Source organism: Monomorium pharaonis, chromosome 6 (assembly GCF_013373865.1).
Source record: "Monomorium pharaonis isolate MP-MQ-018 chromosome 6, ASM1337386v2, whole genome shotgun sequence".
Classification (NCBI taxonomy): domain Eukaryota; kingdom Metazoa; phylum Arthropoda; class Insecta; order Hymenoptera; family Formicidae; genus Monomorium; species Monomorium pharaonis.
In genome coordinates, this window is record NC_050472.1 from 10,536,121 (window position 1) to 10,606,912 (window position 70,792).

General features: G+C 33.3%; 3 protein-coding genes across 3 annotated transcripts; all 3 read right to left on the reverse strand.

The window, feature by feature from the left end:
• Window positions 1-493: 493 nt before the first annotated feature.
• LOC118645969 lies at window positions 494-6,306 on the reverse strand. Its single transcript, XM_036288063.1, has 2 exons — window positions 4,790-6,306; window positions 494-1,123 (listed from the first exon to the last, which is right to left on the reverse strand). The coding sequence occupies exons 1-2, from the start codon at window positions 4,964-4,966 to the stop codon at window positions 830-832; spliced, it is 471 nt and encodes a 156-aa protein (XP_036143956.1). The 5' UTR covers window positions 4,967-6,306; the 3' UTR covers window positions 494-829.
• Window positions 6,307-6,439: 133 nt separating this feature from the next.
• On the reverse strand, window positions 6,440-41,957 carry LOC114255637. Its single transcript, XM_036288061.1, has 3 exons — window positions 39,638-41,957; window positions 15,583-22,951; window positions 6,440-6,506 (listed from the first exon to the last, which is right to left on the reverse strand). Exons 1-2 carry the CDS (start codon window positions 40,114-40,116, stop codon window positions 16,303-16,305), a joined length of 7,128 nt encoding a protein of 2,375 aa, XP_036143954.1. The 5' UTR covers window positions 40,117-41,957; the 3' UTR covers window positions 6,440-6,506; window positions 15,583-16,302.
• A 3,488-nt stretch (window positions 41,958-45,445) lies between these two features.
• LOC118646151 lies at window positions 45,446-47,128 on the reverse strand. The gene has a single exon (XM_036288475.1). It carries the CDS (start codon window positions 45,773-45,775, stop codon window positions 45,446-45,448), a length of 330 nt encoding a protein of 109 aa, XP_036144368.1. The 5' UTR covers window positions 45,776-47,128.
• Between the last annotated feature and the right edge of the window lie 23,664 nt (window positions 47,129-70,792).

Here is a 70,792-nt window from a genome sequence, read left to right on the forward strand (position 1 = left end):
AATTATTAATTGAAATTTTTGTTCAAAGAGTTTCAAAGTGCACAACAGTTGAATTTTTTTTATCATACATTGTGGAGATACGATATAGAGCTTGCTGAATAAAGGCATGCACCTCTTGCTTTCCTTACGGAAAAAACACTACAAATAACACTTAAAAAAATACTCAAGTTGAGTATAATTTGGGACAAGGATAAACACTCAATTCAGTGTAAACGCTCATCTTGAGTGTTCGCTCTTTAATTTACTTTTAATTAGAGTTTTACTTTCAACTTGGATGGTCGCCATCTAATTAAGTGTTAATTTCAGTGTTAATCCTAAATTTAAGAATAACACTAAAATTAACAACATCAAATTAGATGGCAAACATCCAAGTTGAAAGTAACACTCAAATTATAATAATACTCAAAGCCAGCTGAATACTCTAATTGAATGTTTATTTTAGATATTCGTCTTATGCCCATTTTTACCAATGTAGATTAACTTTAATCTCGGTTAAACTTGCTTTTTTTGCTTTTGTTTTTATTCAATATTTCCTAATCCAATGTTTGAGAGTGCACACTCAATATTAAGTGTATACCTTCTACCGATAGATATTGAATGTACATCCCCAACGTTTTAGTGTTCACATTTTGTGTCGGAAATATACACTCATTTATTGAGTGTCATACCCAAGTGTTGAAAGTATATTTTTAAATATTCAGTATTTAAACCGAAACTTTAGTATGAACACTCATTGGGTATACACACTCAATGTTCGAGTATAAACACTCAATCTTTAGTGTAAATACTCAAGATTTGAGCGTATACACCTGAATTTGGGAGTAAACTCTCAAAATCGAGTATTAACACTCAATTTTGAGTGTAAACTCTTAAAATTAGAGGGTTTTTTCCGTAAGAGTTCATAAGAATATTCAGTATTTAGAACTTGTATTGCGTTAAAACATTGATCAAAGGCTTTCAATACATTGTTGACGTGGTACTTGACTTCATCAATTATCAAGTAATAAGTTTCGTATTTTTCTACTGTAGGCTCAACAAGAAAAACAAAAGATTGAACTTTACTTTTGAGCTTGGAAGCTACAGCACGCCCTTGTTGAATCGCTAGGTTTATATCTTCTGGCACCTAAAGAGATAAAAATATATACTTATCTGTTACATCTTAATTCTACAAACTCAGAAAACAAATGTATGCTTTTATACAAATGAAAAAGAAAGCAATATATCATAATTGTAATCTAGATATAAAGGTAAATTAATACAAAAAGAAAACAAAATATCTTTTAAAATTATAAAATATATAAATATTATATTTCATTATTAAATAAAACAAAGAAAAATTATTATAAAGATAATTTTTAAGCTTGCTATGTGCATGCGCACATTATACAATAGAAACGGTCGAAGACGAGCAAAATTTTTGTTCACAAAATCAGTTTATCATTTATTCTCAACCCATACAGTTTCTCAACAAGATATGTCAAAATATACTAGAAATAAATTAGTATGTTTCGGACTCACTTGTTCTTCTTCAATATGATCTTATAATTATGAGTTACCTTTAATATTTAAAACATAATTGATTTGATGCCAACTTTAAATTATTAATTTATCAATACAAAACAGAATTCAATCTAACGCTATAGACAGGTCACGTTAAATTAAATTAAAGCGCATTTAATTTTTATTCAATTATATCCTCGCTGGAATTGTATTCAATTTATCACTTGTCTTTATACGGGGGATTGAAAACGTTGTTTTTCATCATCTTTAAAGCATGGGAATACATTTCTTGCATCAATTCTTAACTCCTTTATATTGTGTCCAAAGTTTTTTCCGTGTTGTTTATAAATTTACAGATTCCAACGTTATCATATAACTAAGTGGAAATAAAATTAATTACATAATGAATATTTAATATGAGATTTCGCTAAAATAATTGAACTTCAGACGTAATAGCGTCCAAATTAGTCAAAAAATATCACATAATGGTGGAATACCGTTGTCTTAATAAGTTAAATTGTATAGTTAAAGCACACAAAGATAAAAATGGCCTATATAGTAACAACAATGTCGTTTACAAGATCAATTGCATGAACTGTGATGCATCTTATCTTTGTCGAATAAACAAAGAGACAATTGCACACTAGAATAAAAGAACATTATAAACAACATAAGGTTAGATTCGTCTAAGCATTCTGTGGTCACCGAACATACAACATGTCAAGGCCATAATACATTAGACTGGAATTATGTAAAAATACTGGATTCTGAAACTAATTACTATAAGAGATTAGTTTCAAAAATAATACATATTAAAGAACAGAATAATGGAATTTACCTTATGAAAAACATAGAGTTATTAGATAAATTTTTTTTAATATTCTTAATAAATTAAAGAAACAACTAAATTCAAGAGAAATCCCAAAGACTTTGTCTAATTGAAAACAAATGTTATTTATACAGGTAGTAAACATGAAAGTTTATATTATTATCGAGGAATCGATATATACACAAGTTATTAGTCAGCTATTAGACAAGTAGGACGAAGTTAGTCATGTTCTTTGATGAGAAAAGTGCATATTGTTGAATGTATTACTGCCTGGCGAATAATGTAAGCTTCATTATTTTTTGTGATTACCCGTACAGTCCCGAAAGATTACAAAAACATTGCAGAAACCTTATATTGAAATATTGTAATATTGCAGGAACGTTACAAAATGTTTCTGCAATGTTACTGCAAGTTTGTGGCAACGCTGAAATGTCCGCCTGGGAAACATTACAATGTAAGACTACTGCAATGTTACGGTGCAATGTATTTGATGTATTAAAACGCGTTGCTATAAATATGCATAACACTTTAAATTTAATATAGATAAACTTTGAGAATATAAAGACAAGAGAGATAAAAAGAATTTTGTTGCAATTTGCGTAACTTCATTATTTCTTTGCATCCAAAATTCGGATAAAAAATTGTGAATTTATGTAATTGCAATAAATTTTTTCTTATTCTTCTTGAATATATATATATATATATATAGTCTCAAAGTTTACCTATTAAAATCTAAAATATATTAGAAGCATAGTAGAAAATTAGAAAATTATTACATTTTATATAAGAATAAAAACTTACACAATATTCTATTATCCAAGTAGCATTATTTTTATTAAGTAGCCTTATTTTAGTTATTGTCAAAAGCAATAATATTAATAAATACATATATATGATTTTCTTCATTAATATTTATAGTTGATTAATTGCATTTTTTGAGATTTATCAAGGAACAGTAAATTGAACAATTTTTCAAATAAAAAAATAAATTTATATATGATAATTGTTCATTTTACTGTTCTATTATAAATCTCAAAAAGATTATAATCTTTGGTATAAATATTGCACACAAATCCAAATATTTAAATCTTTCAAAACTATTAAAAAATGTCACAAATGTCTTTTTATACGAAGTTGCACGTATACATATTAGAACACTTGCATGTATTTTAATATGTATATTTTCTATTATTTCTGCAACATTATTGGAACATTTCGGTGTAATATTGATATTGCATGTTTCTGAAACGTCTCTGGACTACTACATTGCAACTCGTAATATTGTAACGTTGCAGCAATGTTGCTAAAAGCTTCTGTGCTGTATGGGTACTTACAATAGATATTTCTTTTCACTTAATTACTTATTGCTTTATCAAATGTTTATAATACCAGTGGTTAATCCGTTATCGCAAATAAAAAACGCCACCATTGGTGTTCTTTGACGATCTTGTTAAAAATCTCAATGATGTCTGTTTAACGAACAGTGTAAGTTCAATTATCCTAAAGAAATCTTACATTACCTATTCATTATGTAATTAATTTTATTTCCACTTAGTTATATGATGACATTGAAATTTGTAAATTTACAAACAACACATTAAAAACTTTGGACACAATACAAAGGAGTTAAGAATTGATGCAAGGGAGGTATTCTCATGCTTCAAAGATGATGAAAAACAGCATCTTCAATCTACCGTACAAAGACAAGTGGTAAATTGAATACAATTCTAGCGAGGATATAATTGAGTAAAAAGTAGATGCGCCTTAATGTAATGTGACCTTTCCATAGTGTTAGATTGAATTCTGTTTTGTATTGATAAATTAATAATTTAAAGTTGACAACGAATCAATTATGTTTTAAATATTAAGGAAAACTCATAATTATTAGATCATGCTGAAGAAGGACAAATGAATCCAAAACGTATAAATTTATTTCTAGTATACTTTGATATACCCTATTAAGAAACTGTATGGGTTGAGAATAAATAATAAATTAATTTTGTGAACAAAGGGTGCGTTCGGCAAAGCAAATCTGAAGCGTCTGGAGGCTCTATTGACACATTCTGTCTTTGTTATTTATTGGCATTGAACAAAGATAGAGTGAGGTAAGAGAGCACTCCGACGTGCTGCTTTGTCGAACGCAGTAATTAACTTTGCTCGTCTTCGACCGTTTCTATTGTATAAAAATTATTATATTTTAAATAACACTTTTTTGAAAAATATCAAATAATTTAGTTTTTAAAAAAGAAAAGTTAGATTCTTTAATTAGATATTCAAAGTATATCTCGAATTTTTATTGCTAAAGAAACTATTGTTAAAAAATAAATTTAAGTGTTTATCATATAACTGATAGCAATTCAATTATAATCTATAATTTGCACCATATTTTTCACATTTAAGTATTTTATGTCCTCTTAATAGAAATTGAATATAATCAATTCATATATCAATAAAACTTACTGTTACATGAAACACAAAAACATATCTGGCCTCAGATAGATTAGCTTTTACTCTTTTCCCATAATTAAGCTTCTGTAATTGCTGAGGTGGCACCAAATGTGGAAGTAATTGGAGAATGACAGCAATAGAATTTCCTACAATAAACAAAAAAAATTTTATTGTAAATACATAAAACATAAAGGTTTTTCCCAATCATTAATTTTAACTTTATTTTAATTTTTTGAAAAATACTTACTCTCATTTAGCTCCTCCAATTTTTTAAATTTTCCATAAGAATCTTTTACTTCTGCTTTTAATAGTTGTTTGAGAATGGGAATAAATTTTTCTCTTTCCAAAGAAGTGGTAAATCTTTATTAGGATACTTTCTCTTAAAATCACGATCCAACTAACAAAATCAAAATATTTATTTTTATGATAAATTATCCTAAAGAATAGAGAATTTGAGCACTAGACTATAATGAAATTAAAATATTTAATAAACTTACAAGAGTATATTCTTGAGGCAAAGATAAAACTTTCCATTGAGAAAAATAATCCGTTGGAAAGTGGTTAATCACCTCTACCTTTCCGATCTAGTAGTGCTTTTTATCGAAAATTATAAGTTATGTCCGAATTTCTTAATATGTCAATCCATGGTCCCCGACTAATTTTCAACCATGGAATGGCTGCTTGCACTTCATCTTCATTTACTAAATATAATTTGGTAAATTAGTTTACCAATATTCTATTAAAAATATCTTAATAATTAAGCCTTATCTTAATCAATAAATTTAAATACCTTCAGATGTACTCGGCATCGTATTAGACACATGTATTTTTATTATTGTCCGAAGAATTTAAATGTTTGTATAGTTGGCTGAAGTGAGTGAACTTCCTCATCATAGATTTCAGGTTCTTCACTTTATCAGCTAATTACTCTCCTATATTTTTTTTTACTTAGACCATTTGCAAAAGGCTTATACACATATGTATTCTATAATATATTTTCTAAAATAAACATTATTTTATTACTTGTGTTAATGTTAATTATTAAATTTTAATTTAAACTAAATATAGAAATTTTACCTCATTCTCAGTTGGAAATAATTCGCATATTTCCTTAGATATGATTTGAAACTCTTCAAAAGTAGGGCTACAAAAGGAAATGAAAGATATTTGCAACATTAAAAATTGTATTTAAAAGAATGTATTTAAAAAAATGTTATTTAAAAAAATATTCGCAATATAAAATATGTATATGTTATGTGTGTGTATCATTGTATAATAAACTTACTTGATATTTATTTTTATCATACGGTTGCCAATATTTCAACTGATATTCCTCTTGCTTCGTCACTTAAAATGGCATTATTTTAAAAATAAGTTAGAACATCATCACTTTTTAAATGCTCCCTTATTTTCTTCTCAATCTTCTAAAATAAAAAATATATTGAAAATGTAGAGATGTACCACATATATATATAAAGATATAAATATTATTAAATATAAAATTCTAATTATTAACAATATGAGGTGTAACAATTTAATAATTTAATATAATGCTTAGTTTGCTTACTAGCTCCTCAAATTGAGTTCTTGTGATCCATATATACTGCAAGTCTTTTAGGACATCGTTTTGAGTCTTCTAACTGTGGTGACAATTGTCTTTTATTTTCGTTTTGTTCTGTCTACATATCTGCTTCAGAGTCACTATTTTCTGAACCTGATATGTTTCAATCTGAAAAAGAATTAATATTTCTCTGTTTACACATTTCCTTCCAATGTTATATTAAACATTACAAACACAAAAATTTATTTAACTGTTAATTTTGTATCTCATTAATAAAAGTGAAATCGTTTAAATCTACACACACACACACACACACACACACACACACACGCGCGCGCGCGCGCGCGCACGCGCAAATATATACTGGTCAACAAAATTAGCGCATACAAAAATTTGTGTCAAAATTTTGCATAATTTCAAATAAGTATAACACCGCGAAAAATAATTGTACTTTCATTTTCCAAAAAGCATTTTAAAGCTCGAACTCTTTACTTTCGAATGAATTTTGACGATTTCAATTATATATTTTTTTTTTTTTTTTATGAAACGGCACAATGATAAAGCTCGACCTGTCAAAAGTAAAAATTTTTGTACAACTTTGCTATGTTACACCTGCTGTGGAAAAAATCGCGAAGACTTTCTGCTACTTGCATCTTACAGCGCGATATTTTCTCTTTATTTTGAATGGTTGTTCATAGCTGTGCGATTTTTTTTGACCGAGTTATCGATGTTTGAATGAAAAGTGGTCACTTTGACTTTGATTGCTTACAACTCGTGAAAAAATCAACGTACAGCGCTCTGCAAAAAAGCAATAAAAAGCTGAAAGTTAGCCCTTTTTAACCTTATAGTTATTGGTTTTTAATATTTTTTTCGTTATACTAATAAATCGCGTTTAAATAACATGTAAGAATCTTGTTGCATCTTCAAAAAATTGCATAATTGAAATTGCATGTTTCAGAGGTAGAAGAATTTTTTTACAAGTTTTATGATAATTTTCGTAAAATATAGACCTTTTTCTACAAATACGAAAAAAGAACATGATTTTACAATTTTTTTTTGTAATGTAATGTCTCATAGTTACCTATTTTTCAAACAGTTACCGCCAGCATTAGCGTTACCCAACGCAAAATTCTACGCTATGTGTTGATACGAAAATTATCATAAAACTTGTAAAAAAATTCTTCTACCTCTGAAACATGCAATTTCAATTATGCAATTTTTTGAAGATGCAACAAGTTTCTTACATGTTATTTAAACGCGATTTATTAGTTTAAAGAAAAAAAATTAAAAACAATAACTATAAGGTTAAAAAGGGCTAACTTTCAGCTTTTTATTGCTTTTTTGCAGAGCGCTGTACGTTGATTTTTTCACGAGTTGTAAGCGATCAAAGTCAAAGTGACCACTTTATATTCAAACATCGATAACTCGGTCAAAAAAAATCGCACAGCTATGAACAACCATTCAAAATAAAGGGAAAAGATCGCGCTGTAAGATGCAAGTAGCAGAAAGTCTTCGCGATTTTTTCCACAACAGGTGTAACATAGCAAAGTTGTATAAAAATTTTTACTTTTGACAGGTCGAGCTTTATCATTGTGCCGTTTCATGAAAAAAAAAAAAAAAATTAATATCGTCAAAATTCATTCAAAAGTAGAGAGTTCGAACTTTAAAATGCTTTTTGGAAAATGGAAATGCGATTATTTTTCGCGGTGTTATACTTATTTGAAATTATGCAAAATTTTGACACAAATTTTCGTATGCGCTAATTTTGTTGACCAGTATATATGAATATATATACTTTTTTAAAAAAGGTATAAAAAAGCGCCACGTATACGCGCGCAAAAATCTGAAACGCCCTTAAAAATCTATTTTTGTACAAAATAATTTTTATTTGGCATTACAAATGTGCACTACAAAAGAAATTTTAATTAAATTGTTTTTTCCCCAAAAAAGAACAAAAAGTTTATTTTCTCTACAAAAATTATGATATAAAGTAAATGCGCCAACTATGAAAATGGATGTTCATACAAACTAAAACATTCATTTTTACAAATAATTATTTGTTCAAATATTGCAAATGAATATTTTAATACAAATTTTATTCCAAAAACTTGGCGCCGCTAAACCGAATAATTTGCCAGCTTTCTCTCTTTTTCTTTTGTGCGTGCATCTGAATGTGTGAGTGCGTTCTTGCGTGCGTGCGCGCGTGTGCGCGTATGTGTGTGTGTGTTAGTATATAATTTTGCTTATAAGAAAGCAATTTTTAATATCTCAGTTTCTTATGCGTGCGTACATTCAAATGTCTCTCTGTCTCTCTCTCTCTCTCTCTCTCTCTCTCTCTCTCTCTCTCTCTCTCTCTCTCTCTCTCTCTCTCTCTCTCTCTCTCTCTCTCTCTCTCTCTCTCTCTCTCTCTCTCTCTCTCTCTCTCTCTCTCCCCCCCCCCCCTCTCTCTCTCTCTCTCTCTCTCTCTCTCTTTCTCTCCCAGGCGTGCGCGCGTACGTGTATAATGTTATACGTATATAATGCCATTACGATTTCTATTGTAAGAAATTGTCATTTCAAGTAATTATTATTTTATTATGCAAGTTAGATTATAAGAAAGCTATTTTGTATTAAAGCAAATTATTCGGTTTTGCGGCAAGTTTTTGTAATAAAATTTGTATTAAAATATTTATTTGCAATATTTGAACAAATAATTATTTGTAAAAATGGATGTTTTAGGTCGTATGAACATCCATTTTCATAGTTGGCGCATTTTCTTTATATCATAATTTTTGTGGAGAAAATAAACTTTTTGTTATTTTTGGGGCAAAAAACAATTTTATTAAAATTTCCTTTGTAGTGCACATTTGCAATGCCAAACAAAAATTATTTTGTACAAAAATAGATTTTTAAGGGCGTTTCATGCGCGCGTATGCTTTTTTATACCTTTTTTAAAAAAGATAATTTTGTTGGAATTTCACTCATTTTGTAGTACCAGATATTTCATTTCTTTTTATAATATATATGAAGGTCTTTAAGACAATTTTAAATATCTAATTAAAGATCGAGACTCAGATTTAATTAAAATAACAAAACAAAGTTATATCGGTTTCATTCTTTATCTGTAATATTCATATGTTTATTTCATCGATTATCAATTATTTTTATAAATAATGCAATGCGTATAAGGTCTAATACACATATATAAACGGAGCATAAACTTACTAACTATATTATTCGAAGTATATCTGTTTTTCACATGCTTTTACTTTAAAAAAGATACTCTGCAATGGTATATATATAGTCAGTATGTCTAAATATTTTTATCCGCTTGTATATATGTATGTATATAATAACTTTGTTTTTTTTGTTGCGACAATACAAAAATTAACATTTTCTCAAGTTTACTTTATTGCTTATAATATTAGGTTTTTAACAAACTAAATTACGCGACAAAAAACTTAATATTCTCTCACATACTCAAGCAAATAGAAATGCCTAGACATATTAACTGCACTATTTCAGATTGATACTTCTTTTTCCATATGCTGCCACGTTGAAAAAAATTACGTATCCGAGTTAGTATGTCTATCATTTCTATCCGCTTGTGTATATGTATTAAAATTATGTATATTATCAAAAAATGGATGTAAAACGGATGTCCATAAGACGTATGATGCTATTTGGGTAATTACTAGCTCTCATACTATTATTTACAATATTTATATGGACGGACTAAACTTTATCGATAATAGGCGCGATGCCGTCTGTTTTGAATGGTTTACATAAGTGCTGGCCTGATCTCGGAATTTTTGATAAATACCGTCCGTAGGATAAATAATAAATAATAAATAATGGCAGCAATGTGCGAACAGCAGGCAACCGTTCTTCGTCTATTGGCGTACTCACAAAAGTATCTTTTTATCCCTGATTGACTAATACTATCAGGAGTGTATTCAATAAAGCATCGATACACTTTCTTAGATATGTAACGGGACTGTACTTGAAGCTTCAATATATTGGACTGGTCTTTGAGGAACTGCAAATTCACACTGTCATCTTCATTTAGAATTTCTTTGGCTTTTGTGATTGAAGAGAATAGTTGGTTTTGAAAACGATTGCCTTTCCAAAATATTTTTTCCAGTGACTTGTTTAACTTCCCGGAACTAACAGAAACTAATTAATTATTATTCATCGGAACTTATCGGAACCAGTATTTGCAGGCGATTTCCTACTTGGGAGAAATTCTAAATGAAGATGGTAGTTTGAATTTGCAGTTCCTTAAAGACCAGTCCAATATATTTAAAGCTTCAAGTACAGTCCTGTTACATATCTAAGAAAGTGTATCAATGCTTTATTGAATACACTCCTGATAGTATTAGACAATCAGGGATAAAAAGATACTTTTGTGACTGCGCCAATGAACGAAGAATAGTTGGCTGCTGTTCACACATTGCTGTCATTATTTATTATTTATCCTACGGACAATATTTATCAAAAATTCCGAGACCAGGCCAGCACTTATGTAAACTATTCAAAACAGACGGCATCACGCCTATTATTGATGAAGATTAGTCCATCCATATAAATATTGTAAATAATAGTATGAGAGCTAGTGATTATGTGCACGAATATGTATGTGTAATTCATTATTTTGAGAATCATTAATAAACATTTGATTTAATACGATTATAGTTTATGTTTTTATAATCATTTCATTTTATTATTTTTTTAGTAAAAATTACTTGTTGTAGAATACTGTTTAAAAATTCTACAAAAAAATATGGCAATGGTACAAAAACATGTCATATTTTAAAAAATAAAAAAATATATATCTTTAAGTTTTTTTAAGTACCTTCCACTGATTTTATTAATTCGAAAAAAGGTGTTGTAGAATACTGTCCCAACATTCTAGAAAAAAAATATCGCGATTATTGTACCAAAAACATATCATATTTTTAAAAAATAAAAAAAAAACTTTATTTTTTATAGATACCTGCTACCCACTATATTGCTTTGAAAAAAATACGTCTTGTAGAAAATTTTTCCAAGATTCTACAAAAAAATTGTCGTAATTATACCAGAAGGATATCGGGACTAAAAAAAATCAAGAACATTTATTTAATTTTTTTATCAATGTTTCTGCCATCAAAAAACCTTCCAGAATTTTTCACAAATGTGCTTCAATAATATATCTATAAAATATTAAAATTTCATCAAAATTGGTTAAGCCGATCAAAAAATATAAGTTATTTTCAGTATTTTTATTTTTATTATTATACCAAAACGGTTTAACAAAAAGGGCTAATATTTGGCTAAATTGTAAGTGACACTGATAGCAAAAAAAAAGAGTATAATCCGTGCGGGGGCAGATTGCCCCCTTCTTATCCGATTACGGCTTTTGTAGTTACATTGTTGATCTTTACAGCAAAAAACAAAACAAAATGGTTACTGCAATCTTCGAATTACACAAATACAAAATGTTGCGAAAAAGACATGACTTCAAGATCAGGTAACTTATATTACATAAATGAATAAAACTTACTTTATAAATTGCTTTTAGTTTGTAATAATATTGTTAATATTAAAAATATATTTGATAAAAATTTTTTAAAAATTAGAATTTTTTAAAATAAAAATTTGCAATTATGTAAAATAATAATATGTAAAGGATATTAACTTAAAATGTTTTTTTTCTAGATGTAACATGTCAAGATGACTTAAATATGGAATCAAGTTCTTTCTATTCACAATCATTAACTATGGCAATTATTTTACAGAAAATGAAAACTTGCAAAGTTTGTGAATATTATATAATATGCTTTCAGTATTATATTTTTGAGATTTGCGATATCCAGAATTTAAGGTATTTAGATAATCGCAAGAGCCGTTCTTATTCAAAGAGGTTAGAAGCAAGAAAATGCATGCTAAGCATTTTTACGTACCATACTATTTTGCGTACCAATATCCAGAAAATAACATTTATAATTAATTTAGCACACTTGTAAAATTGTCGAAATACTTTTTTTATTTCAACAATTAATATTGCATAACTAACTTGACACGAAATCTTTCTAAACCTATCCTTTCTCATAATTTTGTCAATTTTATGATATTTATTGCTCAAGTAAAAAAAATAATCGGACAATTTTACAAATGTGCTGAATTGATCACAAATGTCTTTGGTGACAATAACAAAATTTTTTATTTGTAACATTGAACAAGAAGACCCGTAGGAAAAAATTATGCAAAAATTATTGCACAAAACATGCATATTTTGTGCAGTAAGTTTTACATAATTTTTTCCTACGGGATGCTTATATTATATTTGTGTTCAAATAAATATTTTATTTAATTGCAGAAAGCGGAGAAGACGTTTCTGCACACTCAAGCATTGAATCACAAAGATTGCTACCTACAATTACACATGGTACGTAATGTAATGTTAATTCTTTTTATTTTTATTTTTTATTTTTTATCTTTTTAGTTGACTATAATCCTGGATATAATTTGGAAGAAATAAGAGGAAATAAAGCAAAAGAAGTTCCTACTCTAGGTAATATAACAAAAATATTTATTATAAATAATTTTCTTTTATTTTGTTACCAGTATATAATTCTTATTAATTTTATAAAAATTATTTTTATATTCCAAGTGAGAACTGTGCAAGAAAATAAAAATAAATGCATTGAAATAACGACAACAAATAAAAATAAAAAAACAACAAATAATGATAAGGAAATAACAAATAAAGACAAGGAAACAACAAATAAAGGTAACAATATTTTATTCTATTTCCATAAAATTTAATTTTTTTTATATTTTTAATATCTTTAGTTACAGGGGATACGTTCACAGAAAAATATTTAATATCTATTAATCGGAATTTGGACACAATTTTAACTATATTGAAGGATCAAAATTTCTCTGAACCACAGGATTTATTTAATTTGTTGCCAGATTTTCCAATCTATGATATAGAAGACTTCAAACATTTTTGTAACAAGTTGCGGGCTAATAAAAAAGTGCAAAACCAATTGTGAGTTTAAAATAACTTTTTTACAATAAATCTTAATTTTAGAAAAACTTGTTAGTTTTAGCAACATTCCGATATTCATTGCTAGTATTGAAAATCTATATTTTATATTGCGTACACTATAGATGTATTTTATCTTTCTTTCATTCTTTTATAACGTATTTCGATAGTTTCGTTGTTTGTATTATTTTTTGTGTTATTCGTACTTATATTTCTTTTTTTCGCTCCCTTTTCTCTTTATTTTTCTTTTTTATTTTCATCCACTTTACTATAATATATTCCTCTATCTTTTTTATCTTATAATTTTCATTTCTGTCATTTATTTAATTCTGTTTTCTTCTTACTTTAGGTTCTTTGTTTTCCTAACTTTCTCTTCTACTTCCTCCTAGCCAAGATCTGTAGAAGAACGACAAGAAGGGAAGGAAAGTCTTTCATCCATATTTACACATCTGGCTCCAACATGGCTTGGGCCAATACGATGTATCAATTCCACCTTTCCTACATTCCACTACTACTCACTCTTTTCGTACAACAAACACTACATGTACACTTTATAGTCCCAAAATGGCGTTCATGCGAAAATCTACCCCTCCTGTCGTTCATCTACAGACCTTGCTCCTAGCTAACTTTTTAATTCGTTTTGTTCTTATTTCTCTTTGTAGTTTTACATGCTTTTCAAATCTCGTAATCTTTTTTTTTTTGAAATAATGTATATTGTGTTATATGTTACAGGAAAAAAAATTCAAACCATTGGAGGAGCAACTTCGATTAAACATTTAACCAACTATCTAGTCATTTTTCTTACAAATAAATTGGCAAAAAATTTAATATGGAATGGACAAAGGAAAACTGAAGGAATAAAAAATAATATTTTTTCCAATATTATTATTGGTAATTTTATACGCTTTAGTTGTTTTAATAAAAAAATTAATAACTCAATATTAATTTTAAAAAACAATTTTAGGAACAATTTTAAACTTGAACTCTTCAAGCACAACGTTCGACGAATTGACCTGTAAATTTTCAGAATGGCTAAGAAGAGCGGGAGATAGATATAGATACCATCTCAAGTTGGGGAGCGAAACCTAAATAGAAAATACTTCATATACATTAACATATAATATACAAAATAAAATATAATTATGTAATTTTATATTATAATATATATATATATATATATATATATATATATACATATTTATCAGATTTAATATTTTATTTGCACCTTTTTCTCATAAAACAAATTTATTAAAAATATTAAGAACAAAAACATGCCTATAGTGCAACTGTAAAAGACGACTAAAAGATGTCTAATAGCAGACGACTATTAGTCATCTTTTCGTCTTGACTATAAGATGACTTTTTATGGGACATAAGTCGTCTTTTAGTCATCTTTTGGTTGACTATAAGTTTTACCTAAAAGATGTCCATGACGAAAATTTGTCATCTTTTAGTCGTCTGTTAGACGTCTTTGTGCTGTCTGGGTTTATATAATGCTATAAATGTGGTAATGCTATAATTTGCGTAAGATATATAACCTTAAAACTTGATCTTTTACAATAAAATATAAATTGTAATCACAGAGTCGTAATAGGTTAAAATATGTTAAATTTGATATTCTACATTATAGAATCTACAACATTTTAAAACACGTATACTGTGCAGTATGCTGTGTGCCAAGGAAAATTTTACTTGATATAACATAGTATATGTTTGTCAAGTATGTTACACGTATCATATTTCGAGTAAAATTTTCCTCAGAGACAACATTTTGGAACCAAATCTGAGCAAATCAACTCACTTTTAACCATTATACACCAATGTATATTTCTGTTGATGCACGGAGAGAATTTTCTTTTAAAAATTACCCTGAAAATCATGGTAATTGTGGGGCAACATAAACCTCAAATAATTTTACTATACTTTTAACAAAATTTACTAAAACTTTGCCGAATGTTATTAAAATTTTAGAAAATTTTACTATACTTCTAAAAAAATTTACTAAAACTTTGCCAGATTTTATTAAAATTTTAGTAAATTTCGTTAAAAGTATTAAAATTTTACTGGACAGTTAAATTCTTCAAGGTTTACTGTCTCACAATTATCACGATTTTAAGGGTAATTTTTAAGAGAAAATTCTCTCCGTGTGGTTACAATGCAACTACAACATACGTTGTGTTATGAATCAATTAGCTTAAGGAGAAGTTAGAATTAAAAGAAGATACTTACTTTGAAATGCCGGCCAATATTCCTCCAAATTTTTCTTCTTCTTAGTTTAGAGACATGTTATATCTTCTGCTTTTGTTAAGTGTTATCTTGTGAGCTTGTCCAACTCTTGTACTATTTTTTTGGTGGTTTCCTCTGGCTGTTATGGTGGTCGGTTTTTGGATCATGGCTGCCTTCACTATTCTGTTGTTCTTCATCCCCTAAATGTACTTCTTTTAAAAATTTTGCACTTTGTTCATGTTCTTCCTTCACACTATATATTAGAAACTCGATAACTGTCGCGTCGTCCACACAGAGCAACGAGTTGTTTGGCCTGTTGGTTATCTTGCATGTGTGCGCATTAACAAATGACGCAATCTGCACGCCTCGTGATCTGCATCCTCTTATTTCAAGAGGTTTTCAGATCGTTATAAATGAATTTTTTGTGAAGGAATTTTCTTTTTATCATAGTTTATGTTTTCCCTTGTCCATATGCAGATATTTTAAAGAGGAATATGTTTCTTATAAGATGTTTTGCTTGGAAAATCTGTTAAGGGGAATTCCCCGCTTATAAGTAGAATATTTTTTGTGTGGAATACTTTAGTTCTGAGAAGTTTGAAGTACTAGTAAAACTCTGATGAAAATTTTAAGATGCTACCAAGTAATGACACAGATAACATATAATAGTATTCTTACATAATTTGTTAAATAATATGTATTTTTAAACTAAATCGATACAAATGATCAACCTTTGCAATTTTTGTGATGTTCCGCATTCCAATGCAAAGATGAGCAACGTCTTGAGCAATAATAAGCTTTCAAGCAATCTTGACAACATACCATACTTTTACGTTTACAACGTAAACATGGCTTGTCATACTCGTCTGAAATTTCTAGATCGTTATTTATATTTAACGATCTTCTGTCATTTTTACTTAACATTTCCAATTCGTTTTGAGAAAATGTATTTATATTATCTAACTTTTCGAATAATGATGGCGATATGCTTCTAACATTCAAAATTCTTGGCAAGATTATTTCAGTGACTTCAGAGTTGTCATTGTTTTCTATGGAAACCTTCTCTTCCTCTTTCCTGTGGTCATTGGTCGCATTAATGTTATTGTGAGTGTCTATTATCAGTTTCTCCTTTTCTATGTCCTCAAGAAGCTCTTTTATATCATCACTATTTTCGAGAAGATACAGCAATTGCGTTATGCTCTCTTCTGTATTCGATGCCTCTTCCGAAACTTCAAATTTCAATGACATTTCCGGAAGGTACATTTCTTCCATATTTACTAGCGATTGTCTACTATTTTCTTCTTCTGTAATTTCGGCATCTTGTGCTTCAGTTAGAAATTCTTGACTTATATCCGTAAAATTTGCATCAGAAATATTTTTTGAAGAAGATAATATTACTTCTGTATTTTTTATACTTTCATCAACATGCACTTTCTCAGGACTTTCAGATGTTTTGTCGGTAGAATCATTATCTCGATCATTTGCAAACTCTTCTTGTTGTGCATTTTCGTGTTCGTTCTTTTGCGATTTCTCCGATTTTTTGTCGCTACACAATTTCGAGGAGCTTTCAAACATTCCATCGGAAGAATTGCATTTGTTTGTAGAATCTTCTTGCTGTGCATTTAAACAATGTTCTGACATTGTTTCGATGTGCTCCTCGTCTGCCGTATGTATTTGTGTTATTTTTGTTGATTTGTATTTTGCATTAAGTAATCGCGATGCTGAAGCTTGTGACGCATTTGAGTTTTCTCCTTCAGAAGACGAGATCTTATCGCACTGTTCCTGCCTTTGTGATTGTTCCGGATTTTCGTCGATATACAATTTCAAGGAGCTTTCAGATGTTCCATCGCTGGAATTATCACTCCATTCGTTCGTATGATCTTCTTGATGTATTAAAAAAAACTTTGATATTGTTTTGCCAGTCTCCTCGCGTGTAGTTTGCGTTACTTCTGTATATTTGTATTTTTTTATTAAAGTGTTTTTTGGAAGTGATTTCTCGGTTATTGCGAAATCTTCATTTTGTGCTTTTAAATTATTCTTTGGCGCCGTAAGTTTTGAATTTTTGGAAATATCCGAATCAATAGATTGCTTTTCTAAATCACTATTATGTACTAAACTATTTTTATTATCTTGATCAGACTGAGTTTTCGTTGATTTATCTACCGGTGTTCGTATCGTGTTTTCTTGCAATAACGACTGGCTTTGTGATTTATTTTGTGAATTATCCTTAACGTATTTTTCAGTATAATTATGTAAATCTTGGTACAAATTAAACAATGCTGTTTTCTCATGGTGAATACGTTTATATTCCTGTTCGTTAAAGAAACGTTCCATTTCATTTGATATCTGAAAATACAATTGTATTTGATCGTGTAATATAATTTTTTGAATGTCTGTAAAATTCGACAGATTAAAATGATAAATAACTTGGTTTGTTTCTGTAATCTGTGGTAAAATAAACGCTTTATTACACGTTTGTAAAGGCATTGTAGAGATCATATTTTGAGATATATTCGAGCTCTGCGAAGTGGACGTTTTTAAAGCAGTGTTAGATATATTTTGCAATATATTATGTGCGGTCGAGTTTTGTTGCGGATTTATAAACGGTACCTCCTTTTGCATGTGATTTTTATTTTGCGATTCAAGAATCTTTGTTTCTTTATTCGGCATGTTTTGTCCCACATTCTGCGATGTATTGTTAATCAATAGAGCAATTGCACATGTAGATGTATCTTGTGATTGTAATTGGTGGCGTGTGGCGATTTCAGTATTGCTAATTATATTTTTTGATGCAACATTTGATCCTTCCGTGATTGCGAGAGACATATTTGTATTTGCTTCATTTACTAGCTGTGGTATCTGCTGCATGTTTCGATTTGACAAAGCATTCTGAACAGAATGTGTTGGCAATATTACTATAAGATTAGATATGACAACTTTATTTGAATTTAAATTGTTTTGTGGTAAAAATTGCGTTCTTTCCGAAGATGCTTGAGAGACTTGCAGGATGCAGTTTGCTTGCTGCTGATTCACATTTGCGCTTCCATCTTTAACGTTTCTCATTGTGTCGGTGCTTGAAGCATCAGAATTTACTGTGGAAGTTCCAGATGACGTGATATTGTGCGCAGTCTGATTCAAATTAATTTGTGACGATTGGGAGTATTGTCTTTGTTGTTGCGCGTTAGCAACAGATGCAGTTGCAGTACTACTATCACATTTTGTTGACACGGTGCATGATTGTCTTGCACATTTCGTATTGTTTATAGGAGGCATATTTATATTTTCTTGATTTACTGGTCCATATGAATGCATGTTAGTATTTGCTGATGAAGCGTTACTTAAACTCATGGAAACCTGTTGAATATCAATATTTAACATATTAGTTGATAGCGTATATTGATTTTTTGAAGATTGTTCCTTATTAGTATTCGATATACGTGAGTATGCTCTAGATCCACGTGCACGAGATATACGTCGTCGGCAGATATTTGATTTAACTTGTCTTGAGTATGACACCCGTGGATAATTATCTGCATTGTCAAACAATTGCTGCTGATTGATGTTTGAAGTCGTTGGTATTTGGTATGGCATTGTTAAAAATTGTCTAAATTTGTTTTGATATGACATTCTTGGCTCTGGAAATGAAACATTCCTTAAAAGTGGTTGCGCGTTAACATTCGATATTGATGTATTTGGAACCGATTCGCTAATGTTCGAATTATGTGTTGCATTAGGGCTTGCGTTCTGCTGTGAGATTTGTGTGGAGTAAAGTGTATAAGATCGCACAAGATTAACATAATTGCAAATTTCTTTCCACGTTAGCATTTGATCGAATGTCTTATATTTATTAACGTAAGTTATAACGTTCTGAATATCTTTCATGTGTAGCAATGCTTGCAATTTTTCCAAGTCTTGCTTTATTTGCGTCACGTACATGGACATTCTTTGCATGAATTCTACATAAGTATATGATGTTCTTAAAATCCTATATCGAATAAATTCGCGGCAAAATTCAACGTAGGTGCAGATACTTTTTATTGTACTCGGTATTATAATATTACTGTGGTTTTTGTAAATATCTGAAGCATTAATCTGAATTGATGTAATTGGTGCATTTGTTCGAGATGAGTATATTTGATTATCAGCAGTATTAGATGATGGCGGCTGTTGGGATACTGATTGGGCTGCTAATTGAGAATATGTTTGAAGAGGTACTGATGGATGACGAGCTTGATATGCTAATTGAGAAAATATTGACGGTGCTGATTGACGGGATGTTGATGGATGAGATCTTGATCGAATAAGTGCTGATTGAGTAGATGTTGATTGAGAAAGTAATGATGGACGAGGTGCTGATTGAGATATTAATTGAGGAGATACTAACCGACGAGGTGCTGATTGAGGAAATGCTAATTGAGGAGGTACTGACGGATGAAGTGTTGATTGAGCAGGTGTTAATTGAGAAAATACTAACGGACGAGCTGATTGAAATGCTAGTTGAGGAGATATTAATAGACCAGGTGCTGATTGAGATCTTGATCTAGAAGATACTGATTGAGAAGAGATTGTTGATTGACAGTATGCACACTTTGACGTCGTTGATGCATCGAGAGACACAAATTTCTTAGCATGACAATTAATATCTGCAGTAGGTCGAACTTTGCTATGAGTTATATCCGAGAAAGTCTGTAGTGGCTGTTCCCTTAAATCAGGCATGTTGTATGCAGTTTTATTTGATCCAGGATTGTTTTCTGTCACCGTTTGTGTCTTTTTTTGCTCGATAAACGATGTGCGTTTATCTTCTTTTTGCTGATTATGTTCCACTACACTTCTAGTTTCCTCTAAAATTGTATTACTTTGACTTTGTTCTTCATTAATTTTGCGTTTGTCATCTGTGGAAATCTTTTGTACTTGTTGCTTATGTTCCATCACACTTGTAGCTTCTTTTAAAATATCATCTTGATTTTGTTCTTTGTTAGTTTTCTGTTTGTCGTCCGTGGAAGCCTTTTGTACTTGTTTTGCCAAATGAGACATATCGCACGCGAGTTTATTTGATCCACGATCGTTCTCAGTTGTTATTTGTGGTGTTTTTTTGACAGATTGCGTGTATTTATCTGTTTCCCTTTGACTAACTTCTATCGCATTTTTATCTTTGTTTAAAATTGGAGAGTCTTGAAAATTTTGTTGTTGAGAACAACTTGCATTATCTATGAAAGTAGAAACAGAATTATATATTATTTTCTCAGTTTCAGCAGGCGTATCTTGTTTGTCATCTAATAATGTATTGTTTTCCGGATTTTTACTTGTCGTATGCTTGGATTTTTCAGATGTTTTCCTCTCAAAAAGTACATTAAGGCCGTTTGGATTATCTTTAAGTGTATATAAGTTTTCGATGCACGACCACGTTGCTTTTAGTGAAAACTTCCGCGGTACTCGAGATTTTAATTTATTTTTATTTTTATTTCTATTTTTATTTTGTTTTATTTTTATTTCTATATAGTCACCATTATCATCATCTGTTGAATGATTGTCTAATGAGTGACTATTATTACAATCTGATTTGTTCGAAGATGTTGGCGAATTTATCGTTTGTATAAAAGAAGACTCGTTTTTTTTTTCCGATAAATTTTTTTTAAATGTTATTAAGGATTGATCAAGGAGACTTGTCTTTCCATCTTCCCTAATATTATCATTATTTGCTAATAATAAATTGTTTGCATCACAGCTGTTTTTCTCGTTAACATTGCACAATAACTCATGTGCAAACGTGATCGGCAGTTCTAAATTTGATGTTGTATATCTTTGTGTGTCTTGGTTTAAATCAACACTTTTGTTGTTGCATGTTTCTTGAATTTTCTGGTGGTTTTGTACAGACATATAAGTAGTTTTCTTCTCTATGCTTTGGTCTAAATGTATATCCTTCATACTGTTTTCATCTAAATCCATTTCAATCGTTAATGGCGTAATATCTTTGCTTTTTTTTGTGCGTACATAAATTTTGCTATTGTTTTCTGTGTCAATTGATGAAGAATTCTCTTCGCATGAATTATCAGAGTTATATCTGTCTGTATTTTTCTGCAAATTATTAACTAACGTGGAATCTGTGCTTGTTAATGCTCTGTCTTCTTTCTCCGTATCGGTTGTAGCATTGTGCATAGCATAATATTTTTTGGTGCTTACTGTGGAATCGCATGAATTGTCGGAATCATCGTTTTCTTGCAAATTATTAATCAATGTAATACGTTCGTCTGTTGATGTTCTATCTTGTATCTCCTCATCTGTTGTTACATCATGCATAACAAAATATTTTTCAATGCTGGCTGTGGATTTATATGAATTATCGGAATTTATATTCTCTACATTTTTTGGTAAGATAGTTGAGGCATCATATGTTAACTTTTTATATCCTTTATGAATATCTTCCTCTTCTGGTGTATTATTATGCAATGGATCATCAAATTGTTTCTTTTTTTTCACATAATTTAACAGAATTTCATGTTCCTCTTCTCTTTCACTTGTGCTAGAATCCAAGGACCCAAAATATTCGCAAAATTTTTCTCGTATATTTTTATTCTTTTTATACCTGTTCTTTCTTTGTTCTTTTTTTTGCTTAAATGATTGGTAATTTTCCTTTTTTTTCACCATACATTTCGTAACATTTTTCCAAATTTTTTGCTTCACATGATCCATAGAGTTAGATAATTTAATATTATTATCTGTTACTACTTGATCTAATAATGTGTTAATTTCATTCTTCTTCTGTATTTTTGCCGGCAATGTATTTTCATGTAAACTTTCGAAACTTAGCTTTCTTTTAATTATTTCTTCGGAATTTTTTTCAATATGTAGATTATTTGTTGACTGATTTTTAGATTCTAAATTTATATTTGTCCGATTAGCATCTTTTCTTATAATTTTGTGACGTAATGATGTAGCGTTATGTTCCACTAACTCTAAATCTAAATGAGCATTTTGATTCTCAACTGTGAAATTATTAGCTTTTTCTGTTGAATACGTTTTTAATTCTGGAATTATTACGTTGCTTGAGTTAACATTGTACTCAGAAAAAGTATTAATAATTGTAGAAGATTTTGGTAGCATATCTACTGGTTTGGTCTTTATTGAAGAAAATTGTTTTATCTCTGGTTCATCGATCTTACTTTTTTCTTTTTCCTTATGCTGCTCTGCAAAAATATTGTCATCTTTCGAAGAATCAATGTTACTTTCAGTGTTAGAATAATGTTTCGTCAATTGAAGCGATACGGTTGTGTCTGATGATTTGTTTTCCAACAAATATTTCTTGCATTCTAACTCTTTCTTGTAGGATGGAACAAAATTTTGATGACTACTTTGCAATAACTGCAAAGATTTTTCTCTGAAATATACAAAATATGCTGTATAATGATACATACAAGGTGTTTCTTAATGGCTGTCTTAACTTTTTACTATGGGAGATAGATTATCTCCCACGGATTACAATTGCAACTTTAGTACACATTCGTACAATATATATAGGTGCACAGGCCGTACATGTGTATTAAGATTGTGATCCCATCTCCCATGGTAAATAGTTAGGACAGCTATTTAGAAATATGTATGTGTAATTACAAAAGGTGACAATTATCTACAAAGATATTTACAACTGATTGCGAATAATAGTAAAACTAAGTAAATAAGATGATTAAAACAATTAGGAAAAAAATGTATAACGATTTATAAATAAAAAGTTTTTTGTTTCCTGGAAATTTAATTTTATTTGTTTGATTTTTGTAGAAACCTGTCACGTATATTTAAAACAAACTAATTCTGCTGCGTAATATGTGTTAATTATAATACTATTTAATTAATAATATATTAATAAAGCTAATTATTAAATAAAAAAGAATTTTTTTCAAAGCAGGTACTTGTGTTAATTTCACTAAAGATTCAATCAATATGTTAGAAATTAAATAACGATTGTGTATTGATATAGAAATTGTCGATTATGGAAATCACCTGCTTGCAAAGAAATGTTTTGAAGTAGTGCACTATTTCGAAAATTTAATTTTTTTTTCTTTAGTATTGTTGTCGCGTTTAGTCCATAGACTTAAAAACTTGTACATTCCGTGAGAAAAGCTGTCGCCCAGACTTAAGGATAAAGATAGATATGTATATACATGGACATTGAGAAAAAAATGTCGAGAAAGCAAAATTTACTTACAATATTTTCTTTGAGATTTATTTGACACAAAAATATTTGATTTAACACAACGAAATATATATATCTGTGAAAAACACTTAACTTTTTTTATTAATTGTGAGAAAATTTTTGTATAATTTTTATTCTAAATATAAATTTATTTCAGACCAATTAATTTTTTTGTAGCAATCAAATATTTGATTAGAAATAGTTGACGTTTATAAGCAAATAATATTTATTTAAAAAAATTAATTTATTCAGAAATAAATCTTTATTTCATAAGCTGTCGACATTTATTTCTGCCTGATTTGCATTGCATCATGCAATATGGCGAACTAATAATCGCCGCGGTGTCATCGTTATATCGTTGGTGTCGTGTTATACAGTTTTTTATAGTGTCTATAAGTGCATACGTGTCTTGAAAATAGTGTCTTATAATATTATAGTAGTTTCATAGTACGTGCACTGAGAAAAAAATGTCGAAGTATTAAGAACCAAATATTTCTTGTAAGGTTTTCTTCGATATTTATTTGTTATAAAAAAATTTATTTGTGAAAACAAAATATACATTTCTGTGAAATATTCTGTGAAATATGCTTCTGAAAAATATTTCTGTAAAATATACCTTATTTAAAGAGATAACATCCAGTGTGTGTAAAAATAAATAATTTACTTAAATTTTAATAAAATTGGGCAAAGTTTTAATAAATTTTGTCAAAAGTATAGTAAAATTTTTCAAGGTTTATGTTGTCCCACAATTACTACGATTTTCAGGATAACTTTTAAAAAAAAATTCTTTCAGATTTATTTCAGTATAGAAATAAAACATTTAATTCGCCCTTTTTAAATAAGCCAATTATTAAAGAAAAATATTTAAAATTTTTTTATGGAAAATAGTGTATATTTTACTCCAAAAACTTTCTTAAGAAATAAACCAATTAATAAAAAAAATGAGATGCATTTTATAGAAATATATATTTTGTTTTTACAAATAAATTTTTTTATAACAAATAAATATCGAAGAAAACGTCATACAAAATATTTAGTTCTCAACACTTCGACATTTTTGTCTCAGTGTGTCTTATACTTAGGCTGTGTTCTGAAACAATACCGGATATTTGCTAGGAGCCGATTCTTTCCTTAAGAAAATTTATTTTAAATGAAGTTAGTTCTCGAAATTACCTTACAAATCTAAAAGTTTACTAAAGAAATTTTTAAGTAATTTAAAGTATCTGAAAGGTTAATCTAAAGTAATTCAAGTCTTTTTCCAAAGGTTGAAGTCGTGCGCAAAAATTTTGCATTCAAAAATAACACGTTAGTGACGTGTGACGTGCGAGGTTAGTCCGTTAGTGGCGATTTTAGTTTTATGCCTAATTTGCGTATTACATCGTGAATTACATCGTGAAGGGAAATACAGCTGTGCTTAATTTGAAGATTAATATAACACTGCGTTGTATAATCAGAAATTACACAAAATTTTCATTTTTTGTATGGAATAAGTACGCGTGGGTTGAGTGCCTAGCGGGCGCGTCTCCGGGTGGCGGATAGAAGGACGCCCGGGTGGAAGACCCCGGTCCGGGCTAAACCCCCGCGTGCCGGGGCGGACCACCCGGGTAGTAACGGTTATAACCTGCCCCGGCGGGCGTAAAACCCTATCCAGGAGTGGGGAAAGCCGATACCGCGGACCAACTCGACCCAAGCCAAGATGGAAGCTACCGTGGCGAGGGCTGCGTGGCACTGGGGGAGCAGTGTCTTGAACGATGCCTCTGAGGAACCAGGCGAAACCCTAGAGTATAGCCTTACCCACGCATGCGGGGCTCTGCGTGGGTGGACCGTATATTTCCCTAGCTGCTCGTGGGAACAGATGGAGACAAAAATCAAAAACTTAAAACTCACCGAAGACACCCTGATAGAGGCTTCGACCGAGGACTCCGGAAAGGTGAAAGAAGCGGGATCGGGAGCCGAACGGACCCTTAGAGGCACGGGAAGCACTGAGACCGCAACGGACAAACCGGCGAAGGAGGATCTTTGCAAGAAGAAACTCTCCGGAGCTGCGAAGAAAAGGAGGGCTCGGAAATGGAAGGGGAGAGCTCAGGCCCAGGCTCAGGCTGGGATTGGGACTGGTCCTCCGCCGGCCTCTTCTTCCTCGTCCTCGGCTATCCCCCAGAAGCCGGTTGGGGGGCCTCAGAAAAACTCCGGCAATAAACGCCGAAGGGACCCCAATAGGACCCTACAATCGGTGGAAGAGGCGAAGAAGAAGCAGAGGGTCCAGGGGACCCATGTTTACGTCGACACCGCGGACCCTCTGACGAGGGTGATTGTCGAGGAGAGGTACCCTGATGCTGTGATGACTGCTGAGCGGTTGTCGCAACTGAGGGGTGCGGTCTTTCAGGGGATCCGAGAGGGTACCCTGCCCAGATTCGACAGCATCACTCTGAGGGGGGAGCTGCGGTTGTGAAATGCGCAGATACGGAGTCGCTGAGATGGCTTGAAAGTCGGATCGATGGCATCGTATCGTGGGAGGGCGCCAGGCTCAGAGTGACGGAACTGGAGGTGCTGCAAAAGCAGTATAGAGCTGCGGTGTGGATCCCGGGACCTCCCGTGGGCACGGCTGCGGTCATGGGGCTGCTGGAGCGGCAGAATCCGGGGATCGTCACCTCGGGCTGGCGCATTTATGCTGAGAGTGTGGGGGTTACCTGCAAGGGTAGAAATCTCATTCTCGGCATCCCCCAGTTTAGCGTAAATAGGCTTAAGGCGCTGGACTTTAGGCCCCATCTTGGGATAGACCGGGTCACTTTTAATCCCAGGAGGGGGTGAAAAGGGGTAAGGAGGAGCCCGATCCAACGGTCTCGTCTTTGAAATGGGCTTGACCGGGATGGGCTTCACCCAAATCAACTTGCACCATAGCAAAGGAGCCTCGGCTGTTCTTGCCAGGCGCCAAGCTGGGGTGCACACAGCCATATCACTAATACAAGAGCCTTGGCTAGTTCGAGGCTGTATTAAGGGTCTGGCGGAGTGCGGTAGGCTGTTTAGGCCACCACACGAGGACCGGCCTAGGGGCTGTGTGGCCGTTAAAGGGCTAGAGGCCCAGCTGCTGCCGGATTTCTGTTACAGGGACTTGGTAGCGGTTGTGATTGAGGATATCAACGGGACCGGGATTAAGAAGAAAATGGTAGTGGCGTCGGGCTACTTCCCACACGAAGAAGACGATCCGCTGCCATCGGACCGGGTGGTACAACTGGTAGAGTTCTGCCAAAAGGAGCGACTTCCCCTCATACTGTGGTGCGATGCAAACGCGCAGTGGGGAAGCACGGACACCAACAAAAGAGGAAAGAAGCTGTTGGAATTTCTGGTGTCCACAGACCTAGAGATCCTTAACAGAGGCGGGGAGCCTACCTTTGTCACTGCGGTGAGAACGGAGGTTCTGGACCTAATTATTTGTTCAAGACAGGTAGTGCTGGAGGTGACCGGCTGGAGGGTCTCTAACGAGCCCTCATTGTCGGACCACAGACAGATCACCTTCAGGCTGGCCAAAGTGCAAGTGAAGGTAAGAACAGTGAGGGACCCAAGGAAGACGGACTCATTTCAAGAGGACCTGTCGGTCTTAGGGAATTTCCCAAAAGACATGGGACCCCGCAAGAGATCGAGCTGTGCGTCGAGCAAAGGGTTCTCGTCGGCAGTTTTGAGGACAACTGTCCAAAAAGGACAGTGAAAAATACTAAAGAAATCTCCTGATGGAACTCCAAGCTGCAGGAGCTCAGAAGTGCTGCACGTCGTGCCTGAAATAGGGCCAGGAACACGGGCCGCCAGGCTGACTGGGACCTTCACCGAAGAGCTCAGAGGGCCTATAAAGAGTCTATAGTAAGAGCTAAAAAGGAGAGCTGGAGGAGGTTCTGCGAGTCGGTGGAGGGGATACCAGAAGCCGCTAGGCTCGGCAGGATCTTGGCCAGAGATTGGGACGTGGCTCTGGAGGCCATTCGGCTCGATGATGGGACGATGGCGTCTGAAGAGCGATGCCTAAATCACCTGCTGAAGTTGACCTTTCTGGGCTTCCGCGGAGGCCTGGAGGAAGACGTCCATCGGGGGATCTCGAATCCACATAGGGTACGAGGAAAAGATTGGTCTCTTGCGGCAGAAATCGTTGGGCCTGAGGTCAAATGAGCCGTAAGAGGTTTCAAGCCGTTCATGTTGGCTGGGCCGGACCGGGTCTTCCGGCCCTTCTCCAAGAAGGATTAGAGCAGATCACCGGGCCGCTCACGTGGACGCTGAAAGCTTGCTTGGCACTAGACTATACACCTAGGGCTTGAAGGCAGGCGAGAGTGGTGTTCATTCCCAAAGCGGGAAGAACGGGCTACAATTTCGCCAAAAATTTTCGTCCAATTAGCTTGACGTCTTTTCTTCTCAAGACGTTGGAAAGGCTGGTGGATGTCTACATACGCGACGTGGTTTTATTGCAATACCCGTTGCATGTCCATCAGCACGCGTATCGTACGGGATATTTTACAGAATCGGCGTTTCACTCAACTGTATCGTTTATCGAGGAGCAATTGGAGAGGAAGGACTACGTAGTTGGCACTTTTCTAGACATAGAAAGAGCTTTCAACAACACACCGCACGAGGTGGTGTGTGAGAAAGCTACTCGCAAGGGCGTGCTGGAAAGAATTGTGGTTTGGGTCAGAGGCATGCTCGGGCGGCAGGTAACGGCCTCATTAAAAATAGTGAAGGTCAGTGGATGGGTGAAAAGAGGATGCCCGTAGGGGGGAGTCCTCTCTCCACTCTTGTAATGTCTGCTAGCGGATAGACTGCTCAGAACGCTAAACGAAAGAAGCTTTTTTACATTGGGATATGTATATGATCTGGCTATCCTGATACGAGGCCCCTTTCTGGAGACTCCTGGAACTCACGCAGAGAGCCTTGAAGGTGGTTGAGGAGTGGTGCGGTGAAACCGGTGTGTCGATGAATCCACTGAAGACCGGGCTCGTGATCTTCACTTGCAGGTACAAGGTAGGCCCAGTGGAGGAGCTGGTTCTTGGGGGAACAAGATTAGTTCCAACCGGGTCGACTAAATATCTGGGAGTGAGCCTAGGTAGGAAGCTGACATGGAAAGAACATCTCGAGAATCACTGTAAGAGTGTGTGCTCTTACTTCTAGATATGCAGAAAGACATTCAGGCAGACTTGGAGTCTTAAACCGAAAACGGTCCACTGGATCTACACAGCGATACTCAGACCTAGGCTTCTTTACGCGTCTGTCGTATCGTGGCCAAGGGTGCTGGGAAAAACCGCTAAGTCAACACTGGAGCACGTCAGAGCTCTAGTTTTAAGAGGGGCTCTGAGAGCCACGCGGACTATGCCGGTGGCGGCGATGGGGATGCTGCTTGGCATTGAGCCTCTTGATCGGGTGGTATTGACGGCTGCGGCGACAACGGCCTACCGTTTAAGGTGTGAATCAAGATGGAAGATAGGAGCCTTCCACACGAGATATCCTGAAGGAATCTTATCGGGCACCATTTTTTCAATGGGACAGGATAGGAGGCCGGTGATTCGTACTTTCGAAAGAAGGTACAGGATAAGCTTCCCCGGGCGCTGGGAGTGAAACGGCTCTAAAGGATCGATTCCTTGAGACGGGGACGTCTGGTTCACGGACGGCTCCAAAACAAATGCGGGCTCTTTACTGTCAGCGCGACCGGGCAGGAATCGTCGTTCCGCTTGGCGAACACGCTACGGTTTTCCAGCTGGAGATGTTAGCTATCATGAGATGTGGCCAGAACCTATTAGAATCTGATAGTCTGGGAAGGCGCATCCATATTTGCTTGGACAGTCAGGCGGCGCTTAAGGCGCTTGAGAGTCCAAAAATTAACTCGTGACTAGTCTGGGATTGCAAGTGCGTACTGGATGAGCGTTGGCGAAGAATAATGATGTTGGCCTAATATGAGTCCACGTGCACTCGGGGAACAAGAGCAACGAAATGGCGGACCTGCTTGCTAAAAAGACGGCCGAAACAAGGCTATTGGGACTTGAGCCGGCTGTTGGGATCTCCTTCTGTCTGGGCAGGGGGAGAATTAGGAGCTCGACCAGCATCTTGAATACTGGAGGAATGAAACAGAGGGCAAATGCAGACAGGCTAGGAACCTGCTGAGAAAGTACCCCAGCGGGGACCTGGTCAAGAGCATAAGATCTCTAGGTAGAAGAGACGCCAGGCTCGCAACACAACTGCTCACGGGCCATGGCGACCTTAACTACCACCTGCATAAATTGGATCGTAGCGGTACGCCCGACTGCAGGTTGTGTGATGAAGAGGAGGAAACTAGCCTCCACATTTTTGGGGACTGCCCAGCATTGGTCGGACTAAGAACACGCCTGCTGGGATCAGGTTTTCTGGAACCAAGCCAGGTAAGGCAGCGGCCTGTGGGGGATCTGCTTTGCTTCTGGAAAGAAGCAGGTCTCCACTAGGGCAACTGATAACGGGGAGGCACAATGGACCCGGTCTAAGTGCCAAAGTGGGCTTGGTAGAAGGACCGTTCCCGATAACATTATTATTATTATTATAGAATAAGTATTCTGAGATAAGATTAATACTTTGTTATATTTTATTTATAGTTATATTTAAAGAGAGGAAAAAACATTTAATTTGAAATTTAAGTAAAAGAAGAATAAATGAAAGAAAGAGTGAATGATAAGGAGAGGAATGTAATTATTCTCAAAGCTCGGAATTTACAGAGTGTCCAACAATATGTGGACCTTTAAAGTATGAATTAACATAATTTTTCTCCTAAATGTGATAAGATAAATGAGGCCCGATTGCGCACATAAGCGATTAGACACAGTAGTATTTCCCGATTAGACACAGACCCGATTGGACACGAACTCGATTGGACACGGACTCAATTGGACTCAGACCCAATTGGACACAGACTCGATTGCACACGGACCCGATTGCACACCGACCCGATTGCGCACCGACCCGTTTGCACACGGAAGCGATTGCGCACCGACCCGATTGCACACGACCCAATTGCACACGACTCGTTTGCACACGGACCCAATTGGACACAAACCCAATTGAACACGGACCCGATTAGACACGAACCCGATTGTACACGGATTTGATTGCACACGGACCCGATTGCACACCGACCCGATTGCGCACCGACCCGTTTGCACACAAACCCGATTGCACACGATACGATTCCGCATCGCAGAATAATGCAAAAACAACCTAGATAGCACAGAAAATTTAGAATAAATTTTTATAAATATTTTACGAATTTATTTTTAAAAAACATTTTTTTAATTATATAATCGTTTTCGTAAATTATTTAGAAATTATTATTAACAATATATAAAATATATTTTTAAAATGTACTAAAAAATATTCATGGTATATAAGCTCGAAATATTTTTGTATTTTTGTATAATAGCATAAATATTTATTTTTAATATTTTCATAAATATTTATCATAATTATTTTATACTTGGCAAACTCAGACATAAAAATACATACAAAATATTTATTATAATATTTTTCTTTCTTATACATATTTTATAGTGGCAAACCTATGTGGTGCAGAAAACGCTTTGTGCACGCACACACACACACACACACGGGCGGGTGCAAGGGGGGCTTCGCCCCTCTCCCGCACCCACCCCGTCCAAGTCGCTAACCCATGTACTATCTGAAATGCGGAATCGTATCGTGTGCAATCGGGTCCGTGTGCAAACGGGTCGGTGCGCAATCGGGTCCGTGTGCAATCGGGTCCGTGTGCAATCGGGTCCGTGTGCAATCGGGTCGGTGCGCAATCGCTTTTGTGTGCAAACGGGTCGGTGCGCAATCGGGTCCGTGTGCAATTGGGTCGGTGTGCAATCGGGTCCGTATGCAATCGGGTCTGTGTCCAATCGGGTCTGTGTCCAATTAAGTCCGTGTCCAATCGGGTCCGTGTCCAATCGGGTCTGTGTCCAATCGGGAAATACTACTGTGTCCAATCGCTTATGTGCCCAATCGGGACAATCCCTATAAGATGGAGTAAACGGTTTATTTTTTATGTCAGAAAATATCTGTATTGTAATTTGTTCCAAGAAAACCTTTGCAAAAGATTTAAGAAAGAGCAAGCTATTTGACGAGATTATTATATTATTATTATACTTATTATTTGAATTTTTAGGAAAAATAGTAAAAAATTTTATTATGAAAAATTGTTGGCTGTTACACCAAAATTATCTTTCTTCTAAGCCCATGATTGCTGCTATCGATAAATTCACTGAGGTTCATTCCTTTTTAAATTCAGCAAACCATTATATAGAGAATTGGCAGTGTAATTCATATCGAAAGGATTATCTGAAGGTATGCTTTTAGTTTTCCAAGTCACTATCTTATGGCAGGCCAGGAGAGAGAAAATAGTTACAAATGTTATAATTTTATTCTAAAAAATACTAGTGTGTGGCTTTTAAATTAAGATATTGCACAATTTTTTTTTTTAGGTTATTGAAATAGGTAAAAAGCGTCGAATCTTGTCTGAAATAACAAAATTACAACAAAGTTACAGATTATAAAGTCATCCAGCTGGACTGCCTGATGACATGATCATAAGGTATAATATCGGAGATATGTTTACAATCTTATGCCAAGGATTGTACCTCTTATTAGTTTATTTAGTAACTGCTATGGATTCTGTGCAAGTCGGATATGGATAAGGCACAGAAATATATCGAGTTCTTACAAGTAACACTACCCAAGTGCCACTCACTGATTTTGATTATGCTTAGAATATGTTGTAGTTCAAAAGAAGATCAAAATAAGAGACACGTATTTCTTTATTCTTATACGTGCTCATACGGTCGTTGAAATAGTGAAAACCCTTTTGAAGAAAAATCGGTTATCTTTCTAAGCAAATATCGTCAAAACAGTAAAAAATTTTAAACAAAATTTTTATGGTTTCTAATGTACTTTAAAACTGTGCAATCAAATTTTTCAAAAATTTTATGTTTTTCGAAATCCTCCTCTTTCCTTTCAATTTTTGAAAATTAAAAAATTTTGTTTATAGTAAAAGTTATAGTATATTTAACAATAAATTTAACCATATATGATGAAACAGTTTTAAAGTACATTAGAAACCATAAAAATTTTGTTTGAAATTTTTTTTATATTTCCTACTATTTCGACGATATTTGCTTAGAAAGATAAAAACCGATTTGTCTTTAAGAGAGTTTTCACCACTTCAACGGCCGTATGGGCACGTATAAAAAAATACGTGTCTCTTATTTTGATCTAGTCTACAACACATTCTAAGCATATGTTGGGTAGTGTTACTTGTTAGTTAAATCAAAAACAAAAAAGTAAGTATTTCAATACTTTGTTGTTTCCAAAACAATTTATTCTAATTAATACAATTTTCTTCATATATTTACAAAAATCACATTCAAAATTTTTATTTATATTTTTGATTCTCTAACTTATTTTATTGTAAATTGTAAATTAATGAGGCATACATGAGACGAAAGACAACAAAATGACCACGAGTAAACTTTTTAAATATGGAACGACGTCATATTTTACTTTTCATTCTTTTTGCATTAATATAGCTATATTTAATTATATTTATTGCTATTTTACAGTTAAATTGGTAGTTAAGTTGTAATTGTACATTTATAATTATATTTATTGTTTTTTTACAGTTATTGATAATAAATCTATTCTGCCCGTGTTTTAATTAATGCTCTTGGAACATATAATTATGTGTTGGCTTGTAATGGGAAACAAAAGCGTGGCTCTTACGGAAATTGCTCAAGCTTGTCAACTTTGCAGGTTACTTAAAAGCCATAAATCACATTTACAATTTCTGTAAGAGCCACGCTTTTGTTTCTCATTACATGTTAGCACATGATTATAATATGTTCCAAGAGCATTAAGTGAAACATGGGCAAAATAGGTTTATTATCAATAACTGTAAAAGAACAATAAACATAATTATAAAAGTACAATTACGATTTAACTATAAATAAAAGATTTTTAATGTATGTAATTTCTGTAAATGTATGAAGAGAATTGTATTATATATATTGTTTGGGAACAACAAACCCAGACAACACGCATGTCTAAAAGACATCTTTAAGACGTCTTAAAAGAGACGTCTTTGAGACTTTACGAAAAGACGTCTTTATGACGTCTTAAAATCGTCTTATTTTAGACGTCTCTCTTAAGACGTCTAAATACGTCTGTTTTAAGACATATTCTTTGAGACGCCATTTAGACGTCTTTACGACGTCTGAGAAAGACGTTTTTAAGACGTCGAATGACGCACATAACCAAATCTGCTGTGTGATGCGATCAAGTCGATCGACGTGCTTATCCCGTATCAATTTTTGAACTCTTGCACGTATCGCGTGTGTGTTGGGACGTTTTGTCCCGGTTTGCTGTGTAACGCAGCCGAGTGTGGATACGTTAATACAACACAACTTTTTAACTCTCGTACGTATCGCGTGTGTAGGCTGTTATTGGAAATAATTAACCTTTCTGACAACATTTCTGACAACAGTTTTTGACAATTAATAAACCGGACGATAATAGTGTTGCGCTTAAGTTGCTGTAAAATATGTGACTAAATCCAGTATCTCTGTAAAATTCTGTAATTTCCAATCACGAAAACATGAAATAAAATTGAAATATATAATATAAAATTTTTTATTTATAAAAAAACTTATCTTAATAATAAAATAAAAATAATGAAATATAAATATAAAGTATTTTGTTTAAAATAATAAAAAATAATAAACCTAGCTTTTGGAATCCTTGGCGGAAAAATTTTCTACAAAATTCTAAAAAACTACAAAAATTTACAAAAGTGTGTTTCAAATTTAGCATTTTTCTGTAAAAACTACAAAAAAATGCCAGAATTGGAACACTTTTGTAAATTTTTGTAGTTTTTTAGAATTTTGTAGAAATTTTTTCGCCAGGGATGTCTAAAATAATTTTTATATAAGACGTCTCAAAAACGTCATAAATAAAAAAAATTAGACGTCTTTTAGACGTCTTAAAAACGTCTTAAATCGGGTCATAAGACGTCTTAAAGACGTCTAAAAAACGTCTTTCTGATAGTTTTATAAGACGTCTTATAGAAATATAAGACGTCTTTTAGACGTCTTTAAGACGTCATAATGTTCTCTGGGAAGTATTTAAATACTTACTTTTTAATTTTTCGATTTGATAAATTAAGAGCTGTATTGGTAAATTTATGTGTCTTATCCGTATACCTGGCTTGCATAAAATGCATGACAGTTACAAAATACACATATAAAAACTCTACAGTCAAGAGAAGTTTTTTGAAAAATTGATCCATTTATTTGAAATTGTCCATAAAAGATAGTAATTTTTCTTTTGTTCCCTCACACATTTTCAGTATATAAAACACGTTTATACTCCGGTTATAGTCTCGAGTACGGTAATTTTTCTAGAATTTTTCTCTCCGTGTGTGTGTGTCTGTATTTAGTATATAACTTCGTTCATAAGAAAAGGATTTTTAATATCTTAATCTCTTATGCGTGCGTACGTTCTCTCTCTCTCTCTCTCTCTCTTTGTTGAAATTAAAAAAAAACCACAAATTACAATTTCTTTTTTAAATAACTCTCTCTAAATGTTCTTTTTTTGCTGAAGATCTCTTATATCAATTTTTTACTTATATATGCTTCATGTTTTTATAACAATACTTTAAACAATTCAACAATAATTATTAATCTATCACACATATGTAGCCATAAATATGTATCCATAAACATCGAGTGTTTATAGATCATCAGTTTATAAATCGAAGTGTTAGTTCCCGTAGGCAAAAGCACTAAGTATAAATTATCTTACTACACACTGTAAAATTACCCCATGCCTTCTATAAAAATTTTCTCTTCAATTTAATACAAACTATAGGCACATCTAACATTGCTTAATGCTTCTGCGAGAAAAACGGTCACCCATCCAATCCAAAATTTTTTTTTAGGTTAGAAATTGCGAGCTAACTTTGCAATTTTGAACTTATTCGGATTCAGCGGGTCGAAATACATAAGGATTGACTAGTCTAGTCCGCCGGACCAACCACTTTTTTTGTGTGTGCCTGTGTAATTACCCAAATAGCACAGGACGTCCTCAGGATCATCCTGAATATGTCCCGGGATGTCCTGGGATCTTGTCAGGATATAGTTGTATTATTATAAATATTGTATATAAATATTTTATGTATAAAATTGACTTTTAAAGTAAGTTTACAATGTTAAGTTCTGTAATAGTATCAATTATAAGTTAAAATTCTACTCATATCTTGAGGACATCCTTGGGATGTCCTGAGGATGTATTCTAGCTGAAAACGATATTCTTAAAATATTATGTAAAGAGTTTTATTAGTTACAAAATGTCTGAAGATGAACTTAAATATGATGACTATATAGTCATTTTAGATAGCACAGAATGTTCTGAGAATATAATATCTTAAAGTCCTATGGATATCCTAAGACAATTCTCAGGATCGTACGAAAATCCTTAGGACATCCTACGAAAGTCCTCGGGATATCCTACAAAAGTCCCCAAGACATCCTAAAGCCGATATTCATAGTCAAATCTTATTTCAAGATTGTCTCAAGCAATATCTTAAGATGCTAATATGGCTCTGTAATTGATTGATGGCATTTTAAGACAGTACTTAAGATAATCTTAAATATAAGGGCCTTCGCACTATGGAAGATTTAGATGCTTTTGAAAAATTGTTAATTGAAGGTCAACTAAATCATAAAAAATTGGTGAGTACTGTGAAAATTGAAATCAATTGTGTATGCGTATATGTGGTGTGTACGCACCACATGCAAATATATCATATATTATACTTGTTATTTATAATTATTATATATTTACATTTTTTATACAGATTAAAGAATTATCCCGTATTGGCGGAAGTGATATGAAAAAAATAGTATTTAATCTTCTACGAACATTAATTACTGATAATTTGGCGCGAGATTTTAATTATATTGGAGGAAAGAAGAAACGTGTATTTTATGATTTGGAATTACGGAAAATTATATTAAGTATGTATATTAATAATACTTTTAATTATAATATTAACTTTTAAACAAAATTGAGATTTTTTATTTTTTTTATAGGTGTTGTACGAATTAATTTTAATGACACGACAGAGCAAATGATCAGTGAACCCATTAGATCATGGTTGCGGCATGCAAGTGAACGTTATAAGAACAAAACAAAGTAAATTTTAAAAAATTGCAGATTTATATATATATATATATATATCGATCAAAGTTATCAGCATATTTTTATATTTTTTGTTGCAGAAACAATACAAATGAACATGCAACAACAGAAAATAACAAATAATTCTGGGAAAATCCACATTTTTAGTATAACAAATTCACAGACTTTACTATAGACGCTGATGAATTTACATCTAAGTTTGTTGGATCTGTTGTTAAATACAAGATATAAGTAGTTTAGTGATCTGAATATTATTTGCACTATTGATGTTATTAAAAATTTTATTTATTTTTATTTACGTTATAATTTTGACTAAAGTATAAATTGTACTAAAGAAAGTACAAATTTATTTGTAAGCAAATATTTACTTTTTATGTTGTGTATTAACTAAGCTATGAAAGTTTTTGTAACAATATGATTAAAGGAAATACTTTTGAAGATAAATTATCTTCTCGTGTTCTTAACCATAAATATTATGTTTTTAAAGTTAAATATACAATTTACTGTGAAATAATTTATTTTTTTTTTTTAATTTAGATACTTAAATTAAATTCTAAAGTAAAACAGAAATATTTTTACTAAAACATAAATAATACAAAGAATAATACTTTTAACATCTATTTAACATATTTGCCAAATAATTTGTTTAATGTTTTTAGTTTATAATACATATTGAACAGTAAAAATACGTATTGAATTTATACTGACTCCGAATTAACGCGTGTTTTCTGTTCTCTATTTGCATCACAAATATAAGGAAATGAGAACATTTGACGCGATTCTAAATAAAAATTAGGAAATAGAATACACTAATATTTCTACTTTACTTTCAGAAATTTTGTTTAAACACTCAAGAAATATCTCTAACATATTCCACAGAACATTCGACAGGATATCCACAAAATGTCCTGAGGACTAAAAAATGGTCGTTGTTTGCTATTCCTGAGGATGTCCTGAGGAAATCCCATGGTATCCTCAGGACGTCCGGTGAACTATCCTCAGGATTTCCTGAGGATTAAAAAGTGGTCATTGTTTGCTATTTCTGAGGATGTCCTGAAGAAATCTCATGGTATCCTCAGGACGTCCGGTGAACTATCCTCAGGATGTCCTGAGGACTAAAAAGTGGTCGTTGTTTGCTATTCCTGAGGATGTCCTGAGGAAATCCCACGGTATCCTCAGGACGTCCGGTGAACTATCCTCAGGATTTCCTGAGGATTAAAAAGTGGTCATTGTTTGCTATTCCTGAGGATGTCCTGAAGAAATCTCATGGTATCCTCAGGACGTCCGGTGAACTATCCTCAGGATGTCCTGAGGACTAAAAAGTGGTCATTGTTTGCTATTCCTGAGGATGTCCTGAGGAAATCCCATGGTGTCCTCAGGACGTCCAGTGGACTATCCTCAGGATATCCTAAGGACTAAAAAGTGGCGCTCATTTGCTATTCCTCAGGATGTCCTGAGGACGTCCCGGGATAAAATCAGGATGTCCTGAGGATATCCGCGAAGTCCGTCCTGAACGTCCTGAGAACGTCCGTGTGCTATCTGGGTATTCAGTATAGGAGTACATCACATAGATTTGCGATTTTTCACGCGTAGCGAGGTCCACCCACACTCCTCGCCCTGCTTACAAAACAAAATGACATCCACGCAATAAATTAATAGATTTTCTTATTTTAATAATACAACACATAAATATGATAATTATTCAGTATAGGTTCACATAGGTTTGCGACTTTCCACGCGTGCGAGGTCCACCCCTCCCCTCCTCCGCTTACAGAGCAAAACGAGGTTTACGCTTGTACTTTACATACTTTGCGACTTTAGATTTAAAATTGTGGCCAAATAGAAATTTCAACATGTTTGGGTTAAGTTAGGAAAAATACGAGTAGGAGTTGCAGAGAGAAGGGCGAAGCCCTTCTCCCGCCAACGTTCTTTGCATATAGATTAGCAAACATGCAAATAACGCATTTCATATATTATTAAGATGATATAAAAAATATATACATATTCTGGAAATTAAAAGAGAGATAACACAGTGATTGTGCAATTTAATTCTTTCTACATCAATTATGAAGACTTAAGAATTTTCTACTTTTACTATACCACTTTTACTATACATGTTTCAGTTCATTGTTCGGTTATTTTCAAAGTGTAGTGCAGAGAACGTGTTGGCGGGAGAAAAGCTTCGCTCCCTTTGCACCCCCTCCTTCTGCACCCTTTTTCTGTATTTTTTCTAACCTAACCCAAATATTTTAAAGTCGTTATTTGACCGCAATTTTAAATCTGAAGTTGCAAACCCTTGTGGTAAAATACAAGCGTGGATGTCGTTTCACTCTGTAAGCAGAGGGGAGTTTGAGGGGACCTTGTTACGCGTGGAAAGTCGCAAACCCATGTGATTGTACTCCTATATTGAATAATTATGTGTTGTATTTATAAAACTTTTTGTCAATAACTTTTTAACAAATCACGAGCGACGGCTAAAATTTTTTGAAGGTCACTCAGGAAAGTGACTTTGATAACATATGTCAAGATCAAGGTCATCAGAGCTGCCTCCCTTAAACTGAATAATTACCTTTTTTTCTTTGGTTTCGAATTACTAAGATACTTAATATTGTTTATTTATTTGCGTTTTGGCTCTACCTTTGAAACAGTTCAAATCGTGCGGCCGCTTCGGTAGTTTTAGGGGAGGCATCGCCACGTAGAACAAAACGGGGCGGAGTGCCCAGGAAGATCTCGTCCGTTATGATGCGTGGTCGTTGGCGCGGGGGCGCCTGGATTTGTCTATCCATCTGTATTGGCCACGTCGGGGTCCGGGCAGGTGCGACGTCCCCAGCAGATCGCGAAGAAGGACGAGATGTGTAGGTCGCGGACAGTGCTGCTGGGCGTAGAGGTACATCTGCCATTGTTGCTGCCTCTTCCTGCTTCGGCGGAGGGGCTAACTCAAAAGGCCCCGGAGACCCGTGCCGGACCGGAGATAACTTTTTCAACCGCAGATAATCGAATAATGCCATTGTTGCTGCCTCTTCCTGCTTCAGCGGAGAGGCTAACTCAAAAGGCCCCGGAGACCCGTGCCGGACCGGAGATAACTTTTTCAACCGCAGATAATCGAATAATGCCATTGTTGCTGCCTCTTCCTGCTTCAGCGGAGAGGCTAACTCAAAAGGCCCCGGAGACCCGTGCCGGATCGGAGATAACTTTTTCAACCGCAGGTAATCGAATAATTGGGAGTTGAAGACCTCCGGTTTGATTAGGCGTCACTTGACGTTTACGTCCTCGCCGTCGCGATCGGGTGATACTGAACTAAGGGCAAAATGAACGTTGTAATGTTATACATGGTTATCATTGTGCCAGGCAAATTTGTTGAAACAGTTTCCTCTAGAGAAAAAAAAAGAGAAAAAAAAGAAAAAAGGGAAGTGTAATTAATTTGCTAATTAGTCATTTAATCTTTTTTAATGCGGCGCGTCTTATATATCTTTCTCTCTATCTTTTAATTCGGTGTTTATGCGAAGCTGTTGTTAGTGTCTTTGATTCTATGCCGAAATAATTATCATATCTTTGACTAATTAAGTTATGAATAGAGTTGAGCGGGTGTGCAGAGATAGACACAGAGGGAGTTTGTGGGAAAAAGCGCCTTAAGGGAGTCTCTTTGCTCAGGCCTAGCACAGCAAGTGGCACAGGTGTTCAAGTAAAGAAAAATATTTAAATAATCATTTTGTTGCCTTTTTTTGCTGTAATATGGTCTAAAGTTAGTAAAGGTAAATATAATAAAAAATTCGACTATATGGTACTACTTTCATTATCGAAATAATTCTTTTTTAAATTGAGAATAAACATTCTTCACTACTATACCACCCTTAGATAATTAAATACAACAATTTAAAATACATATATCACTAGCACATTTACCACACTTACGTGCTGTATTGCTAAGATTATTGTAAACTTTTTTTATCTTCCCGGGAAAAAATATTCATATCTCTTCATAAATGATCATATATATTTGGTCACGTCTGGTCATATATGAAAATTGGCCAGACATGATAAAAAATGATTTGATAATATTATATATGTTCATGTTTGATCAGGTACGATCAGGCACAAACAGACATATTCGTATTAAAAATATCTGTCCATACATAATTCAATCTAGTCATATATAATTTGATGACCTCCAACATTATCATATTAATTTATACAAATTTTGATATAATTACATATAATTGCGTGTAGTAATTTATTACTATCGGGAAAAAATACCTCTTATATGCTCTTATATGCTCATATAAAAAATAATATTATGTGCTCATATATGAATTTTGTCCGCAAAAACTCATATAATCATATATGATTATCTGTCATATTTAAAGTTTAAAAAATTGTAATGGTCATGTATAATCATATGAACATATATATTTGGATCTATTCATAAGCACGGACCAGTTATGGATAGACCTAGTATATATGTTCATATATGATTATATTTGATCATATAAATGCTTCCACATGATCACATATGATAATATACAAGAACATTAGACCATATATGGTTATATAAGACATACTTAAATAGGATTTACAAAAATGATTTAATCATATATTCTCATATGTGGCCGTATGAAGTATATATGTTTATAATTTATCACATTTTTTTGTATTCATCCCAATTGATCATATATAGAGATATATAATCACAAATAAATATATATGCTGCATAAGTGGACATGTAAAACTAATTATATTGTTCATATTTCATTTGCATATGTTCATATACTATTAAATATAAAAATTTATTCCCAGATACGGTGGCATATTTAACTACATGTATCATTATGTCTGATCATATATGAACTAATATGATCACATTTTGTGCCATGTTAAATGTGCAATTTGATCATGTATGGCGATAAATAACGACATATGAATGTATATGCTCCATATATGGACATGTAAAATTTATAATATACATATATGTTTATATCTCATTTATACATATATGTTTGTATCTCATTTATATACAGGGTGTTTGGTAAAGATTTATGCAATTTTTATAAGCAGGTAGAGCGCATTAAGCTGAACATAAAATCCTCATCGTTTTTCCATTTTCGCAATAGCTAACGAGTTATAGACTTGTAAAATTTTCTGTATTAGCCCGGCCTACCGGAAAATGCAAGCACGCCGAGCGCCCGACCGCGGCGGCCGCCCCTCCCGAGCGCTTGAACCTTGAGATTGCTAGACGCGCGGGGGAAGTTGTTACAACAAGCGGCAATGGCTACGCACAATGTGTACGTGTACATACATGTGTACAAAAAAATATCAGTTCTAATGCTTAAAGAAGCAATTACTAAATTTATTTTTTTTAATAAATAATGATTATTTTTAATAAAAAAAATTTTTTGGTGATAGTCTTAAATGTCGTAAACTGTCATAAATTTTAAAAGAAGCTATTATCATGTGCTCAAAAACAAATTTATTCTTCTTTAAACAACATTAGAAAATTTTATCGATTAAAATGGAAATAACAACCAAATAAAATGTTTGTTTCAACTTTATATTCTTAATTAAAAATTAAATAACGAGGATATTTATATTTTTAATAAAATTAATCCTTGTGATAGACTTACAATACACGAAAAAAACTTTGTGGTAAAAATTACTATGGTAAGTAGTAAACGCGTGACAAGAAGGAATTATGAAAACTTTTATTATGTTTTTCATCAAATTACGATAATATTTACACTACTTATATGATATAATTCTCTGAAATTTCTTTTTACAGTTCGTGGTTACTATCATAAATAATAAATCATACATAATTTTACTATAAAATTTTCTCCGTGTAGATTTACAAATATATGAACTTATTAAATGTTTGAAAACTTATAAACAATATTTATTTAATTCAAGAAAATTTTAGTATGTAATATGTGTGTGTGTGTATGTGTATGTGTGTGTGTGTGTGATGCATACACGAAAATGTTAAACATTATTTGTTTTGTGTAAAGTGAGGTGTTTATTATCAATAGAATATTCTGTTCAACCATTAAAAATAAGATAATTATTAAAAAAAATAAAATTAAAAATGAATAATTGATTTTCTTAAAACTAGAATCATATTTTTCTACGTGCGCGTGTATTGTATAGTAATCAGCATGAATAATAATAGTGATATAAAATCGCGAACTAAGGAATGATTATTCATTTTCCTGTCACAAAGTGATTATTCTTTTCTCGCGTATGTACGTACATACACCACACACACACACACACACACACACCAAATACACACACATTACATACTAAATTTTCTTGAATTAAATAAATATTGTTTATAAGTTTTCAAACATTTAATAAATTTATATATTCGTAAATCTACACGAAGAAAATTTTATAGTAAAATTATGTACGATTTATTATTTATGATAGTAACCACAAACTGTAAGAAGAAATTTCAGAGAGTTATATCATATAAGTAATGTAAATATTATCGTAATTTGATGAAAAACGTAATAAAAATTTTCATAATTTCTCCTTGTCACGCGTTTATTACTTACCAGAGTAATTTTTACCATAAAGTTTTTTCCGTGTACTATAAGTCTATCACAAGGATTAATTTTATTAAAAATATAAATATCCTCGTTATTTAATTTTTAATTAAGAATATAAAGTTGAAACAAACATTTTATTTGGTTGTTATTTTCATTTTAATCGATAAAATTTTCTAATGTTGTTTAAAGAAGGATAAATTTGTTTTTGAGCACATGATAATAGCTTCTTTTAAAATTTATGACAGTTTACGACATTTAAGACTATCACAAAAAAATTTTTTATTAAAAATAATCATTATTTATTAAAAAAAAATAAATTTAGTAATTGCTTCTTTAAGCATTAGAACTGATATTTTTTTGTACACATGTATGTACATACACGTATACATTGTGTGTAGCCATTGCCGCTTGTAACAACTCCCCCCGCGCGCCAAGCAATCTCAAGGTTCAAGCGCTAGGGAGGGGCGGCCGCCGCGGTCGGGCGCTCGGCGAGCTTGCATTTGCCGGTAGGCCGGGCTAATACAGAAAATTTTACAAGTCTATAACTCGTTAACTATTGTGAAAATGGAAAAACGATGAGGATTTTATGTTCAGCTTAATGCGCTCTACCTGCTTATAAAAATTGCATAAATCTTTACCAAACACCCTGTATGTATGTACATATAGTATCAGAAATGAATATTTTTTCTCGGATTATTAATTATTTCACTCAAACGAGAAAGTGCATTGTTTCAAAAATTTAACAGTACTTTTTTGGACAGCTAAGATGTATCGTTGTAAAGTTTCACTATCATCTGTTCATTATTTCCATGCATATTCATATGTACAAAAAAAATTTCTAATACTTAAAAAATAATTAGTAAATTTAATATTTTTCTTTTAGTAAATTTCTTTTTGTTTTCTTAGCAAATAACGACTATTTTTAATAATGAATATTTTCTTGACGATAGTCTTAAACGTAAACTGTCATTATAAATTTTAGAAGAAACTTCATATATTCGAGAAAAAAATTTATCCTCTTTCAAAGAACATTATAAAATTTTATTGATTAAAAATCCAAATAACAACAAAATAAAATTTTACTTTTAACCTTATATTCTTAATTAAAAATTAAATAAGTAAGAAATTTTTATTTCAATAAAATTAATGCTTGCGATAAATACTTATAATATACGGAGAAAACATTCTAGTAAAATTTATTATGATAAGTAGTAAACCAAGGAGGAATTATGGAAATTTTGTTTTCATCAAATTACGATAGTATTTATACTACTTGTATGGTATAATTCTTTGAAATATTTTTTTTACAGTTTATTGTTATTATCATAAATAATAAATCATACATAATTTTACTATAAAATTTTCTCCGTTCAAATTTACGAACATATGAACTTATGAAATGTTTCAAAACTTACAAACAATATTTATTTAAGGCAAGAAACTTTTACCCATATAGCACAAAAATTGCAATTACAGTGTAGCAATATTGCTGCAAGATTACAATGTTGTTGCAACATTGCTGTAATGTAACTGCAATTTTTGTGTTACTTGTAGTATGTAATTTGTGTGTGTGTGTGTGTGTGTGTGTGTGTGTGTGTGTGTGTGTGTGTGTGTGTGTGCGTGCGCGCGCGTTTATACAAGAAAAGGTTAAATGTTATTTGTTTTATGTAAAGTAAGAAGTTTATTAATATCGATAGTTACTTTTTTTAACCATTAAAGATAATCATTTAAAAGAACAAAATTAAAATTGAATAATTAATTTTCTTAACACTAGAATTATATTTTTCTACGTGTGCGTGTATAGCAATCGGCTTAAATAGTAATAGCGGTATAAAATTGCGAGCTAAAGAATAATCATTCTCTCTTTTCTGTGACAAGGAAATGCTAGAACGCTATTATTTCCTCACCACATTGCGGTAGATAGCATGGCGCGTTTTTTTAAGTGGTTTTCCCACAATAATCCATTCTCATTTTGCAAATGCAAAAGTTGTTCAAAGTGGCCACCTCGTTGTTGAACGCATAGTTCAGCTCTCCGAACAACACTGCTTGTCGCACGATGCGCCATTTCTGGCGTGATAGTATTAAAAGCTGCTGCAATAGCTTCGCGTACTTTATTTTCTGTACCATCACACCAGTGCTCAATTAAGGTCTTAATGTGACTCCATACAAAGAAATCTAATACGTTGAGGTCTGGCGACCGTGCTGGCCAATTAATAGGACCTCCACGACCCATCCATCTTTTAGGAAAAGACGCATTTAGTACTCGTCGTGCTTGATGGGAAAAATGCGCAGGAGCTCCGTCTTGTTGGTATATTAATTCTGCTCGTATGGCGAGAGGAATATCCTCGAGGAGCAGTGGCAATTGATTTTCGAGGAAATCCGCGTATATTTCTCCATTAAGTCGTGGCGGTAAAAAGTATGGGCCAATCTAAAAACCGCCGCCAAAAACGTTTAAAGGAAGCCACGGAAAGAAATTATTTAATACACATGACTACTCACCACTCTGTTCGCGATTATTCCTGCCCATACATGTATCGCCCAGCGATACTGAAGGACGCGAACGGCATGAAGATTTTTGTCTTTCCACAAAACAAAATTGCGGGAGTTAAAAATCCCATTTGAATTAAAAATAGCCTCGTCTGTCCAAAGAATTCGTTTACTAAATTTTAAATTCCGCCGACATTGTGCGAGAAGCCCTGTGTGTATTTTGCCAATTGTTAATATATTATAAAAACATTGTATATAAAATACGAATAAGAAAAATACCTTCACAAAAATAAATTCGTTGTTCTCGATTTCTTACAAGCAGTTGTTGGACTCGTTGGTAATGAAACGGATGTAATTTGTTCTGTCGTAAGGCACGATGTACGGTGACTTTTGAGTAGCCTAACTCACGAGTTACACGACGCACACTGTTTCTTGAGTTCTCATCAAAAACCTGCAAGATTCTCTCATCGTCTTGAACATGAAGGGATCCTGTTTCTCTTGCCCGTTGTACACACCCCAAAATTGTATTGTACCCCGAATGTCGATCTCGTCTGGGAAAGAAAAGATAAAATGAGCGAAAATCGAAAAAGTTTTATAATCTAATTTGCGATAATGAAAAGAGCTTTTATTACGGTGAAACAATTAAAAAATTTGTATATAATGATCTATTACGGATTGGCAATTGGATTACACACCGTACATCATGTCTTAGGACAGAACAAATTACATCCGTTCCATTACCAACGAGTCCAACAACTGCTTGCAAGAGATCGAGAAAAACGAATTTATTTTCGTAAAGGTATTTTACTCATTTGTATTTTATACACAATGTTTTTATAATATACATATTAAAGATTAGCAAAATACACACAAGACTTCTCGCACAATGTTGGCGGAATTTAGAATTTAGTAAGCAAATTCTTTGGACAGACGAGGCTATTTCTACTCCAAATTGGATTTTTAATTCCCGCAATTTTGTTTTGTAGAAAGAAGAAAATCCTCACATCGTTCGCCAGTGTGTCTGTCAGGACTGTCCCGATTGCGCACATAAGCGATTGGACACAGTAGTATTTCCCAATCGGACACAGTCCCGATTGGATACGGACTCGATTGGACACGGACCCGATTGGACACAGACCCGATTGCATATCGACCCGATTGCATACGACCCGTTTGCACACGACCCGTTTGCACACAAACCTGATTGATAAAAAATATTTTTTAAAGGTTATATAATCATTTTTCATAATCATTTATATAAAGCAATTTTAAATACTTAAAAAGTCAAGTATATATTTTATTATTAAAAAATATATTTTATCAATATTAAACAAATATTTTTCAACTGCTATATTTTAATTATAATTAAAAGCGGCTATAAAATATTTCTTTTGTCTAAATTGATTTATAATATTATTCATGTTATTTTTATTTTATTTGCGTAAAAAAATGCGCTTGCGTTTTAATATTACGTTTTAATATTTTTTTTTGGCTTTACACTTAGATCTTGAGATGAACTAAAATCAAAAACCAACCATATATTAAGTTTTTATCTTTTGTAACACACAGTAATTGTTTTGTGTTTCAAATAAAAATTTTGTTTGTGACTTAAGACTTGAGATACAGAACAATTATTGTATTACTAAAAAAAAATTTTTTAAGCATGAAATATCCCCTACAACATGAAATATTGCTGCAACATTGCATAAATATTGAGTTACAAATTTGCTTGTATTAATGCAATTTGGTCTTAAGTTATTATATAAATTTACAAATAATGTACGTTTTATTCAGACAGAACTGTAAGTAATTATGTAGGATATTCTGACAATGAATCTCTCTGCTTTGTCTCTCCTGTTTTGAAACACAATCAAATGACAATTAAATAAATTCTAATTTAAATTCATTGAAAAGAAAAGCAAGTCAGCCGCTTATAGTTGAAACAATAGAAATAGAAGATAATATACAAAAAGATGTAATAAAGACTATACCTGTTTCTTCGCCAAACGTGTTCTCAAGTGATGAGTCAAGTAAAAATTATAAAATAATTATAACATTTTTACTTAAATTTGGTATTTATTTGTGCACGTGTATAATTGTATAGATACAATGTTTTTAGTACTTGCCAATCCAACATAACCGAGTCCAATATAAAGCCTTGTGCATCTTGTACACTATCTATTGAGGCCGAAATATTAATAGTAAAAGACCCTGCTTTAAAACAAAAATCACCAATAATGGGAAAGACTCTTAACATTCGAAGAAAAGCAGTACAATTAATGTTACAGCATAAAGATCCAACAACAGATGTAACCAAGAAGGAAAAAAATAAAGACACTTTAAAAAATTGTATACAGCAATTATCGACAACTGCAGCTGAAATTGCAGCAAAGATTATTCGTCCTACTGAAACTAATAATACAGATGAATTACAGTTTTTACAATATCTAATAAAATGTGCCTGACGACAAAAAACTCTTTTGCATTTCAGATTTTTGTCGTATTGCTGAAATATACAGAAAAGGTGCAAGTCCAATCAAGTGTAACTGAAAAATAGCAATTATCTTTTTAGTTTTATTTTAAGTATATATTGCACATTATATATATATATATATATATATATACGTATATATAATTTATTTAAATTTAATTAAATAAATAAATATTTATTATATATATATAATTTAATATTTAGCAAGTATATGGATAGGTTAAATGTTAGAATATCCTACATAACATTATTTTAGTTGAAAGGTTATTTTATTTAAAAAACAAAGAACAGGTTTTATTTATAAATTATAAGTTAAAAGTTAAAGTAAGGATTTTTCTGCTTTTATGAAATAAAAGTTTAAGTAGAATTTAAATTGATATTACTACTTATATTAAAAGTTTCCAATTTTATTTTGTTAATTCATTTAAAATATGTTGATTGAAAATATGTATTATTAATTTTAAATTTTATAAGACAAATGCTATTAGTAATCAGTACTAATAGCTGCATAAGTTCATTTTAACCAAACGTTTATTTTATATTTTACGTAAAATCGAGAAAAAATCTTATACATTTTTATACATTGTTTGCAATAAAAGTATTGTTTATAATATGGTTTATAATATTTGATTTTAGAGGACCTTTTTGGAGATCAGATTCAAGAGTATTTTTATAGATAAATAAATAAATGTGATCGTACAAATAAAACAGCATAAATGAAAATATTTTCTCTTTGCTTTTAGTCCCATAAATTTATTAATATTAATTATACTTTAATACTTATTAAATATTTATAATATTTATACTTTACTTATATATAACTTTTGTAAAACTTATTACATTATTGTACTATATACATTTTACAAACACAGCTTACTAAATTATATTTTGTGTGTGTGTGTGTGTGTGTGTGTGTGTGTGCGCGCGCGTGTGTGTGCGTGTGTGTATGCGTGTATGTGGCTGTATGCGTGTGTATTGTAAAAGAAATGATATTACATCTATTCGTATATTCTTAAAAAATATATTTTATTATTAAGGATTATTTATAATCAAGCTTCTAAATGTAGATATGTACTGCCATGGAGCTTGTTCACCGAGTGGAGATATAAAATAAACTCTCAGTACGTCACGTTGTGTAACATTTGTACAAGCGTTATTGGCACCGATTCTAGGCTGCATTCCGTTTCACGCACGATGCGCATAATGCATCGTTTAATTTGCATAATGCATTTGTTTAACATCAGACAAACAACAAAGATGAACGATACGTTATGCGCATTACGCATGAAGCGGAACGCAGCTCTAGTTAAATCTAAAAAAACACCTAAACCTGTCTGGTTACGCGATGTACCTTCAATTTCTTCATGATCAGGAGTGTCATGATCAATTAAATTCGGTGGACAATACATTTTCACATTTGGTATTATATGTTGCTCCTCTGCAGTCATAATATAATTATGCAAACAAATTATTGCTTTTATTATACTAACGTTGTCAGGAGTGCAACATACAAAAGTTCTTGTTAATATCTGCCAACGAGAAACTAATATACCAAATGCATTTTCAATTACTCTTTTGGCTCTGGATAAGCGATAATTGAACACTTTTTCTGCATCTCCCAAGTCTCTTCTGTTATACGGCAGCAATAAATACATTTTTAATGGGAAAGCCTCATCTTCTACAAATACATGATGTATGGGAATATTTGTTTGTGGTAAATTCGTTGATAGAGGAAAATCGACGCACCTTGAACAAGGATATTTCGATTTTCCTTCATCAAAGAATTTACCACAAACAAATATTGCCATTGTAAATAAAGTTCTTCAGCCTTGGCCCACTGTTCCCGATTCTCTTCCAGGAGATATGTTGGATGAAGTGCAGCCCATATTGCCTCACATACTTCTAGAATAATTTTATATAAAATAAAAATAGATAATAAATTACAATTTAAACGCCAATTAGAGCCAACACTGGGATGTAATCGTGCTTAAATTTTATTATTGTTTAACAATGTTTTGGAATTGTATCGTAAACTCCTTTTTTCATAATAGTGTAACGTACATTACGTTACGTTTCGACTCACAATTCGAGTCCTCTTCAGTGCTATCGTAATTCATGTGGTGACGAATCTCATGCTGGTTGCTCGGGTCGAATGCCAAAGCTATTTGTAATGCCCTAAAGTAATTATGATCTAATTGGATTCAAATCGAGGTCCCTTAAGCCGGTTAAAATTCAAATATAAGTCGTTATATTATATATATATATATGAAATGGATCTGTATTTGTCAATGTCGAGACACGCAGCACACATACAACTTCAGAATATTGTTAAACAATAATAAAATTTAAGCACGATTACACCCCAGTGTTGGCTCTAATTGACGTTTAATTTCTAATTTATTATCTATTTTTATTTTATATAAAATTATTTTAGAAGTATGTGAGGAATATGGGCTGTACTTCATCCTACATATTTCCAGAAAAAGAATAATGCTGTTGTATTTAATGTCAAGAATAAAAATAACAGTAAATTATTTTGGTCTTGAAATCTTTGATCCATTTTCTATATAGTACAGCAATTAAAAATACAGCACGAACGAGATATGTCAGTTGTGTTTGTAAGTTTGAAGTTAACTGACGACTTTACATCATGTCATGCAGTAAATATTGTATCCACGTGGCATCCTGCGCAAGTCTCAGTTTTCGAGGATCTGTCATCACTGTGGAAAGAAAGAAACATTAAAAGCAAGAACTAATCATATTAAAAAATCACTGAGCGCTTAATATGATTGGTTCTTGTCTTTAGTTTTTTTTTCTCTTTATAGCCATGATTCTGTAGCAGAGCCTCAAAATTAAAGACCACTGTGATAAATATAGACATTCGTGACATCATTTAGCTCAGAACATCCGATGTCCTATCTGCGATTCAATAAGGATTTATTATATTCATCCACAATGAATTATCCACAACTGTCTGTTTATGTGTACTATTTTATCATTTATCTTAGCAGGATGAATGACTTATTTTAAAATGTTTTGTTTTAAATTCTTGTTTTTAGCAGGGTAAAGTAATATATTTTTTTAACTAAATTAAAGTAAAAATAAAATTAATTTAGTTAGTATTAACAGTTTAGTATTAACAGTTACATAAATAAAGAAGTAACTCAGTTAAAAATTACGTTAAGATTTAATTAACTCAAGTTAAATTAAAAGTTAATTGTAAAAAGCACTATTTACGTTATATGTATATTAGATAGTAATTTTAATTGGATTATCAAAACAATTATAATATAGATTATCAAATATATATTTAATATTTTATATGTAAATTATGTTTATATAAAAAAAATATTGTTTTTTATATAAAAATGTACTTTTTTTATTATTTTTTTTGCACAAATAAATTTTTAATTAAAAAAGAAGTAAAGTTTGTGTTTTAAAAATAATTAAAGTTATAAATTAAATCATTTAAATAAATTAAACTAAATCAAAAGTACTTAAATCTTTAACTTTAATTATTAATTTTTTTATTGAATTAGCTCTATACTTAGTCAATGCAGCTACCGCAACGCAGAAAGTTAAATTGATTCAACTCGTCGCGTAGACCAGATTTGTGAATGCGCGTGCACGCAGTGCACGCTGCGTGCTATGACGTCACTTTGCTTACGCGTCTGCGAATTGTGTCTGGCGTGTTGCAATCTATGTAGACGGACTTTTACCGTATAAATATGTCCAGCGTTTTTTTGCGTGTGCAAATTGCGTCTAGCGTGCTGTGACCTATGTAGACGGGCTTTAAGAGCGCACGCTGCATGCGTGACGCTCGAGTGCGCGCGAGTTCGTGGGGGAGTTAGGAGAGCGCTCGGCAAAGCGAACGGTGCGTGAGACGCGCGAGAGTAAGTGAGACGAAAAGGAAAATTTTCCGCCGAATGTAACATGCTTATAAAGAGTAAATGAATACGATTTACAGTCATATCGTCATATTTGAATAAATACCTGCACTGGAAAACTGCTAATCGCTTAAGAATCACGGACGGTCCGATTGCTAGCTGCATCAATGCTGCACGCGTCGCTTGCTTTGACAATCCCAGTTTTCGCATATCATGCTTTAGCTGAAACAATCATCATTTTGTGATATTTCAAATACTTCAATTTATGTTTCTTACTGTAACTTTTTTCCTTACGTAAAACTAAGCCTTTACACGCTTAATAATATTGTAACAATAATGCAATATTTCTTTAGAAGTCAAAACAAACTCAACATAGCTTCCAGATGATCAATAATATTGTATTGTAATGTAATAACAACATTGTACAGTAAAATTGAACGTCTTAGAATCGCTTTAAATATAATTTTTTCAATATGAAAAATGTACAGGGTGTTGCAGCAATATATAGGTCAGTATGACGCGTTGATTATTCGTGCAGGCGCGCACGGTAAACCACAACTGCGTAGGCTTCGACGCATTATGTCGCAAGAGTAGCGACAGTAAATTTGCACAAGCAGAACATGAAGTCATGATGAAGTCAAAATGACATCATAATGCGTCAAAGCAGTTGTGGATTACCGTGCGCGCCTGCACGAATAGACAACCCGTTATACTGACCTATATGTTTCTGCAACACCCTGTACATATTATTACATATATTGCGACGTAGCTTTCCTTCGGGAACCGCCAAGTCCGAAAGGGCTACGCCCAATTAAATGGTAACCTCTATTATTGTTAACGAGTAACGCTTTCTCCACAAAATCGGTAGCTTATAAAAACGGTATCTCCCCAATGGAACTTGAAAAAGTTCTCCCCAACGATATCGGTAACTTGCGGAAACGGTATCTCCAAAATATTGCTCGAGAATGCTCTCTCCACGATATCGGTAACTTGCGTAAACGGTATCTTCACAATAGTTAACGATAATTCGGTAGCCAAAGAGAAAGCGTTACAAATGCTGGTTTACTCTTTTACTCGAAACGGTAGAGGGGCGTGGTTCTTAGATAAATGGGAGGTGTGAAGATTTCGGATCAAGGTAGGTCGCAGAATAGAATCGGTACACAATTTTCAAATAAATAACAAAGATCGAAATATATTTCTTGAGTGCTGAAAGAATACGGTAACAAACAAAAATAATTGACATTACTTAACTTATCGGAACACGAGAAACTCACAGCTATACTCGATGGGGACGAAAACAAGAATTTAAGAACAGCAAAAATGCGGAAACTTTAGAAAATCTACTATACGAGATGAGAGGCCGACGAGGCTCTCCGCTCGAACAACAACAAATATAATAATTTACGGAAACAGTATTCGCGATAACTATAACTCTACTATTAACTAAAGAGGACTGTCGGTGCCGGCTTTGTCCAAGAGGAACGTACTTAACTAATCAATATTCGGGGTCGGTCGGTCCAATCCCTCGTGCGGCAGACTCTACTCTATAATTCGAGTGTCTCAAACGCAAAAGCAAACACAAAAACGGTAGCGGATTCCGAATTACCGGTAGCACGACAAGAAACGTTATTCTTTATCCGGACCCGCACGAGAGTCGATCGCCTTAACCGAATCTTACGCAATTCCGGAGGGCTGCCGAGTGATACCTTACAACACAAAAAATCCTGGTCCACCAGAGTCGGTAACAAAAGGGCTGATCCTCGTCGATACGCCTCGGTACGCAGCTCATCGAACAGTGAGAAACCCTGGCCGGCTCGAGCCGCCGCGCAGGCGCGTGCGCGCTTCGATTTTCGGTAGGTAGATCCGCGCGCCTCGCAGGATCCTCGATCCACCGCAACGCCGCTTCATCCCTCGGAATTTTCCGGAATCAGCACATGTCGCTTTTCAAATGCGAGATCTTTCGTGCCCTGCCGCTTCGGTTAGTACGGCTGGCCAGATCGCGACCGAACCGATTTTGGTGGCGGGCCGTTGGCATTGACGCGGCCGCTCCCCCAGTCTGCAGCCTGGTGGCGTGCCCTCGGCGTGATTCCTCCAAAGGATCGTCTTGCAGTAACGCTGTATCCTGTCGGAGTCGGTAACCTCGTAGCTCAGGGACGGCAACGCGCAGCGAAGTCCGACGCACGGCTCGGCGGGGAACTCCTGGAGAGGTGTCCCGTCCACTCCCGATAGATCGCGCCGAAACTCTCACGACGGCTGCTCCTCTTCCGTCGTTGCAACACTCAAACGTAGCCCTCACTTGGCGCCTTATTTCTAATAAAGCTTAATAAAACAATATGAGAAAACGGTAACGCAAAAATAAAAGAAAAGGACACGGTTGCTTCCCCCTCGGCTCGGCGACGAGTAATCCCCGACCACCTACTCGGTCGGACTTACGCCCTTGTGACGAGCGCAATTGGACGCGCCACGTCACAACTCCCCCTTCCCTGGAAAGGACCGAAGAGGTCTTGAGCCCCGGTGGCCAAGGCTGGCCACTACCCTGACAGCTCATGTACCTCAGTATACAGAAGGCACTTTCTCGTCAAGCAACAATACAATCAAAACAACCAAAAAATGGAAATTTTCTCCATCAGTCAACCACTCAAAACTTTACCTAGATCCGACAGTATAGTCTCTTTAAAGTTTGCTAAAGCGTCGCGAACCGTTCTCGCATTTCCAGTTCATCTTGAGGAGGTCAAAGGGGAAGGAAAAATAGTGAAAGACGAAACCAGGTTTGCTCCCATCCATGTGCAAAAATATGGCGTTTACTTTCCGCACAAAGTCATACAAACACAAGAAAACGGTAACAGGCTATACTTTAACATGGTACGGTAACACAATAAGAACAAAAAAAATGACACAGCCTGACGTACTATTCAAGAAAACAGGTATTAGAATGAAAAAGGAAAAGAAAAAAAAAAGTTCGAGGGTGGCCCTGCCCCACTAGTTCCGGTCCCGCGGTCCTCGAGATCCAGTGTAAGGCCGGGTATCCCGGTAAACAGGGCCGCATCTGCGGCACGTCCGCACGGTAACGTCCGGCTCCCCGCAGCCGAAGACAATTGCTTGTGGGCAAGGAGGCAATTTGTATATCGGTGGCCTTCGGAGCCTCAATTCCAACAGCCCGGAGCTGGGCGGTTCCGCTTCGCTTCTGGGGGAGAGTGAGTCCCAGATGCGCACAGTAATAAACGGACACAGCAAGCTGCGTGAAACGGACACAGTAACAAACGGACACAGACCAAACGGACACAGTAATAAACGGACACAGTAACAAATGGACACAGTACGAAACAGACACAGTAACAAACGGACACAGACCAAATGCGCACAGAGCGAAACGGACACAGTGCGAAACGGACACAGACCAAATGCGCACACTGCACATGCGCACGGACCAAATGCACACACGGAAAGTCGCAAACCCATGTAATGCAGTAAATGCTTTGCATGTTGCACACACACACACACACGGGGGTGCAAGGGGGGCCTTCGGCCCCTCTCCCGCACCCATCCCGTCCAAGTCGCTAACCTATGTGGACTTTACTCTGCTTGCAATGTACATGGATTGCATTTGGTCCGTGCGCACGTGCAGTGTGCGCATGTGCAGTGTGCGCATTTGGTCCGTGTGCATTTGGTCCGTACGCATTTGGTCTGTGTCCGTTTCGCACTGTGTCCGTTTCGCTCTGTGCGCATTTGGTCTGTGTCCGTTTGTTACTGTGTCCGTTTGTTACTGTGTCCGTTTCACTTAGCCTGCTGTGTCCGTTTATTACTGTGCGCATCTGGGACGCTTCCTCTGGGGGTGGCGGGCTGACCTCTGCGGGAGGCGGGCGATATCTCTCCGGAATGTTTAGGGTCTGAGTTGTCACGGAACGTTGCTCGGTAGCCGACGTTTATGTTCTTCGATGGGAGGTCTCGGGTCGAGCTTCAGAGGCCTTGTCTTTCATCTGGGGAAACTCGGTAACCACGGCCCCCTTGTCGGTACACTGGGCTTCTCGCACCTGCCTCGCCGTGTCCTCCAGATCGACCCAAAGGCCCTCGTCATGCTGGCGGACGTACTGCCACACGACAAGATGGCGAGAGTAAAATTGGCGCCACAGCCTTCTCGTCTCGGCATAAATCATGACGGTAACTTCTATTCAATCAGAAACCGGGACAACGTAAGGCTTAAGGTCTTGGATATGGATTTTGCTAATGGGCGATCCCTCCAGGTTCTCTAATTTGTAAACCACCTGAGAGATCACTCGCCGTATTCGTAAAGGTCCCTGGAATTTCGGTCGAAATTTCTGTATTGCCCCCATACCACAATTTCTTTCACAATAACACCCCCTTTTCATTTTTCTTAATCATTTTTAAAGACTGATATTTCAGTTTATTATTTGTATGTCGACAATCGATGGCGAAATCTTACTTCCTTTCACGCTCTTGGTGAGCCTCGTTTATTATTAAGAAAGTGCATTTTGTTCATGAAAAAACAGTTCTACGTAGCGATGAGTAGTGAAAAGAATAGAAGAAACATTTTCTTAAGTTGAGAAAATAAACTTACTTTAAAAAAGAAAACTTTCTTAGATTAATATATTACAAAATATTCAAATTAAGTAAATTCGATTTTCTTGAATACAGTTTTACAATATTCTTGAAACAAAAACTTGAATAAATTCTTGTTTTAAGTAAAAAATTCTGAGATTTTCTAATACTTGTGACAAGTATACCTTAAAACTAATATTAACAAAATATTCTTGATTGAAGAAAATTATTACTTGAACGAAATAAAATAAAATAAGTAAATATTTTTCTTGGCTGAAAAATGATATTTTTCTGTGTGTGGAAATGCGTTTATATTAATTGCATATGGACTTGATACAATCAACACATGTAATTATTAATGTTGTGCATATGTAAAAAAAAAATATTATTAAACATACGTTTTAATTGCATCAAGTGTATATGTAATTAGTATAAATCTTTCTATTCTCTTTAAATAAATTTTTGATTGGGTGCGTTAAAAAAACACAAGTAATCAGTGTGTTACGTCCAAATCTAGGGGATTTTTATTTTTTAAACGCGTGTCGTGACGCCTCGGTCGCCCGACTGACGCTGGCTCTCCTTTTATTGTTTTGGGCAACACACTTACATGTGTTCTACCCGGGGTTGGCGAAAGCCCGTTGCCGATAGTAAACTGTGTGAAGTTCGAAAATGGGAATACTGGAATCAGTTTGGTTTATTTTGACAATGACTGCAAGGACAATGGTGATTAAAATAAGTTTATTTAGGTTGATTTAATATATATATATATTATATTATAAGTTTATTTAGGTTGATTTAATATATATATATATATATAATATATATATATAATATATATATATATATATATATGTCTTTGGTATATTTTGAGGACATTTTAGAAGACCCATATACATGCATATATTTAGATGCAATTAACACTGTTTAGTCGATATAGCTACCTATAATAAATATCTATGTCGGTTTTTTCAGAATATTTCATTATTTATATATATGGTTCATTTTGAAGACACAAGATATTAATACGTCATTGGGTTAATATAAGGACATATATATTTTATGTATCCATAATTATGGGGACATGGATGTATAATTTGCAAGCGTTATATGACTTAATGCGGTTTGAACCAAATAATGTCACCTTATAGCTATAATTGAGAACTATACCATATTTTACATAATATTAACAGTTTTACATGAATGGTCATTTTTGAGGACTTTAAAAGTATGTACACAAAATAAATTAATGTTTTAAAATATGACTTTATGTTTTGTCGAGATACATTTGAAGTAAATGCATGCAAAGATTTGTAATGTTTATTGGTATTTTCTTTACTTACATAAAATGTACAAATGTCCGCATATTAACCCATCAGTACATTATTGCATATATATGTATATGTTCTTGAAATAAACCATATATGTGAAATTATAAATAATTTTCAGAAAAACGATTAGATAATTAATAAAAACATTTAATACTATTTATTTTCTGTAATTATATGTATGTATGTAGATATGTATGTTTTAAACGTCTTGAAATTATATATAATTGTATTTACATGTTATTCGTATAACATGTAACATTGTTAAACCAATAACATGTCAGCATAATTATATGTATAATTTTAAAATATTTAAAGCATACATGTCAACATATAATTAGAGACAATCAATAGTATATGTTGAATATAGCTCTCTCTAATAATTATCTAATCGTTTCTCTGAAAACTATTCATAATTTCATATATATGGTCTATTTCAAGGACATATACATATACAGTCATATACTGATGGGTTATTATGAGGACATTTCTACATTTTATGTATGGATTATTATAAGGACGTATTAAAAATATTATATGATTTAATATAGCTACGTCGTCAGAATAATGTTAAAGTCTGCGTATTACACAGAAATTGAGAATATTTGACACTGAAGTTCGTGGTTTTGTAAATGCAGAGCGTGTCGGAAGGAATAAAAAAAGATTTTCCAGACCACAAAATTCAGTGTCAAAGATTCTCAATTTTTTGGCAGTTTGGACTATGTCCGAAAAGACAAAGATCTATACAGAATTATACATACAATTATACTAATATGTTATTGATATAACGTGTAACGTTTTTATACCAATGACATGTAAGTATAATTATACGTATGATTTCTAAACATTTAAGGCATACATATTAACATACATACATACACACATACATACATACATACATACATACATACATATAATTAGGAACAATTAATAGTATATGCTCAATATAGCTGACTTTAATATTTACCTAATTGTTTTTCTGAAAACATTCATAATTTTACATATATGGTCTATTTCAAGGACATACATATATAATCATGTACTGATGGGTTAATATGAGGACACTGTACATTTTATATATGGATTATTATAAGGACATAGTAAAAGTCTTATATGATTTAATACATTTACGTCTTCAAAATAACGTTACAGACTGCGTATTACAGTTCTTTAATCCCGTAACTGCCAGCGTCAAAGAGCTTTGTCTTTTCGAACATGGCCCAAACTGCCAAAAGATTGAGAATCTTTGACACTGAAATTCGTGATCTTGTAAATCCATAGCGTATCCAAAGGAATAAAAAGAAATTTTCGAGACCACAAACTTCAGTGTCAAAGATATTCAATTTTTTGACAGTTTGGACCATGTGCGAAAAAACAAAAACCTTTTACACTGGCAGTTAAGGGGTTGAAGAACTGTATAATTTACACTAAACTCAGATTATTCCCACCTGTGAAGTCATAATTCTGTTGAATGCACGTTCCTTTTGCATTCTCCAAAGTGAGATACAACTCAGATTTTCAGTACAATCTGGAGCAATTTCGAAACTATGTACTTTACTGAGTCTCGCATACTCACTTTAAAAGTGAGGTTATGTTTTGCGATAATTTTGTTATTAAAATGCGTGTTCACTTGGTTGTTTCTTACTTAAATTACTGAGTAATTATGTCACTATCTGCGTATAAAATACATTACTGAGGGACTCAGTCTCACTTTAATATAAATGGAAAGCAACACGTATTAATTTATTTAATATTTTTAACATGTCCTTATAATAATCCTTATATAAAATGTACAAATGTCTTCATATTAACCCATCAGTCTATTACCGTATATGTATATATCCTTCAAATAGACATATATTTGAAATTAAGAATAGTTTTCAGAAAAATGATTAGATAACTATTAAGGACATCTATATCAAGCAAATATTATATTGATTGTTTCTAATTATATGTACGTATGTACGTCTTAAATGATTTGAAATTATACGTACAATTATAGTTACGTGTTATTGGTATAAAAATGTTATGTACGTAGACATGTATGTCTTAAATGTCTTGAAATTATATATAATTGTATTTACATGTCATTCGTATAACATGTAACATTGTTAAACCAATAACATGTCAGTATAATTATATGTTTAATTTCAAAATATTTAAAGCATACATGTCAACATATAATTAGAGACAATCAATAGTATATGTTGAATATAGCTGTCTCTAATAATTATCCAATCGTTTCTCTGAAAACTATTTATAATTTTATATATATGGTCTATTTCAAGGACATATACATATATGGTAATAGACTGATGGGTTAATATGAGGACATTTGTACATTTTATATAAGGATTATTATAAGGACATATTAAAAATATTAAATAAATTAATACATGTTGCTTTCCATTTGTATTAAAGTGAGACTGAGTCCCTCAGTAATGTATTTTATACGCAGATAGTGACGTCATTACTCAGTAATTTAAAGAAACATGCAAGTGATCACGCTTATTTTAATGACAAAATTATCGCAAAACATAACCTCACTTTTAAAGTGAGTATGCGAAACTCAATAAAGCACATAGTTTCAAAATTGCTGAAATGATAGGGAAAAAACTCAGTTGAATCTCACTTGGAAGAATGCAAAAAAATGTGCATTCAACTGAATTATGATTTTACAAGTGGGAATAATGTGAGTTTAATGTAAATGAAATACAGTAATAGTTACGTCTTCAGAATAATGTTACAGTCTGCGTATTATATAATTCTTCAATCCCTTAACTGTCAGCGTAAAAGGTTTTTCGGACATGGTCGAAACGATCACAAAATTGAAAATCTTTGACACTAAAGTTTGTGGTCTCGAAAATCTTTTTTTATTCCTTTGGATACACTATGGATTTACAAGATCACGAACTTCAGTGTCAAAAATTCTCAATCTTTCGGAAGTTTGGGCCATGTTCGAAAAGACAAAAATCTTTGATGCTGACAGTTAAGGGGTTAAAGAACTGTAATACGCAGTCTGTAACGTTATTCTGAAGACGTAAATGTATTAAATCATAATATTTTTACTATGACCTTATAATAATCCACACATAAAATGTAGAATGTCCTCATATTAACCCATCAGTGTATGAATATATATGCATATGTCCTTGAAATAGACCACATATGTAAAATTATAAATAGTTTTCAGATAAACGATTGAATAATTATTAAAGACATCTACATTGAGCAAATACTATTGATTGTCTCTAACTATATGTACGTATGTAGACATGTATGTCTCAAGTGGCTTAAAATTATACGTATAATTATAATTACATGTTATTGGTACAACATTATAAATGTAGACATGTATATGTCTTAAATATCTTAAAATTATATTTACAATTATACTAAAACGTTACATGTTATTGGTATAACATGTAACGTTTTTATACCAATAACATTTAAGTATAATTACACGTATAATTTCAAAACATTTAAGGCATACATGATAACATACATACATATAATTAGAAACAATTAATAGTATATGCTTAGTATAGCTGTCTTTAATAATAATCTAATTGTTTTTCTGAAAACTTTCATAATTTCACATGTATGGTCTATTATAAGGACATATATATACATACATAGTCATACGTTGATGGGTTAATATGAGGACATTTTACATTTTATGTATGGATTATTATAAGGACATAGTAAAAATATTATATGATTTAATACATGTACGTCTTCAGAATAACGTTACAGACTGCGTATTACAGTTCTTTAACCCCTTAACTGTCAGCATCAAAGATTTTTGTCTTTTCGAACATGGCCCAAACTTCCGAAAGATTGAGAATTTTTGACACTGAAGTTCGTGATCTTGTAAATCCATAATGTATCCAAAGGAATAAAAAAAGATTTTCGAGACCACAAACTTTAGTGTCAAAGATTTTCAATTTTGTGATCGTTTCGACCATGTCCGAAAAACCTTTTACGCTGACAGTTAAGGGATTGAAGAATTATATAATACGCAGACTGTAACATTATTCTGAAGACGTAACTATTACTGTATTTCATTTACATTAAACTCACATTATTCCCACTTGTAAAATCATAATTCAGTTGAATGCACATTTTTTTGCATTCTTCCAAGTGAGATTCAACTGAGTTTTTTCCCTATCATTTCAGCAATTTTGAAACTATGTGCTTTATTGAGTTTCGCATACTCACTTTAAAAGTGAGGTTATGTTTTGCGATAATTTTGTCATTAAAATAAGCGTGATCACTTGCATGTTTCTTTAAATTACTGAGTAATGACGTCACTATCTGCGTATAAAATACATTACTGAGGGACTCAGTCTCACTTTAATACAAATGGAAAGCAACATGTATTAATTTATTTAATATTTTTAATATGTCCTTATAATAATCCTTATATAAAATGTACAAATGTCCTCATATTAACCCATCAGTCTATTACCATATATGTATATGTCCTTGAAATAGACCATATATATAAAATTATAAATAGTTTTCAGAGAAACGATTGGATAATTATTAGAGACAGCTATATTCAACATATACTATTGATTGTCTCTAATTATATGTTGACATGTATGCTTTAAATATTTTGAAATTAAACATATAATTATACTGACATGTTATTGGTTTAACAATGTTACATGTTATACGAATGACATGTAAATACAATTATATATAATTTCAAGACATTTAAGACATACATGTCTACGTACATAACATTTTTATACCAATAACACGTAACTATAATTGTACGTATAATTTCAAATCATTTAAGACGTACATGTCTACATACGTACATATAATTAGAAACAATCAATATAATATTTGCTTGATATAGATGTCCTTAATAGTTATCTAATCATTTTTCTGAAAACTATTCTTAATTTCAAATATATGTCTATTTGAAGGATATATACATATACGGTAATAGACTGATAGGTTAATATGAAGACATTTGTACATTTTATATAAGGATTATTATAAGGACATGTTAAAAATATTAAATAAATTAATACGTGTTGCTTTCCATTTATATTAAAGTGAGACTGAGTCCCTCAGTAATGTATTTTATACGCAGATAGTGACATAATTACTCAGTAATTTAAGTAAGAAACAACCAAGTGAACACGCATTTTAATAACAAAATTATCGCAAAACATAACCTCACTTTTAAAGTGAGTATGCGAGACTCAGTAAAGTACATAGTTTCGAAATTGCTCCAGATTGTACTGAAAATCTGAGTTGTATCTCACTTTGGAGAATGCAAAAGGAACGTGCATTCAACAGAATTATGACTTCACAGGTGGGAATAATCTGAGTTTAGTGTAAATTATACAGTTTTTCAACCCCTTAACTGCCAGTGTAAAAGGTTTTTGTTTTTTCGCACATGGTCCAAACTGTCAAAAAATTGAATATCTTTGACACTGAAGTTTGTGGTCTCGAAAATTTCTTTCTATTCCTTTGGATACGCTATGGATTTACAAGATCACGAATTTCAGTGTCAAAGATTCTCAATCTTTTGGCAGTTTGGGCCATGTTCGAAAAGACAAAGCTCTTTGACGCTGGCAGTTACGGGATTAAAGAACTGTAATACGCAGTCTGTAACGTTATTTTGAAGACGTAAATGTATTAAATCATATAAGACTTTTACTATGTCCTTATAATAATCCATATATAAAATGTACAGTGTCCTCATATTAACCCATCAGTACATGATTATATATGTATGTCCTTGAAATAGACCATATATGTAAAATTATGAATGTTTTCAGAAAAACAATTAGGTAAATATTAAAGTCAGCTATATTGAGCATATACTATTAATTGTTCCTAATTATATGTATGTATGTATGTATGTATGTATGTATGTGTGTATGTATGTATGTTAATATGTATGCCTTAAATGTTTAGAAATCATACGTATAATTATACTTACATGTCATTGGTATAAAAACGTTACACGTTATATCAATAACATATTAGTATAATTGTATGTATAATTCTGTATAGATCTTTGTCTTTTCGGACATAGTCCAAACTGCCAAAAAATTGAGAATCTTTGACACTGAATTTTGTGGTCTGGAAAATCTTTTTTTATTCCTTCCGACACGCTCTGCATTTACAAAACCACGAACTTCAGTGTCAAATATTCTCAATTTCTGTGTAATACGCAGACTTTAACATTATTCTGACGACGTAGCTATATTAAATCATATAATATTTTTAATACGTCCTTATAATAATCCATACATAAAATGTAGAAATGTCCTCATAATAACCCATCAATATATGACTGTATATGTATATGTCCTTGAAATAGACCATATATATGAAATTATGAATAGTTTTCAGAGAAACGATTAGATAATTATTAGAGACAGCTATATTCAACATATACTATTGATCTCTAATTATATGTTGACATGTATGCTTTAAATATTTTAAAATTATACATATAATTATACTGACATGTTATTGGTTTAACAATGTTACATGTTATACGAATAACATGTAAATACAATTATATATAATTTCAAGACGTTTGAGACATACATGTCTACATTCATAACATTATTATATCAATAACATGTAATTATAGTTACGTATATAATTATACTTTACGTATAATTTCAAACCTTTAAGACATATATGTCTACATACATATAATTATAGACAATTAATGGTATTTAGATGTCTTTATTAATTATTTAATCGTTTCTCTGAGAACTATTAATAATTTTACATATATGGTCTATTTCAAGGACATATATATATATATATGTTCTTGAAATAGACCATATATAATTTAGAAGTACATGAAAATAAGTTAAACTGCGTGCTGTGTCTTTAAAATGTACCAATTATAAAAAAATTAGATAATAAATACAAACTCCTTAAATTTTAATTATTGTGACTATCACAGTTAATTATTTAATCGTTTTTCTGAAAACTATTAATAATTTCATATATATTAATAGTTTTCAGAAAACTATTAATAATTTCATATATATGGTCTATTTCAAGGACATATATATAATATATAATATATGTCCTTGAAATAGACCATATATATGAAATTATTAATAGTTTTCAGAAAAACGATTAAATAATTAACTGTGATAGTCACAATAATTAAAATTTAAGGAGTTTGTATTTATTATCTAATTTTTTTATAATTGGTACATTTTAAAGACACAGCATGCAGTTTAACTTATTTTCATGTATTTCTAAATTATATCTATGAATGTCTGTTAGCATCGGTATTTAGCCTATAACTGTGTTTTCAGAACTGACGAATTTGTCGATGCGCAGTTTACATGAGCTGAGAATATTAATTTATAAAATTTTAATCAGCCAAGATTTACCTGTTTAGGTTTTCTTAACTTTATCGATATTTTTAAACATTATAGGTCGGAAAATTTATTAGAGAACATAATTCATAGATATATTTTGTAAAAACATGAAAATAACTTCAATTGCTTCTTGTGTCCTTAAAATGTACCAAACACAAAAAGATATCTATGTAGGTTTGGTCTATTTTGAAGACATTAATTTTATGTCCTTAAATGTTACCAACGATAAAATTTTTTAATTTTGAGGACAGTCCTCAAAATATACCAAACGTGAGAAAAATAATGAGGTCGGTCCTCAAAAGTGCAAAATGTCCTCAAAATATACCATAGGTCTAAAAAAATGTCCTCAATTTATACCAAAGACATATATATATATATATATATATATATATATATATATATATATATATTAAATCAACCTAAATAAACTTATTTTAATATATATATATATATATATATGCATATTCCTTTATTAGAGAATAATTGCAGTTAAGTTATAGTATTAACGAGGCAAAGATACTAATTTTACGAAGACATGTATTTTATTTGGTAAATTTCCTTTGTTCAGATAAAATCTCTGACTTAGGAAATGGGCTAATAAGTTAAGGATTGAATTATTTTGAAAACTAGTCAAATTGCTACTCGACCCTGTTTGTGCATAATCTTCCTTAAATAATTGTCTAATTATAAGTTGTATTATAGCTAAATTAGTATTCCACCTCTGACATAAGCAAAGGTATATTGTAAAGTTTATAATTAAAAGTAAATAATATTTTCCTATCGCAATATTGCTTATTTTAAGACTTAAATAAACGTTGCATAAGACATAAAAGGAGTATAGAGAAGTAAGGTAACTCGGCGCGCTTAAATCTGGACAATTTTCGAGAAAAATTGGACAAGAAAAAATTCTGAACGCTGGGACGTTACAACCCCCCCCCCTCTTATTTAGAACAAATCTCGATACGTTTCGGAGAGATTTGTTCTATACTGCGTAGATGTTCGTTTAAGTCAGTGTAGATAACGGGTATTGATTTGTATGTATTTACGCTTGTTACGGTCGTGGAGCGGGTGTTGGTGATCTCTGTGTCTCGGCGGTCGTTGGTGGGGGCAGGCGGAGTGTTGACGGAATCGGCTGACGTCTCCTGTTTTACAACCTTTGCTGTTTTTCCAGCCAGATAGAGAAACAGGTTGATGAGAGAGCTCCAAATAGCTCCTAGGATGAAGAGGCTGCATCCATGAGCTGAATGTAAGGTGTATCCGTGGATAGCAACATCAATCACCAGCTTGATGAGGCGTGATGAGCACGCCAAGTACTCCAGCCGTAGCGAATCGGAAGGTAATAAATCCATCCCAGATTCGGGCGGCAGTGCTTTCGGCTATTTTCTTAAGTGAGGCTTTGTCGAGAAGATTATACATGGAGACAGCGCCGTTCTAGATGGTGTGTCCGGACAGTCCGCGGGCCATTATGTTTAGTAATGCTGGTTTCTCGGCAAGAAACATAATGTGATCTCTCAGTTTCTCAATGTCAGTTTGAGAGTAAATCCCGCTAATGGCAAATGGCGTGTTTCCAGGTTAACGAGGTTAATGGTTTTAGCTGTTGAGGTGGCATTTGTCTTACATGTGGTTCAGGTGTAAATTGTATCCAAGTTCTCGATGTAATACATTACTGGTACCTCAAAGCTGCAGTCACGCTGAGTTCCGGTTCTTGTGACGATGCGTGACTTTGGAGTCATAAACAGTAAAACGTTCCGTACTGTTACGGCAAGCTCGGAGTAGCATTCCTTCGTATGACGTATTATCACGTCGACAGGTATGCATTTTACGATGTGGAGTTTCTCCAGCAGCGACAGCCATATATCCAGGTCCTCTCATCAGCTTGTATGCGAATTCATCCGGTTGCAGAGTGGCGAGAGAGAGAGTATTCTTCAGGACTTCTTTCTCTAATTCGCATCGTTGTTGCATAACGTTATGATATAACGAATTCAATTGACTTCGTATGTGCTTCTCAACGTAGACAAACTTCAAGTTGACATAGGTGAATACGTCTAAGTTATTTACTGGAATAGGGTCTTGTTTGGCGAAGGCGTTGTCCTTGGTGGTTTCCAAAATAAACAGCTTAGGACGTTCTGTGGGCAGCAAGGTGTATCCACACAGAGGCTGCTCTTTTGTCTTCGTTAATGCGAAGGTGATTTCATTTGTTGTAAGACTGTAGACCGTAGGTGAGGAGGAGACAGAAATGTCAGACGTCTTTGTAGCCTGTCCTTCGTATAGGACATCGTATTGGTGAAAGTTGCAGGATGATGTTGGCATAGGTTTCCAGAATGTATGTCCGTCTTCAGAGTCGATGCAGAAACCATCACTTAGAGTGCAAACGGTTTCTGATTTTAGAATAACTTTTCCAGAGTTCAAGTGCACTGGTACATATGAAGACTTCAGGGTAATGCGGACGATGGCGTCGACGAAGACCTTCTCCCAGGTTCCGTATGGATCGGAGTATTGTCTTCCGTGGCAGGTGCCATCAGGATCTAAGGTTCCTGTCAGCATGATACTGCGAGCAGTGGTGGAATTAGGCTTCAATCCGTCGATAGGCCCAGAAGTACCCATGGTAAGTACTCCATCTTGAAACATGCGTAGACATTTGGGATATTCAACTTCTAGAAGATACTCCATACGTCCATTGATTACAGAAGAAACGTGGGAGTTCCATCCGCAGCGTTGGACTGTCCTCGAGATCTCGACCTTACACTGGATGACCTTGGCGTAGTTGTATTCCAAGAGTTGGAAAAGCTGAATGTAGACGTCAGTGTGATTGGGGGTATGATAAGTTAACTCACAGTCACCAACACCGAGCAGAGACACGGAAGTAATATTCATGTGCTGTCCTCCACAATCAAATCCGACAAGTCCATAAACGGAGGGAACAAAAAGAAATAAGTAACGGAGAGTAACATTATCTGTAATACAAATCAAATGATTTATAATTCTACGTGGTTAAAGAATACATAGTTTACAGGAACGATACACGCAATGATTAATTATATATAATATAATATATACGCAATAGTTAGATATGTATACATATATATAATATAAGACATGCAATGGTTATATATATATACATATATAATATGAGATATATGCAATAATTAGATATGTATATGTATATAAGATATATATACATATAATGGTAGATATATATGTAAGATATACGCAATGGATATATATATATATATATATATATATATATAAAATATAAGATATACGATGGTTAGTTATGTGTATATAAATGTTTGGTAATAGTGGTTAAAACAATAATTTCGTTGCTCGAAAGTAGGATCCTTCGTGATTATTTCTGCTAATTTATGAGCGCATTCATCAAAGCATTCATCAATCGGCTTGTTAACAGTTAGGTTTTTGTTACAATTGAAGCAACGAAATTCGTACGGTCCCTTGACTAAGAGATGCCGATGAGTCATGGCGTGATCGTCAAGTCCGTTTGTGAGGAGTGTGAAGCATTTTAAGCAATTTTTTTCTAATGTCTCTCGATGGATCATCGCGCCGACCCTGACGCATCTTGCTTTTGAAAGGTTCGTCAATATCTTGTTCTTCGACATCTTATAATTTAATTTTTAATTTTTTAAACTTGTCCGAAAAAATATTGAAAAGAAAAATCACGATTCCCCATCTAACGTTCGCGTTTATAGATAGGTCTGCGTATTTTTGGGTGCATCGCGAACACTCCTCACAAGGGCGTGACTTCACGACATCCTCGTTACAGAATATGCAAGGGTGTGTTTTGTACGGACCATTCGTTAAATGGTGAGTAAGAATTAGTTTATAATCATTAGTACTTATGACAATCTGAGTAAAACACTTTATACATATAGGTCAACGGTTAACCTTGTTGACGATCCTGTTGGATGTTAAACACATTCCACTAAGATAGTCTGCACTTTGTTCGTACATTTGGCCATTACAGCGCGTGCGAATATACGCTTCATAATAATAATAATAATAATAATAATAATAATAATGATAATGATAATGATAATAACGATAACGATAACGATAACGATAACGATAACGATAACGATAACGATAACGATAACGATAACGATAACGATAACGATAACGATAACGATAACGATAACGATAACGATAACGATAACGATAACGATAACGATAACGATAACGATAACGATAACGATAACGATAACGATAACGATAACGATAACGATAACGATAACGATGACGATGACGATGACGATGACGATGACGATGACGATGACGATGACGATGACGATGACGATGACGATGACGATGACGATGACGATGACGATGACGATGACGATGACGATGACGATGACGATGACGATGACGATGACGATGACGATGACGATGACGATGACGATGACGATGACGATGACGATGACGATGACGATGACGATGACGATGACGATGACGATGACGATGACGATGACGATGACGATGACGATGACGATGACGATGACGATGACGATGACGATGACGATGACGATGACGATGACGATGACGATGACGATGACGATGACGATGACGATGACGATGACGATGACGATGACGATGACGATGACGATGACGATGACGATGACGATGACGATGACGATGACGATGACGATGACGATGACGATGACGATGACGATGACGATGACGATGACGATGACGATGACGATGACGATGACGATGACGATGACGATGACGATGACGATGACGATGACGATGACGATGACGATGACGATGACGATGACGATGACGATGACGATGACGATGACGATGACGATGACGATGACGATGACGATGACGATGACGATGACGATGACGATGACGATGACGATGACGATGACGATGACGATGACGATGACGATGACGATGACGATGACGATGACGATGACGATGACGATGACGATGACGATGACGATGACGATGACGATGACGATGACGATGACGATGACGATGACGATGACGATGACGATGACGATGACGATGACGATGACGATGACGATGACGATGACGATGACGATGACGATGACGATGACGATGACGATGACGATGACGATGACGATGACGATGACGATGACG

What these genes read in the sequence shown, in the direction of transcription:
- LOC118645969 (XM_036288063.1), bottom strand. Translation starts at nt 4,966, where the DNA reads ATGTTTTATGTATTTACAATAAAATTTTTTTTGTTTATTGTAGGAAAT. An exon ending in TTTTTGTGTTTCATGTAACA is followed by an intron (nt 1,124 to 4,789) that starts GTAAGTTTTATT and finishes TTATCTCTTTAG; the next exon opens with GTGCCAGAAGATATAAACCT.
- LOC114255637 (XM_036288061.1), bottom strand. Translation starts at nt 40,116, where the DNA reads ATGGCATTATTCGATTATCTGCGGTTGAAAAAGTTATCTCCGGTCCGG. An exon ending in CGATTTGAACTGTTTCAAAG is followed by an intron (nt 22,952 to 39,637) that starts GTAGAGCCAAAA and finishes TGTATATTTCAG; the next exon opens with AGAAAAATCTTTGCAGTTAT.
- LOC118646151 (XM_036288475.1), bottom strand. Translation starts at nt 45,775, where the DNA reads ATGGGTCGTGGAGGTCCTATTAATTGGCCAGCACGGTCGCCAGACCTC.